The 68350-nt window shown below is 38.4% G+C and overlaps 2 protein-coding genes across 5 annotated transcripts; one reads left to right on the top strand and one right to left on the bottom strand.

Moving 5' to 3' along the window:
- Positions 1–10110: 10110 nt before the first annotated feature.
- LOC109242403 (E3 SUMO-protein ligase SIZ1-like) lies at positions 10111–31522 on the top strand. 3 transcript variants are annotated; one of them, XR_002070391.1, is made up of 18 exons: positions 10111–10389; positions 10562–10655; positions 14247–14327; positions 14833–14887; positions 19497–19569; positions 19816–19972; positions 20872–21008; positions 21540–21608; positions 24901–24988; positions 25071–25146; positions 25533–25606; positions 25829–25936; positions 26408–26569; positions 28465–28569; positions 28677–28757; positions 28915–30121; positions 30506–30867; positions 31253–31522. XR_002070391.1 is itself a non-coding variant. In XM_019409269.1 (17 exons), the coding sequence occupies exons 2-17, from the start codon at positions 10632–10634 to the stop codon at positions 30670–30672; spliced, it is 2652 nt and encodes an 883-aa protein (XP_019264814.1). In that variant the 5' UTR covers positions 10111–10389; positions 10562–10631; the 3' UTR covers positions 30673–31189. The 3 variants fall into 3 exon arrangements, 2 of the variants coding, with proteins under 2 accessions (XP_019264814.1, XP_019264813.1); XM_019409269.1 differs by lacking the exon at positions 31253–31522 and having other exon boundaries at positions 14833–14875; positions 30506–31189; XM_019409268.1 differs by lacking the exon at positions 31253–31522 and having other exon boundaries at positions 30506–31189.
- A 170-nt stretch (positions 31523–31692) lies between these two features.
- On the bottom strand, positions 31693–39169 carry LOC109242402 (MLO-like protein 3). Of its 2 annotated transcripts, XM_019409266.1 has the most exons (15): positions 38791–39167; positions 38647–38704; positions 37878–38035; positions 37661–37777; positions 37340–37400; positions 36207–36295; positions 36045–36119; positions 35626–35714; positions 35136–35185; positions 34351–34391; positions 34056–34235; positions 33495–33530; positions 33320–33387; positions 32919–32979; positions 31693–32138 (listed from the first exon to the last, which is right to left on the bottom strand). In XM_019409266.1, exons 1-15 carry the CDS (start codon positions 38923–38925, stop codon positions 31848–31850), a joined length of 1509 nt encoding a protein of 502 aa, XP_019264811.1. In that variant the 5' UTR covers positions 38926–39167; the 3' UTR covers positions 31693–31847. The 2 variants fall into 2 exon arrangements, with proteins under 2 accessions (XP_019264811.1, XP_019264812.1); XM_019409267.1 differs by lacking the exon at positions 32919–32979 and having other exon boundaries at positions 32002–32138; positions 38791–39169.
- Between the last annotated feature and the right edge of the window lie 29181 nt (positions 39170–68350).

The following is a 68350-nucleotide window of genomic DNA, read 5'->3' as shown; positions in this document are numbered from 1 at the left end:
TTCTTAAGGGAAAAAGGTAAGGATCTCCTTGTTGTACAAATATATGTTGATGACATAATCTTTGGGGCCACCACTAACAAGCTAAGTAAGGACTTTGCAAACTTAATGGGGAGTGAGTTTGAAATGAGCATGATGGGTGAGCTTAATTTCTTCTTAGGCTTACAGATCAAACAAAGTCCAAATGGAACCATGATCCATCAGCAAAAGTATACAAAAGAGCTAATCAAAAAGTTTAAAATGGAGGAATCTAAAGAAATAGACACACCTATTGCAACTGCCACTAAATTAGATGTTGATGAACCTGGTTCATCAGTTGATCAAAAGTTGTATAGGGGTATGATTGGTTCACTCTTGTATCTCAGTGCCAGCAGACCTAACATTGTTTTCAGTGTAGGGATTTGTGCTCGTTTTCAAGCAAATCCTAAAGAGTCTCTCTTGACTGCTGTCAAGAGGATACTGAGATATCTGAAAGGCACCACTGATCTGTGCCTTTGGTATCCTAAAGGTAGTAATTTTGATCTAGTAGGATATGCTGATGCTGATTATGCAGGGTTCTTAGTGGATACGAAAAGCACCTCAGGTATGGCACACTTCCTTGGTTCGTGCCTTGGGTCATGGGCTACCAAAAAGCAAAATTCTGTGGCCCTATCTACTGCTGAAACTGAATATGTTGTTGTTGCTTCTTGTTGTGCCCAACTGCTATGGATCAAACAACAGCTGGTAGATTTTGGAATTGAACTGGGATGCATTCCAATATTCTGTGATAACACTAGTGCTCTAAGTATGACAAAGAACCCTGTTCATCATAAGAGGACTAAGCATATAGATGTTCGACGCCACTTCTTAAGAGATAACTATGAGAAATGATTGATTTCAATAGAATTCTGTGCCACTGATAAACAAATAACTCATATTTTCACTAAAGCACTGAGTAGAGAAAACTTTGAGAGGAACAGGTTGGAATTAGGGATGATTAAGATCACCTAATAGGTCCAGTTCAGAATGCACAATGAAAAAATAAATTTTGGTTAGGAGTTCTAACTTTGTGTAAATATCTAGATCAATTCTTACTCAGTCTCATACTTTAATTAGTATACTCCTGTGACATGTGTATATATATGATTCATTGATCTCTTACAAAGTTTCTTCTATTTTGGCATTTGAGGCATGTTCAAGAGAAATCTAAATGAAGAACCTGGTTCATCAGTATGTGTTCATATGAAAAGCTCAGGTATGTTTTCTATACTCTGCACAATTAGAAAGATTATATTTCCAATCATGAGCAGAAGTCCTACATTCATCAAATTCCCAGAAATTCTATCCGTTGAGCATTAAACCAGTTTCGTTCTTCTAGAACTCTAAAAAACCGGGATTTTTGCCTATAATCTAGCGAGGCCTAATAATCACTAAGAGATCGGAATTACACCTTGATTAGACTTTTACTTGACCTCTCAAAAGTTGCCGTTACTGCATTTAAGTCTAATCACCTTTAAATACACCACACCCCTCCTTCATTAGTCCATAACCGTAAAACTCTTCTCCAGTTCTGATCGCCCTCTTCTTGCCCAGAAATCCCAAATCTTCTTTCTTTTCAGAAATTCCCAAAACTCCTCCATAGTCGAAGAAACATGTCTAACCCCCAAGATAATCCTGGCACTCCCCCACCAGCATCCCCCTCTAACACATCCCCATCTACTCCTCCTATTGAAAACCCAAAACCTAGGTTTCACAGGCAGAAAATTCTAGCTAGAAAAATTGTAGCCTCTGGAGCTTTGAGGAAAGCTCTAAGTGAGAAATTGAAGGCTAGCCAGAGGAAGGAAAGTCATGCTCAAGCATCTGACTCAAGCTCTGAGTCTGATGATTTTATTTCTGCCAGCGAAGGTGAAGAACATGGGTCATCTGACACTGAAAATATTCAAGAAACTCCTGGTGAGGTAAATTCTTGCTTGGTATTCTCTGATGTTGTTGAAAGTCTAGAAAATAGGTTTGTCTTGGTTGGTCCTATTAAAGATGTAAAGGGGGCTGATTCTAGTAGAAGAGGAGGTAAAAAGAAAGAAAAAGTATTGGCTATCTATAGAGGTGTTGAAGAAGGTGGCAACAAGTCAGGGGAAAGTGGTTCTGGGGAGGCGGCTGAAGGGCTTGTTAATTTAAGCAAGCAACAAGATGAACCTGGTTCATCTGTTGAGGAGACTCTGGCTACTCTTCTGAAGAAGGTTGGGGCCAGTTATGATCCAAAGAAGTGTAAAGATTCCACACAAAAGGCTCCAACTGCTTCCAAGCCAACAAAGAAAAGCAAAATGTCATCTCCAAAACCTACTGTACCTTCAGTACCTAAGGGAAGAGCTACCAGGAGCAGGGTCAAACAAAGTGAAGCAGAATTACAGAAAGATCTGGAAGAGAGCAGGAAGAAAAGGAGGGTGAAGGGAAAAGCAAAGGTTGTGGAGAGTTCTGAGGTTGCAGAAGAAGAAGAAGAAGAAGAAGAAGAGATGGAACTGGTCCATCAAGAAAGAGGAACAACTGAAGAGGTTCCAACACCCAAACCAAAAAGTTCCAAGACTTCTTCCAAGAAATCTTCCTCTGTACCTGTACCTACTGAATCTTCTCTAGCCAAAAGAACTAGGTCTGCTGTGAAGGGTAAACAAAAGAAAATTGTTGAAGAAGAAGAGTGGAGTGGTGGAGAAGAAGAAGAATCTGAGAAAGAACAAGACAGGTTTGCCATCTTTAGCAAAAGAAATTTTTTGAAAGGAAGGCTGCTAAAAAACCTAGATGAACCAGGAATGAGGAGGTTGGTAGATGCTCTTACTGCACAAGGGTGGAAGGACATGGTCCTTGAATTGGATGGCAGGCTGGCCAGGAATGAACTAATTGAGTTTATGGCAAATGCCAATGTGAAAAATGGGGTAGTCTTCAGCCTGGTGAGAGAAGTAAAAGTGGAGTTTGATGCAGTCAAACTGGGTGAGATTCTGGGCATACCTAGTGAAGGGTATGATGATTATACAAGGAAAAGGTGGCCATGTCTGGAATCTCTCCCCACTGCTCTTCAAATTACTAGAAATTTTTGTGATGCTGCAACTGCTGAAGATGTACCTGAAGCCAGGTTTGTGCAAAAAAGTGAGATGAGACCTGAGCATAAGGTCTTGTTTGAATTTGTTAACAAGTGCCTGCTGCCCAGACAGGAGAGGAGGCACACTGCCAACTATATGGACCTGGTTCTTATGGAGTGCCTTATGAGAGGAATGCAGATAAATTGGCCTGCTTTTATTGTCAAATTACTAGACAGGGTCATTAATGGCTACAAGGCACATGCAACTCCATATGGGTTCATACTGACTATTGTGCTGGACAGGCTAAGGGTGCCTTTGAAGAAATGGGAGATGACATCAAACAAGGAGCATTTTGGTGTTAAGACCTTATTGGCTTGTGACTATCCTGTCAATGCCATCCCACTTGAACCTGGTTCATCTCTGAAGACACCTGTGAACAGCAAGGTTAGGGCTTTGGTTCAAGAGTATGAAACTAAGGATGCTGAAATTGCTAGGCTTCAGGCTCGTGCTGCTGAATTGGAAGCTGAAAGAGATGGCCTTAGAGCTGAGCTAGCAAAAGAAAAGGAGAAAAGTGATGGGATGCTTCAGAATATGCTCAACCTTCTCCAAACCCAGCCCTCTAGTTCTTCCAAGCCTTAGGTCCTCCAATTGTTGCCTTCTGAACCAGTCTACTACCCCTAGTGACCCAGATTAGGGACTTTTTCTGTTTTTGCTCATGTTTGGAAATTTTTTCTTTCTTTTTGTGGTTTGTAGGTGGAAACATATCTTATCAATGACAACTGCTGCTTCTCTTGTTCTATGAAGATTTTGTTCTTAATAGTTGAATGTGTTTGATTATTGATGATTTAATCCATGTTTTCACTTGCAGTTGCCCAAGTGGCCATGAGTAATTACTAAATTCTGGGATTCACAATGTATGCAACTTTTCGATGATACCAAAAGGGGGAAGAGATATTGTGCTTTAATCTTTATTCTGAATAATGTGATATTTAAAACCTAATTAAACCTGGTTCTTGATGATAAGTTGAAATTCTGAGTTAAGTGTTGATGGTTAAGCTGAGTTCTTACAGATTTTTTGATCCATAAAAGCACAGAGTTTGTCATCATCAAAAAGGGGGAATAAGAGAAATCACCCTCGTAGTCAAGGCCACAAACTAACCACCATGTTTTAAACTCACAAGTTTTCTTTGCCTGAAACAGGGATGAAGGCTATGTTCATATCAAAGCTTGGAAGCTTGAATTTTTCAGGTGTAATGCCCTAATCCTGCTTACGCGAAGGCTATTAAGAAGATCACACATCACCCCTAGGAGACACACTTCCTAGTCTGGGTCTTTCAAGTTATATTTTTGTTTCAGGAGACACACTTCCTAAATTGAGATTTTACTCCTAGGAGACGCACTTCCTAGTCTGGGTCTTTCAGGTTATATCTTGTTTTAGGAGACGCACTTCCTAAATTGAGATTTTACACCTAGGAGACACACTTCCTAGTCTGGGTCTTTCATGTTATATTGTGTCTTAGGAGATGCACTTCCTAAATTAAGATTTTACCCCTAGGAGACGCACTTCCTAGTTTTGGGTCATTTAAAATTCATTCCTAGGAGACGCACTTCCTAGTTTGAGTCATTGAAATTTCACCCCTAGGAGACGCACTTCCTAGTCTGGGTCTTTCAGGTATGTTTTGTTTTAGGAGACGCACTTCCTAAATTGAGATTTTACCCCTAGGAGACGCACTTCCTAGTTTTGGGTCATTTAAGTTCATTCCTAGGAGACGCACTAGCTAGTTTGAGTCATTGAAGTTTCGCCCCTAGGAGACGCACTTCCTAGTCTAGGTTTTTCAGGTTATGTTTTGTTTTAGGAGACTCACTTCCTAAATTGAGATTTTACCCCTAGGAGACGCACGTCCTAGTTTTGGGTCATTTAAGTTCATTCCTAGGAGACACACTCCCTAGTTTAGGTCATTATTTTTAGTAGATGCATTTGCTGGTCAAATTTTCTTGGTTTTATTCACAGGAGACGCACATCCCAGTCGACTCTTTAGTTTTACTCTCATCATTGCATCAATAGCATAAATTATTTACAGTTTTGCTAACAACTCACAAATCTTCCTAGTGCAAACTGGGCAGAAAGTTTTGTTTGTTTTGTTGTTTTGATTGCAGGCACCCACCTGGAGAACGAGTGAAGTCATTTCAGAATTCAATTCAAGTAGAAGTAGCAGTTGCTCGCCTTAAGAATGCGAATCGACAATCCGAGATGACCAAAAGAAGAAGTCTCAATCCAGAAAAAAAAAAAAATCCAAATGCAAAAGCAGGTGAAAGATATGAATTGCTCAAGACATGGTTGAAGTTATGAGCACTGCATGTCTGGTCTTGATCTAAAGAAGTCGTGGAAGAATGAATCAGCACCTGCAGCTAGCAAGCATCAAGGTTGAAATCAAAAAGTCTGCATGAAGAACCATTCAAGACTCAAGATCAAGCTTCAGTAGACTTATAAATAGAAATCTTATAACTCATAGCTGATAGGCTTGCTTAGTTCTTTTAGATTTTGATTTGATGTAATAACAGGACCGCGGAGCGGAACCTCGACGACACCTCAATCGGCTCTCCACCTCGGTATACTCCGTTGCTCTCCTCATTTCTGAACTACACGTGGCTTAATTCCTCTATAGCCAAGGATATGTAGCAGCTCAGATACCAGGGCTCGGTCACATTCTCCTTTCTTTTAGTTTTTGGTCTCTTTAAATAAGGGTCGGGTCAAAAAACCAGTCTCGTCGTTCTTTGTCTGAAAACTCTTCGTGTTTCCAGTCAAAGAGGGGCAGCTGTGGATATGTATTTTTTACCCTACCCAAGATTTTACATACTTTAGCATTTAAATATTTAGTTTAGGCCTAATATCGCTACTTTAACTAGTTTTAGCTATTTTACTTTATTTTATAACAAAAATAAAAATTACAAATATATTTTTTTTATTTAGATAATTGATATTTTATCTAGTTACTTTTAGTTTATCTACCTTACATAAAGTTCAAAAATACAAAAATAGTTCCGCTTTGTTTTCAAGGATATTAGTATTTTGGTAGTAGTATTATTTTAATTTTGCAATGATTTTAGTCTAATCCTATCCTATTTTTAGTATAGTATTTGAAATATATATATATATATATATATATATATATATATATATATATATATATATATATATATATACAATAAGTTCATTTTAATTATATTTCAGTTAAAGTCAATTGTTAATTATATTTTATTATTGTGATACTTTTATTTTACCCTTGAAAAAGAAGAATGAATTTTGGGCCAATTTTGTGTCTTGATAGGTCCAATCTTAGGCCCATTTTCGAATTTTTCCCTTAGGCCATACCCCCTCCCCCCAGCCGTTTTTGATCTTGAACCCCAAAAAAAACCCTTCAGCTTCTTCTCAAACCTAACACAAACCCTAGAGAACACCCTAATAGCCCAGCCGCCGCCACCAACCCTAAGGGACCCGCCAGCCGCCGTCGTCTCCTCTCCAAGGTCCAGCCATCATCATCTTCAACCCTAAGACCCTAACCTTCAGTCATCTTCTCCAAAAACAACCACCCCCCAGCCGTCGCCCCTTTCTCCTTCATCTCCATCTTCAACTCCAAAAACCTAGAGCCACACAGTCGCAACAGCTCTTCTTCACCTCCCACCCGTCGCTGACACACACATGCGCGCACACACACACAACCCTTTTGAACAAAACCAGCAAGCGACGCCAACCACCCACCACCAAAAGCCGTCACCCACTACCTCCCTCGCCGGAATTGATCACCGGCGAGCGACGCCACCGCCAACAGCAGATCCAAAAGAAAAAAAACAAAAACAAAAAAAAAACAAAAACAAAATGTGGACAAAAAATTCGGACATCAGTTTTGAAAAAGAGAACGATTGAGAGCCAAGAATAACGGCCTTGAATACATCGAAGTTGATTGATTGGTGTTGCTGTTTGGGGTTGGTTCGTTCGAGTTCTGTCAGTTTCCAATCTCGTCCATACCAGTTGGTTCATCTTGCTCGTGTAATTTCACTTAAAATTTCAGTCAATCAAGCTAATTTTCAGGTTCATATCTTTTCCTTTTCTTCACTTTTCTTGTGAACTTTGTGGTTGAGTTGATCTGTTACGACTTAATCTTGGTTAGCCTTACTGTGATTTTGTTTAAGTCGTTCTTTGAATTGTTGGATTATGTTTTATAATATACGTTCTATACACTTGTAAATGAAAACATGAAAGATTAGTTTGAATGGAAATGGCGTCACTTTGAAGTGTTGGGTCGGGAAAATAATCCATGAAAAATCAGAATTGGCTCTTGGTCATAAATTATGAAAGAAACTTAATATTATTTTATTTTATTCTTATTATTTTTTATCGCTAGTAGCATGTTTAGGCCGGCCACACTTGGGTAGGCAAGTCGTAGGATTTTTTGTTAGTTTCGAGGCGGGAGGTTGTTCCTTTAGTTAAATTTATCCGGGGAATGCCCCGAAGGATTTGTATATATTTTTATCCGGGGTAAGCCCTGTAACATGTATTTGGAGGCCATGACGAACCTCGTGGAAGAAGTATGGTATATATTAGTTTTAAGACTTTATTTTTCTTTTGTATTTTCTTTTATTAGGTGGGGACGACCTCGAGCCTCTTTCGTATTTGCTTTCCTTTTTTCCTGTGTTTATTACCTCAATTCGAATATTTTAAAAGCTAACTAGATCGAGTACGCAACCGTATTAGTTACGGGACTCGGGGAATGCCTAACACCTTCTCCCCGAGTCAAATGAGCCCCTTTACCTGAATCTCTGGTGCAGTCAGTTTTAGAGTCTAAAGTGTTTTAAAAGGAAAAACCATTTGTTAAAGAAAAAAAATGGTGACCTGGCACACCGAAATCAATGTCAGGTGGCGACTCTGAAATCGTTTGAAAATAAATTTTTGTCACTTTCTAATTGAAAATCCTTGTGATCTTCACAAATCATTTTATTATTTTTAAGAGGGAAGTTGGTAAAAAAGGGCTGTGACAGTTGCTTTCTACTGTTGTCTTTTAGACTACACTACTAACGATCTAATTCACTTAAATATGTTTTTTTTCCAATTTTATTGCCCATCTAATTGTTGTTTGTTCTTATAGTTATTATTCTTGAATTACATATATAGTTCTAGCGAGTTTAGATTGTACAGTATTTATTTGTTTTATGTGACTTCATAAACCAATGTGACAATTCTTCATGAATTACTGAAAATTGTGTCACTTTCATTTGCGATGACAGCTGGTTATGGTATTTCTTGCTGACACCAAGTATTGGTACAGGTTTCTTACATGATATTGCAGAGGGTATCTCCTGTTACTCATTATGTGGGCAACTGTGTGAAGCGAGTGGTGGTTATTGTGACTTCTGTGCTCTTCTTTCGCACACATGTTTCTCTCATTAACGGTTTGGGTACGACACCTTACACTTTATACTTGTCATCATATAGCTGATTGAGAAGGAAACCCCTTTTCCTATTCCAATCCCTCCAGATGGCAGCTCGAGTGAACACATGTGGAATATAAAAAGTTAGAAATTATCTTTTTTATTTACAACAAGATAATAATTTTCTTCTTCATTTTCTATTGTAGGCACTGGAATGGCCCTTGCTGGAGTTCTCCTATATTCAAGGGTGAAGCGCATTAAACCTAACGAAATGAAGTCTAGATCAATTTTGATGGTAAACTGTGATCATTAGATGGATGAACCAAAACTTGATTGTATTCTAGGCAGGGTCTTCTTTTAGTTGTTGTGTCATGTGGGACGAGTTATTCTTTTCTGATGCAGCCTTAACTAATTGCTGCTAATTTGACGATTTCACTACATCACTGTTGTCTTTCTTCTGTAGGGTGTATTTTGTACTGTTCGACATGTTTAGGACCTAAGTAGCACTGTCTCATATGGAGTTTCTTACATGGTAAATTGTGATCATTAGATGTGATCAAATATGACACTAGGTTTCCAGCGAAGACAATTTTTAACTGTTGTATCTTTTGCCATGACAATTAATAAAAGTCAAGGCCAGTCATTGTCTCATGTGGCTTGACAAAAAAATTCTTTCTTGATGGTGTTCTACAATTTGATTTTTTTCCCCAAACCTTCTTACTGACATTTTGCTACCGAATGTGAGTTTTATATAGAGTATAACTTACATTCCCCATGTCACTTTAGTGACTTTAATATCTAATACATTCTGCTTCTCATTAACAATATGACATTAATAATTTATTTTTCTTTTCTGATTATATGGTAAGAACAAAATTGTCATACTAATATTCAAAAGTACCATCCGCGCATATACTAGTAGAAGTTAAAATGCGACATGCCTACTTGTATAGGATTTGACCAAACTCTCATGGCATTTTTACTGTTTAAGATGGTGAATCAAGGAATATGAAAGATGACCAGGATAAGATCTATCGCAATAGCAGCGCAAGATAACTTAAGCAAAGACAAGAGAAATATAAAACACACAAGTGAAAACATATTACTCTAATTAGGTTGAGACTAAACACTAGAGTCTATTAGAAGATTAAGTATTCAACACGTGAAATCTAAATCATACGAGGGAAAAAATATCCACCCTTATTGAATGCTACTAAAAATTGTTGGAATACTATGTTACTTGTTACTCAAAATCTTTAGAATACCTTGTGGTTTGCAACTCAAAATGTCGGAACTAATTTATTTTCAACATGAGTAACAAAATAGGTTTGGGAGTTGAGACTTACGATGTTAATTACTTGTTGGCTTATAACTATTTTCATAATTCCATGGCCCTAGGATTTTTTTTAATGTTCTTTTACTTATTATATGAAATATATTTTTATTTATAAATTTATCAGTACGGTTCAATAATTTTCTAGTTTATTTTGATAAAATAAAAAACTTACCCTATTATTTATTAATTTAACAGAAAACATACGATTTTATAAAAAAAAAACTCAATAATCAATTGAGTACGGTCAGTTTAGTCTATTTATTTCTGAAAAAAAAAACGTGACAAACCAAGCCACAAAAGAAAAAAAAAAAGAAGAAAATTAAGTGCATCATGATACGGCCAGGTATACTTGAGATTAGACGAACCAAACCCGGATTTGTTTGCATGGAACAAACCGGATTTGATAATCAACTATACGTCCGTAATTTTTGGTAGTAATCCGATTACAGCTTCGTAATTAATAGTATCCAAAAACAATTCTGAATTCTGAAGTAGAAGAGAGAAGCTTAATCATCGTGAAGTAGCTATTTGCTGAAAAACGCTAATAGAAATCAATTATCATCCTTTAATCTCTTCACCGTGGTAATTTTTTCGTCAGTTTTCTTGATCAGTATTTCAATTTATAATGAATTGCCATTTTTTGCGTTTGATTTTTAGCAAGGAATTTTGTTGAAAGTAAATTCTTAGAAATTTGATTTTTCTGGTAATAATTGGAAACTGGATTGGTGTTTTTTCTGGGTGATTTTATTATTAGGTCACACATTCAGTATTTTCAACACCGGAGTATCATTTGCGTTTTGATTAACATCTGGAGGCGTGTAAAAATGGATTTGCTGACTAGCTGCAAGGTAATTACTTAGTTTTTATAGAATGTAATTAGAATTTTTCTTTCTATTACAGTTGACACTTATTTTACTCGTACTAGTTATACTCGGATAAGTAACAATACAAAAAAGTTATACTTGGATAAGCGTGAGATTTAGAGAATTTCTAGTTTCTAACTTTCCGCCAGGTAATTATAGTAATTTATATTTTCGCGCATTTCTTTTGTCGTATGTCATTGAATTTGTTGCTTCGTTTTACAGTTGGCACTTATATTAGTCACAATAGTTATACACATAGGATAAGTGCGAGATTTAGAGAATTTGTAGTTTTTCTTAAACAAGTGAATTATTTAATATTGATACGAGATAGGCTTAAGGATTCATTAACATTGGGACTATGGCGCAGTTTGGGTCACACTTATGATAGTTGACGAGTGCAAAACACCAATATTAACAATAAGCTTGTGCTGGCCAAATGTAGTATAGTTTATGTATTGATCCCACAATGACTGAAATAGTTGTCAATCAATGTATTCTTGGTGGCCGAAAACAATTGTTAAGTGATCCAAAGTTTTGAACTAATAAAGAGATTTACCAATGGAATAAAGTGGGGAATCCACTTACGATGATTAGTTTAGATTTTGCTCCTTGATTGGTAATTCTTGAACATTAATATTGATTACTTTTCACGAATATAATTGTCTATTTGTATCACCAATTATGTTAATTTTTCTCTCGAATATCTATAGCTTAAAGATTCTAATAAAGGCATTAAGAGTCCAGTTATATGCATGTTTGTAAAAGATGGATTTTAGATAACAATGGAGCTTTTCTCGAACTTCAATGTCACACTCCTAGAACCAATTCTTCTTACAGATACATGGGTTTATCGGAAAACCACAACAATTTAGGTACACGATTCCCGCTTAATTCCTCTTTTGAGTAAATTAAGATTCAATCTCGAAAGATTCGCCGTCAAACATACACTATACATATTAATTCAAGAAACTAAAGTCAAAACTATTACACCATCAAGTTCCCATCAAGAAAAATTACTCCATAAAGGAGTTATTATAAATCACAAGAAAGGAAGAGTTAGAAAACGTTACAATCCAATTAGGAGAATGTGATCTGTCTCCCAAGTTCCCTTGCTCAAAACTTCCTTAAAACTAAGATCCGTAACTTGTGGGACGATTACATGTATTTATAAGGTTGGGGAATGTCAAAAATACCAAAATATCCTTAAAGTACAAATTCTAGATTGGTCCATTGGCACTGTGCTTTTGCGCTGCAACATAGATTTCATGTTTAGATTTCTTTCTCGTTACAACACAGATTTGTGCTGTATTTGTTGGTAGCAACACAAATCTAGCTCCGCCCTATGTGCAGCATTTTTTCGTTGCAGGGCCGAACTTTGATAGGAGGGTGCGGAGGTCGAATATTAGAGTAGGAGGGTAGTAGGTAGTCGAGCGTTTTCCTTTCCATACCCGTAGTAGTAGTTTGTGTTCTCGTATTTTCATATTCTTGGATTTCTATTACTACGTAATGTTTCTCCCGCTTTGATCATCCTATTTCTTTGCTGGTGCTACTGCTTCTTTTATGTCTTCTATGTTACAATATTTCTTTTCGTTATTTTGGTGCTTGTGCTGTTTTTGAGCCGATGGTTTATTAGAAACAACCTCTTTACCTCCACAAAAGGTAGGGGTAAGGTCTGCGTACACAGTACCCTCCCTAGACCCCTCTTTGTGAGATTACACTGGGTATAATAATGATGTTGTTGTTGTAGGGCCGAACCTTGCGTGGATCCAACTTCAAATCGACTTTCTGAATCTTTTTCTTCCCGTTTTGACTTGGATTATTCTGGTTACGCGCCTTTAAATACCTATAGAAAAATTACCAAAAGTTAGTGTATTAAGCATTCAAGTCAGATAAATTACTCCCTCCGTTTCAATTCAGTTGATATATTTTGTCTCGACACGGAATCTAATAAAAAAGTAGGCTTTTTGAAATTTGTGGTCTTTAAAGCATAAAAGGCAAAAGCTTTGTGGGGTCATACCATTTGTGTGGCTATAAAAACTTATCATACCATTTGTGTGGCTATAAAAACTTATCATTAAAGGTAATAGGTAAAAGGGAAAGTTTAAATTAAATTATTTTCAAATATATAAATGTGTCATTCTTTTGGAACGGACTAGTAAGGAAAATGTGTCATAGATTGTATCAGAGGGAGTAAATAAAAGTAAACTAAAGCCCATCCAAAACATATCATATTCATAAGTACAATTCGACTTATCGATCGTCATGTTTGCTTACTTTCAAGGTTCTGTGGTAATGACTGTTAAGTCTGAGTTGTGCATCACTAGTTTATTTCTGTATGTTGTAGTAGCTTGGGTTTTTCTGCAGCAATGAAATTGTTAAGCATTTTAGTAAAACTACACTTGGGGTCTAATGCTTCGTGTCTAATAAATCACCTCCTGTCAAACTCTTGACGCAAGGAGGAAAACAAATAGTACAAACAGATGCAAGCAAATGTGAGCTTAGTGACAAGCCCATCCCGTGATGTTGTACTCGGTAAAGTTGCTTACGCCGCACAGTTTCCTAAGGTTCTTGTATTTGTTAGTTTGTATGATAAAGATTAATGTCCTATGACCTGGCTGCAAAACCCAATCATATTAATTATGGGTCTGTTCTGGAAGTATATTGGTGCCAAAGTACTCAAAAGGTGAAAAAATCTGTTGGACTTTAAGTGCAATGCAGAATTAAGGCGTGCACTTTTGGACGGGTTCGAGAGTTTGGTTCGACTGTGACGGATAACAGATAAAGGTTTTTTTTTTCCAAGCCATCACCCAGTCACATTTTACACCAAGGGAGCAAACAGATAAAGGTGCTAACGAAGAAAAAGGAAAACATTTGTATGTAATGCTAGGGAAAAATAACTACAAAGACCATCAATAATTATTTGGACAAAAAATTGAAATAACTATAATTTTCCGAATGATGAAGTCATGTCGATCAAGTTTAAGAGCCATTTCAAATTTCTGATTTAGATGAATAGATACTGTTTTACGGTTTTTGTAGCTAGTTTATTTTCAACAAAATTATAATTACTTTTTCCTAATCAATAAAAGCTTATTCATAATTTTTTTAAAACTATTAATATATCAATTTACCAACTATATTTTGTGTCCTAATGACGGGGCCCATAGGTGAGGAGACGTATGTCTGTGCACCTTAGAACCTACACTGAAGCGTTACCTAAGCAAGCGAAGCACACAATTTGGCTTCAATTCAGTTTCAGGGCTTAAGTGCGCCTCAAACGAGTCTTTTCAACACTGATTGGTGGAACCTGTTTCCGTCTATGAGGAGTGAGGACTATGGAGGCTTGGGATAGTTGATTGCACCTTCTCAAGCAAGACAGTCTCCTCATTGTAGTGTAATCATAATACTGTGTCATCAAGGGATGTTATAGTTATAAACAAAAAAATACTGTGCATCAAGTAGGATTTTGTTCTGTTAATTATTTCATGTAATGCCCTTCTTTGGTACAATTAGGCATTGGGCGATTGGATGCGCCTATCACTCTTTTTTAAAGTGACAATCAATGGTCTCTTATAGGATAAGCTGGCACATTTTCGGGTAAAGGAGCTCAAAGATGTTCTTACTCAACTTGGTCTCTCAAAGCAAGGAAAGAAGCAGGTTTGAACATTTTGTTGCTTCTTTGAGGTTTCATGCGCTGAACCTTGCTTCTTTTTTTATTTCATTCTCATATTTCCTGACATTCCAAACCGTATCCTGTATCTTAAATAGCATTACTTCCGTATTGGGCACTTGTACCTATGACATATTGTTCTGTTTGAGTCTGGAACAGTCTTTTAGCCTTTCCTTCTAATTTATTTATATCATGATCATTTTAGGACTTCTACCACACTTTGAATTCAGCAGGTCCTTCTTATCAGTTGTTGCCAAGAATGTGTAATAAGACTTTGGTGTTGTCTTCTTTTCCTTTTGAATCGGACTAACTTGTGGAATCTTGTAATCAGTTTAAAAAGAATTTAGAGTGATGCTTTAACCTATTTGGCTATTCCTTTCTTTATAAAAAAATTGTTTTTATCGTAGCAGTGTAGCTCAGGTTTGAGTTAGGAATTATTTATGATTGAGCATCACTAGTATGTAACTGACAGTCGTATTTGGCTTGATGTAGGACCTTGTTGATCGCATATTAGCTATTCTTTCAGATGAACGAGGTGAGCAGCCAGGTAGCTTGCTTGGAGAAATTTCAGGGAATTTTTAGACCTTTTCTATTTGTAGTTATTGATGTTGTTGTGTATTTTACTATCTATGTTGATTCTTTACTCTTTTCTTTTCTTCTTACCAATCCTACTAGTGATATGCACTCATTTTTGGGGCGACCTTGTCAAACTCTGTCTTTGTAGTTCATGTGTGTGGCATCAATAAATTCACTTTAGTAAATCTGGAACTCCCTCTCCTCCAAAGGCCAAATCTTCCTCTTTCTTAGCAGTCATTTTTTGGGTTACCTTATCAAACATTGTCTTTGTAGTTCATACGTGTGACTGTCCTACGTTGCGCGTACTCTTCGTTTTTGGTGCGGTACCCATCTCGACATGGGACGGGTGTGGGATACGTCCCGGATTTGGTCAAGTAACTTCAGATACTTTGACCTGAGTCCATCGACAAATTTGGGGGGAAAATTGAGATTTTAATTTATCAAAATTAAAAATAAAACAGGTTTTAAAGATGGGAAATGGCATACCTTCAATATTATAGTACTTTTGTCCCATATGTTGAGGTGGATGTGCGGGCACACTAGGATGGATAAGATTAGGAATGATGATATTCGGGAGAAGGTGCACGTGGCTCCCATTGATAACAAGATGCGGGAAGCGAGGGTCAGATGGTTCGGGCATGTTCAAAGGAAAAGCCCAGATGCTCCGGTAAGGAGGTGTGAGCGGCTGGTTGTGTAGGGCACGAGAAGAGGTAGAGGCGGCCTAAGAAGTATTGGGGAGAGATGATCAGGCAGGATATGGCGAGGCTTCAGATTTCCTAGGACATGACACTTGATAGGAAGATGTGGAGGTCGAGTATTAGGGTTGTAGGTTAGGAGGTAGTTGAGTCTTGCCTTACTTCGTACCGTTATGAGACTAGTCTGGTAGGATTTTTGTCTAAGATAGCTTGTGACAATGTTGTGTCTTACTATTTCGCTTTTCAGTGCATGACCTATTTACTAGCTATCGCTTTTGCTTTGCATCTTTCTTCTGAATCTCATGTTGTTCGTATTTTTTCTATGATTTCTGTGGTGATACTAATATTGTCTCCTTTTGTCTTTTTGTTTTCTTGAGCCGAGGGTCTTTCGGAAACAACCTCTCTACTCCTTCGGGTTGGGGTAAGGTCTGCGTACACACTACCTTCCCCAGGCCCCACTAGTTGAATTTTACTAGGTTGTTTTTGTTGTTTCAGGAAAACCCAGAATTCTAGGGGTTGTGTTTTGAGTTCGGACCGGTGATAGCAGTGTTATCAAAGCAAAAAGCGCAAAAACGCTTTAAGGCCCATCAAGGCTTTAAGCGCAAAGCGCAAATAAAGCATGGACTTTAATGAAAAAAGGCGAAAAATGGAGAAAAAATATAAATATGTATAGGTAGTCCAAGACTAATAATTATAAGCATGAATAACAATTATATGGACAAAAAAATTACGATAAAGTGAAATATCAATTGTTTAGCGTCGCCTTTTCATGATTACACTCATTGGCAAGGAAAAGTATGCCTTAGAGCATTGATGCTACACTGAAGCGCCCGCAAAGCGAGGTGAAGCGCTCAACATGCTTTGAGCCTCGCTTTAGGGCTTAAGCGTGCTTTAAGCGTGCCTTTGACAACACTGGGTGGTAGACAGTAGCAGTGATATAGATGGAGAGTTGGTCGAAGGCCTTGAATGACTTTCTTTTTCTCTTTATAGCTCTATTTTTTATAATGTTGAATTTTCTTAGCTGAATCCCTGACCTGTATCTATACCTGGATCCGCACCCTGGAATCTTAAAATTTAAATTTTGCCGAATTCGACTCTGATCCATGCCCGTATCGGATACCCGCACCCGAGATCGACCAACTTAGGTTATGTCTGAGCTCTCCCTCCTCCAAAGGCCAAATCGTCCTCTTTCTTATGCTTTTGAGGCAGTTGTATATGATCTTCTCTCGGTGGAAGGCTGGTGCTCACAGACAGTGCTTTTATTTCCTTGCAACCTACACAATGTCGCTGTTCCTTCTTCTGCTACTGTTGAGAAGAAGTTGGACATGAGTTGGATGGATTTCTTATGGAATGGAAACAAGGAGAAGAAGACTTCCATTTTGCAAGGTTGAAAGCAGTGAGAAAAAGTAAGGAGGTTGGATTGGGAATTAGAAAGATGAAATTTCAAGATAAACCTATTCTTCAAGTGACCGCGGAGAGTAGCTAAGAAGCGAATGTACTGTAGGAAAAAGTCCAAACTAAATATGGTATCGAAGGTTCATAGTGAACAAATGTAGTAACCATATCCCATGGTGTTTAGCAAATAAGGAAATATTTGGAATTTTGTGGAAGAACATATGCTGAAGCAGCTGATGGTTGAACAAATTTCAAAACGGATGATGGTTTTATATTTCTGGCGTGATGCATGGTTAGGACATACCACTCTAATATCAATTTTGTTTAGTTTTGAACTGAACACTGTGGCTATTATTGGACAGTTCATAACAAGAAGGATGGGAGATCGAGGATTATCTTCAAGGAAATTGTAAAGAATGTAGTGGAAAGAATGATGCATTTGCTTAGAGGATTCTGTAGAAGGTCTTACTCTGCAAAAAGGAAGGTCTTACTCTGCAAAAACCTGACTCACTGGACGGGCTGTACATACTCTTCAATCTTCAAATCCTCCGACACTCTGACCGTAGTAGTTGATTTGGAGGAGTAAAACCCTTTCAAAGGTTGCTTGTTTTGGATGGTATCTGATGAAGCTAATTTCACTCATCTTATTTGGTAAAAGAGGGGGATGCATATCTGGAAAGATGTTATATGTGTAAAATGGAGCTGAGGCAAAATCATCATGTTTTGCATTGCCTCGTAGTTTATGTATTTTGCGGGTGCTGTTGAAGGAAAGAAAATAAAGGTGGTTTGAAGGCAAAGTTAAAGCTGAAGATAGCCTTGAGAAGAAATATTTACTGCTATTAGCTTTTTGGTGCAATCGAAGTAATTATATTGTTACTTGTTAGAGATCAATACTGTCTTCTACATCAAGTATAGGGTTTATAAAGGTCTACTACATTCATTGCTTTACTATTTTGGATTGGATACTCAGATTCTCACATGATGTCGAGCAAAACTCTGGCTAACTCATTGTCACGTAGTTTTCTCTATACTTCTAGCTCGATTGTATATTGTCTCTACCTGTTTTATTGATGTTGCCGGTGTTTTGCAAGATGGAGGCACACGGTGAGGCGTTTTCTTGTCATGGGACAAGGCATAAGTCTCGAGGCCTAGAGCATAACTTACAATTTGCTAATTTTTATTATTTTTTAAAAATAAGATTTTGAAAAATATGGAAAGAAGTATTTACGTTAATATGTATAGATGAATATATTAATGTCTTTATTTTTTCAAAACATATTGCTATAAAGTTATATATACATATACATAACATAAGAATATGCAATGTATACCTTTTTTGTTGTTGATGAATTTAGATAATTTCATTAAATGGCATCAAGAAGATGCATAGCAAAAAATATACAACAAAAGTGGCTGGTCATATACAAAACTTACTGAATAACTAAGGAGCAGACACAATCTATGCAATGTATACTTATTTGATACTAATAGGATTAGGTTGACTGGCATGTGAAATTTTTACTTTTTGCCAATGATGAAAGTTTTGTGCTATATTATTCTTTCACTTAAGATTTTCAGTAAAATGCACACTTTGATGGATTTGCTAGTTCCTTACACTAGTAACAAATAGTTTTTTTTTTGCTTGTAATATTTTCTGTACATAACCAGCACTATTTTTGTGTTTTTTTGGGTTACATTCAATAAATGGATAACTCGCACCTTGAGAAAAGCGTTGCAATTACAAAAACTCCAACAACATCAGTGAACACAGATTTCTTGTTAGTTAAATTTTTATGACTTCAATAAATGTGAGAAGAAAAGGTTATAGAGGTTCAGAAAGCATCGATTAAATCCAAGTATATGCCTTGGAGGCATTCAATGAAAACCTATTATATATCCATATGGGGAAGAAGGGACAAATAAATAACTTTGTCCAATGGATACAAATCCTCCGATGAGTTTTGGTTTCCCTTTGTGAAAAAGAAAAGACTGAGATACTAAATTGATTGTGATTATCTTGCTTTTTGCTTGGCCTGGGCACACAATTCGGGTTGAGAGTTCCTCCTACTTTTCTTTAATTTTTATGTTAAAACTCCACTTACTATACTCGAATATCCTGCTTTGGGCTGTGTTTCCTTTCATGCTTGTAAAGCAAAGCATATTTCTAAGTGTAGTAGCCTATTGAACAACTAATGCTAATTTTGTTGCTTCTTGCTTGCCTTGGTTGCCCGTTGGGTGCACAATTAAAGTTGAGGGTTCCTCCTATTTCCATGTAATTTCTATGTGAAATACTTGCTGTACTTCTAATATCCTGCTCCTATTGTGAATATGTTGACTTTTATGCTTGTGCAGCAAATCATATCTCTAGTTGTAACATGTTGAACTGCTAACGCTAACATATTTATGCGATTTTGAATAGTTTCAGTAATGTGGGCAAAGAAAAGTAGTATTGGACCGCTAATGCTAACATATTTATGTGATTTTGAACAGTTCCGGTAATGTGGGCAAAGAAAAATAGTGTTGGAAAGGAAGAGGTTGCAAAACTTGTTGATGGGATTTACAGGTACGAAGCAGTCCTGATCTTGATCTACTGTTAAGTAACAGTAGAAAAGAGTCTATTGCAGAGCATTACGGAAAAATAAGCTTATATTTACTTCTTCGTTCAAGCTTTCATGTGCATCAGTGGGACATGATTCTATTTAAATTTTTCCTTGCTAACTTAGATAAAGCAGAAGTGAGATTTTTTGCTTTGTAGACATTACTCAGCGATTTTTGTTTTTGTGATACTGATATTTGTTGCTTCTTCCAGAAAAATGCAAGTGTCTGGAGCAACTGACCTAGCATCTAAGTCACAAGTTGTCTCAGACAGCAGTAATGTAAAGTTAAAAGAGGAAATTGAAGATACATACCAGATGAAGATTCGATGTCCCTGTGGAAGCTCATTACAAACTGAAACAATGATTCAGGTTTTACTTCTGTGCTGATTCTCTTCATCAGCCTTATTTATGGAAATAAACTTGTACATGTAGAAATATATACTGTGGATTGCCTTGATTGAGGAAAGGTCCTCTCATGTTCAGATTTTCTTCCAAAGAAAATTTCTAGTTGCTTTTGTATGCCAAGCATCTTCAATTGTACAAGGTTTTTCTCCTCTGGTTTAGGCCTCTACCAAAATTGAGATGTTTTCATTTCTGACCTTTGTGTTAATCTCTGAGTATCACCTTATTAGTATGGAGATACCTTCATCTTCTTCATTGCCGCATGATTTGAGCAGAAATTATATGTTCATTCTATTTCTGTTGCACCGGGGGTATATGTGTTCCATGTATGGGATGATGTATCAATATCTAAGCTGCTAGGACACATGTGCGGATCTAGAGGTCGGATCCTTCGAGATGTAATTCGGGGATACGGATCCTAGTATGGAAATGGGTCCGGCTAAAAATAATTCAGTCTAAATTATGAGAAATTTTATGGAATACTTACGTATAGCTTTTAAAGTCTGGATTTCTTTTTTATTCTCAAGTTGTAGATAAGTAAAAGATTGATTTCCTAGATAATGTATGCCACTTTCTTCAAATTTATCCTGGTTTTGCTTCTGATTTCGGGAATCAAATTATATCTCGTCTCGGTTTTTTCCGTCCATCGTGGTCAAAGTACTCAAAAAATGTTTGACCAGATACGGTGCAGATCCCATACCACATCCATACTAGTGTCGTGTCGAAACGGGTGCGGCACTTAAGCTGCCGTGTCAGAGCAACTTAGATCAATATATATTGTCAGGCTGTCAGCCCTTGTATTTAAAGCTTTTGGTGCTTTTTATTCAATACACTGCATTTGGTGTATAACGAAAGTTTGCATGCAGTGTGAAGACAGAAGATGCCGCACATGGCAACATGTGAGTTGCGTCGTCGTTCCAGAAAAGCCCATGGAAGGGGGTGTTCCGCCAATTCCTCCTGAAACTTTTTACTGTGAATTGTGCAGATTGAGTCGTGCGGACCCGTAAGTGGTCACTTTTTTTTTTCTGTTTACTTCGCTTTGTCTGATTTTCTTAATTACAGGATTTTATGGTGCAAGTTCATTTTGTTTCTTCTCTGTTAAAGGCCATAGTCCATTGAGTCATGTATATTCAGTTATATTTTCTTCCTTTTTGGGGAATTTAGCTTTAAACAGATGGCAAATATTTATATTCGTTAGAACGAGTTTTTACCGTTTGATTTTTTTGATTTTTTTTTAATCTTTGTTGTAGATCTGACATCTTTTAAGCATAGGAATTGCATATTTAGGCTTTCTCTTGACTCTGGAGCTTTTATTTGGTTTTGATAATTCATCATTGTTACTATATGTTGATAAGTGGGTACTAAACGGGGATCTCCACTGTATGGGAGTAAAATCTTAAAGGCGAGGCTGGGGTTTTGTACGACTCTTCAGAGTTGACGCTTCGTTTTCTATGCATATGGTACTTAGGTGTTGCCTCTTTCTTACATAATTGTAAATGCTTTGACTTCCACTAATGGAATAATCCATATGCAGCTTTTTGGCGACGATGGCAAACCCTTTATATCCTGCTAAGTTGGCTATTACTAGCGTTCCTGTAGATGGGTGAGTTGTCTTTACCCTGTTAATTTTGTAAAGCTATTCTGTGCAGAAATAGTTCTGCTGCTATTCCTTCTTATTGAGTTTAAATTATGCATTGTTTATGGTGTTAATTTCTTGAGGCTTGAGCTGTGTCAACAAAGTCACAGTACGTAGTTTTTAATGCCTGTTTTGGTGGTTGTTAAGAAAGGAGATTTTTGTTTCTTTTCCCTAAAAAAAGGATATGATGGGGTTTGGTTCCAGGAAAACAGGTTGGTGCAATTCCATTTTCTCCCTGCTATTGTCTGATGTAGAAGAGAGGCCCAAAGAAGGAAATAATAGGACAAGATCTTTTCTTTATCTCATTTAGCAATGGGTTGGTGTTTGAGTGATTAATGCATTTTGCATTGGGCCATGATAGTCTTGTATCTTGTGCATGTACAAGTTATGCTATCATTAAATGATACAGATCTTCTTTTTGCATTTGAATCTACCCCATGTCCTTAGCCCGAAGTATTTGTCAAGTTAAATATGAATAATATTTGACAACGTAAGATCTGCATCATGTATAAATAGGTTTTAATTTGAATCACATTTAGTTACATCCAAGTCATATTGAGCATTTAAAGTAGGGATAATACATAAATACCCCTCTCAACTTGTCCCTAATTTTCAACTACACACCTGAACTTTGCGGGGGTCCTATTATCCCGTGAGACCTTTTCAAAGTCTCCCCCCCTTTCTACTAGACAACCAGATTTTATGTTGAGTTGTGAAATAAACTTTCACTTTTCTTTTTCTCTTCTTCTTTCAGATTTTTACTATCACAAGAACGCCCATTTTTTCATGCATTACGCAAATACACTAGCCACCATCTTCCACCTTCAACCTTCTTCCTCCTAAACATAGACACCCATTGATAGCCATACACAGTAAAGCACCCAGCAATTAAATCACTTCCATATCCACCATAATACCTTCATGGCACCCTAGCAACCCTCCTCTCATTTCACTTCAAAGACCCACCTTTATTCACCGTCATAACCAACATACATCCGCATGGACGCTGATGCCATTCACAGAAGGATTCTCCCCATTTCTGTACTGGAGCTTTGTGGCCAACTGATTTCTAATCGATCAAGTCCTCAGAATCATTTTCAGATCTGGTTCGAGGTAGTTTTTGTGAGGTGTTTTGGAGAATAATAAAAAGGAATGAGAAGGGCTTGCTGGAGAAGATTTATCCAGCCAAGGTTTCTGGTTCAGTGGTTCTTCACTATAGGTCTGAAGTTGAAGGGGTTTCACGAGGAGCTTTTGGAAAAAAATAAGACGCTGGAAAGAGATAGAAGAGGAGTTGCCGGAAAACATATTACACCCAAGCTTTGTTTTTTACCCCAAAAAAGGTTTTCGTGTTGCCGACAATGGATGTTCCGGCTGAGAATGTGAAAAAGGAAAAGAATAAAATGAGCAAACATTAAAGGAAACGGATAAGTATAAAACAATCTAAAAAATAAGAATATTAATGCTTACTTTGGTGTTAATAGATAATTAACACTAGTTAGAATCGGGTGAAGTGATCAAGGAAAGGTTATTTAATATGTCGGAAAATATTTTTGAAAAAGAAAATGGTGTAAACAATAAAATTTTAACCTGATTTTTTCTCTTCACGCGCCTAAATGGAGAATACATTATCCCATGTCAGCAGAAAATGGTGTAATAATTCAACTCTGGAACAGTCTAGGAGTATTCGTAGGACCCCGTTATCTTTAGGTGTGCAGTTGAATACTCGGGACCAATTGAAGTTTTTTTAATTTATTATCCCTTTAAACTTTAGGAATAATACAAAAAAAAAATATATGACTTTTTTTGGCTTGTTCTCCTCTGTCTGGTACGCTGATTTCTGATGTGCATTTGTCTACTTTGTCAAAGTTGTAATCCAGACCATAAAAACATCCATTCGTTGAATGCTGCTCCTATCACAAAACGTATGCAGGATGTTTGGCATAGGAGGATCAATGCATCTAACTGTCGGTGTGAATTTGGATCTTGATTCCTTAGTTTTCAGAGTGAGAATTTACTGCATTTAAGAAACTGTATTGAAAGCCGAGGGTCTATTGGAAACGACCTCTCTACCTTCATTAGGTAGGGGTAAGGTCTGTGTACACATTACCCTCCCCAAGCCCCACTTGTGGGGTTCCACTAGGTTTGTTGTTATTGTTGTAAGAAACTGCATTGAGATCTTACTCTGAAAGGTTCTGGCAGATGATCCCAGCATGTACTTTTTGGTGTATTTGGACAAAAAGAAACCGCAGACGTTTTGATGGAATTTCAAACCCTAACTGTTCCCTGAAAGCCAAATGCCTAATACATCTATTTAGTTGGAGTAATCTTTCCCCTGTAAATGATGTTGTTCTATTCTAGATTTCATGAGTGTTATCAAAGGCGCGCATAAGCCCTGAAGCGAGGCTCAATATGTTGAGCGCTCCGCCTCGCTTAGCGGGCGCCGCAATTTTGTCATCAAGGCTCTAAGGCATACTTTTCCTTGCCAACGAGCGTAATTCGGAAGAGGCGACGCTAAACAATTGATATTTCACTTTATTGTAAATTTTCTTTAATTTGTTTGTCCATATATTTGGTATTCAAGCTTATAGATATTAGTCTTAGACTACACATACATATCTGTAGTTTTTCTCCCTTTGCGCATTTCTTCGTTAAAGCCCACACTTTATTTGCGCCTAAAGCCCCAGCAGACCTTAGAGCTTTTTTGCGCTTTGCGCCTTTGATAATACTGGATTTCATTAGCTCTCTTACTATGGCTTGAGAACCGAGTTTTTTGTTTCCTGGTTAGCTCCCTGCACTGGATATAGAACTTTTTGTAATGGAGCTAACTCTCTTTTGCATCTTCTTGATGCCAGTAATATAACACCTTACTTCATAAAAGAAACTTTTTTAAGGAACTGCAGAAAATACAATAAATCACGACTTATTATGGTTATAACATCTGAAGTATATTTGACAGTCATAGTCAAAGATATATTGTTTGACTGCTCAACTAATATAGACATTCTTTTGGGACGACGAGGGTGTTCTTCTAAAAATGATTTTAAACATATAAACTCATTAGGAGCATTTGTTATGTGCTTTCTAACTAGGCATGGCTATTATGGCTCTTCTTTGTCCTCTTTATTCTATAACTTGGATTTGCCTTTTATAATTGCTTGTTCTATTGTGAACATACTACTGCCTTTTAGATTGATATATTGTGTTGATGCAACTATGGAAACTATTTGTGAATCACTTGTTACATTTTACAAATTTTCAGCACGAGCCCTATACAAAGGATTGAGAAAACATTTCATCTTACTAGAGCAGACAGAGACTTATTGCTAAAGCAGGAATATGATGTTCAGGTTGTTGGGTTGAGTGATGACTTGAATATAACTTATAAGTAGTTAATATGTATTCATGTTGTTTATTTTGGAAAAATTTCAGGTTTGGTGCGTGCTTCTCAATGACAAGGTACAATTTAGGATGCAATGGCCTCAGTATGCTGATTTGCAGGTCAATGGTATGCTCTATTCTGTCATGCTTCATTATATAATCCTGACCCACATGGAATTAAGTGCTGAAAGTATATCTTTCTCCAGTAATTCGTTCTGGGTCGGGCAGCATATTATGTGTTAGATATGTTTCTTCTCAATGCAAAGGCCCGGTCAGCCTTGATATAGAATATGCAGTTGTAGAACTCGCAGGCGCAAGCAAACTTGGAACAGTGTTTTTGACTTTATTTTGTACCCTTGTCAGGTTGAATGTATTTTCTGTCTTTGTTCTTGTTTGTTTCCTCCAAAAACTACAATATCCACAAACATGATAAAATAACTAAATTCACATGCTTTAATTTTGTTAGAGTTTTTTTTGTCAGTGCAGTAACTCTAATTATATTTGAACCGACAGGAATTCCAGTACGGTGCATAAATAGACCTGGTTCACAATTGCTGGGTGCAAATGGCCGAGATGATGGCCCAATAGTGAGTACTCATTTATGCATACTCTTCTATCTACTACATTTTGGGAGTGGCAGAATAGTTGTACATATATTTGCTGGCAAAACTCTCAATAACTATACGTTAATGTAGTTGTATTTCATGTTTGCTACTTGCCATTTCTTGGTTTTCTTATTGATATACATACAGAAAGGCTTTCGGTTTCCTGGATGCTTCTCTCAAGTTTATGTCTTGATGTTTTGACAGATCACACCATGCTCCAGAGATGGAATTAACAAAATTATATTAACAGGATGTGATGCTCGTGTCTTTTGCTTGGGGGTTAGACTTGTAAATCGCCGGACTTTCCAACAGGTAGTCAGATTTCCCAATTACACATGTAACTTGCTTGCATTTTAAGTATTCAGAGACGCTTGTAGTATTAGTTTGGAAAAATTTATTGTGTATAGTATCACTTTGTCTCATCTTGTTTTCTCTTTTATTGTATTGCCCATTAGCTGCTTTGAGTGTTCTAAGAGTTGTGCACTATATCTGCAATAATGAGCAGTAACTGCTGTTATCTCTGAGATTCTCAAAGACTAGTCAGATGGCTACTTGACTCTTGAGAAAAGTTCAACTGGGGGTTGTGGAGTTCGGGTATATGTACTTGTAGTTGTGAATCTTTTGTAAAAGCTATCTTCTATTATTACTTTTATCTAGCTGCAGTTCGTAATATATTTCTGGTGGCTAGATCTAGCTTGACTAACAATAGACATGTATATGTGCCTTGGTCCTGTTGTAATGATCCTGTTATGGTGTCTGAATAAAATTTTGTTTTCTTTCTAGGTTCTCAATTTGATCCCTAAGGAGGCAGATGGTGAGGTATTTGATGATGCTCTTGCTCGCGTTCGTCGTTGTGTTGGTGGTGGGACTGCCACTGAAAATGCTGACAGCGACAGTGACCTTGAAGTGGTTGCTGATTTTATTCCAGTCAATCTTCGATGCCCTGTAAGCAAATGCCGACGTTGTATTCCTCTTTTACTTTCTGCCCCTTTTTGGTGTTTTTATCATGCTTTAACTATTGTATGATCTCTTCTCCACTTTCTCTGTGGTGTTAGTCTCTTCTTCTCTGTATTCATTCTGTCTCTGCGCCAAAAAGAAGAAACTGATTAATACTTAAATTGAGCATTCTCCAAATAAGTTTCACTATCTTCACCTAAGCAGCTGCTAAAATGCTATGGTTACTGTAGATATCGAAATCTTAATGGATCGAGTTAAATCCTAAATTCAAGATACTACAAGACCTCTTGAAATTCTAGGAGTTTGTTAGTGTTGCTTAGAGGCTACTCTACCAAAACACTAGGTCACTCTTATAAAAAGGGTTATAAAAAGGGTTACATAATCCTTTAAAAAATATCTAAAAAATGGAGATCATCTCGAAAATCCCATAAACTCACGGGATATTCACAAAGAGATCAAGAAGTGGCCGGATAATTCTTGATAATCAAATACTTCAAGAAGATCCACAACATACTTCATGGATATCAAATAAATCCATGAAAGCCCGCACCATCCTACGTTTGAGAAACACGCTTTTCTAGCCCTCGAATCACGGAGATAATCAGGAGACAAGAATCAAGGGAATAAACAGAATTGTACCCGCATCTTTTTATGAATAAAATTATGTTTCTTCATATTTATATTGTGGTTGCAATTTATTTTTGTATCACAAATAATTTGTTGCAAACAAATTGGCACGCCCAGTGGGACCAGTTCTGCACTTCATCTCTTCCTCCTGCAAATCGAAACTACAGGCTTCAAAATTTTCTATTGTGATGATCGGGTACTTCAAGTCTCGTCTTCAAGTTTCCCCAATACTACACCCCGACTAACCTTGAAGTAGGGGGCACTTGTAGATATCGAAATCTTAATGGATCGAGTTAAATCCTAAATTCAAGATACTACAAGACCTCTTGAACTTCTAGGAGTCTGTCAGTGTTGCTTAGAGGCTACTCTACCAAAACCCTAGGTCACTCTTATAAAAAGGGTTATAAAAGGGGTTACATAATCCTTTAAAAAATATCTAAAAAATGGAGATCATCTCGAAAATCCCATAAACTCACGGGATATTCACAAAGAGATCAAGAAGTGGCCGGATAATTCTTGATAATCAAATACTTCAAGAAGATCCACAACATACTTCATGGATATCAAATAAATCCATGAAAGCCCGCACCATCCTACGTTCGAGAAACACGCTTTTCTAGCCCTCGAATCACGGAGATAATCAGGAGACAAGAATCAAGGGAATAAATAGAATTGTACCCGCATCTTTTTATGAATAAAATTATGTTTCTTCATATTTATATTGTGGTTGCAATTTATAATTTGTTGCAAACAGTTACATCGCACATAAAGAATTCTATTTCATAGGATAGATTTTTATTCCCCCCGACTCCCATTTTAGTTTGGTTTGAGATAGGCAGTCAAGCTGAGAGCTTGTGCTGTTTCAAAATGGCAGTAGCTTACACCAAGAAGTCCCTTCATATGTGATCAGAGCAATTGTGTAGCGCATTTTAAAGCATATTAGAGGGGTAGATGCAAAAGTCTGGTATTTAATTGGAGAAGGGTAGAGAGCTGGACCTATCATCCACTAAGTTTTGAACTTTGCGCCAGCTGGCCCTTGGGGATATCTCATTTATCACAAAAGAAAAAAAAATTCAGCACGACTCCACCTCCTCCTACTATTTTTTTTTTATTTTATAAAATTGAGGTATTGTTGATTGAATAATTTGCTTTCATTGGATTGATTTATTTTCTTTGATGGTTTCTTGCATGTTTACCACTTTTTTGACACAACACGGATCGCACTGTTTGACATTCTGGTCTGCATCTATTTACAGATGAGTGGTTCAAGAATGAAAGTCGCCGGAAGATTCAAACCTTGTGTGCATATGGGCTGCTTTGATCTTGAAGTCTTTGTTGAAATGAATCAAAGGTCGAGGAAGGCAAGCATCTAGGACCCTTATCAAAATTTCTATCAGCTTAATTCAGATAAAAATGTCTTTTGTATCTGCTGATATATTTAGTAACAAATGTTGTTCATATGATCTAGTGGCAATGCCCTATCTGTCTCAAGAACTACTCCCTGGAGCATGTGATTATAGACCCATATTTTAATCAGATCACTTCTCAGGTATGGGTAATTGTTTCCTGTTATCATACATTGTTTTAACCTTGTTGGTCTCATTTATTATTCACTTCCCAGGTATTGCTAGTGTTGCTTGTGATCTTAACTCTGTTAACCTCAATTCTTGTTTGTGTTTCTTTTTGTTTTGGCTTTTCGAGTGTAGCTGCGAACTTGCGGAGAAGAAGTGACTGAGATTGAAGTAAAACCTGATGGTTCTTGGCGTGCAAAGGCAGAAGGCGACCGAAGGAATCTTGGGGATCTAGGGCGGTGGCACTTACCTGATGGGAATCTCATAGAATCTCAGGATATAGAGCCAAAAACCAAGCCTGGAATTCTTAAGCATGTTAAACAGGAAGGAGGCTCTGAAAGCCACAGTGGACTAAAAGTTGGGTTGAAGAAGAACAGAAATGGTTTGTGGGAAATTAGCAAACCTGTAGATATGCAGACATTGCCATACGAAAATAGTGTAAGAGAGAATTTTGAAAATCAGATTCAGGATATCATTGCCATGAGCAGCAGTGCCACTGGTAGCGGCAAGGAAGGTGAAGATCTCAGTGTTAATCAGGATGGGGATGTTAACATTGACAATTCTAACAATGGGTTTGAGCTTGAAACCATATCCCCAAATTTTGGTCCGAGATATGGTTTTAACGGCCGTAATCCCCCAGCACCCTCAGGAGATGCTGAAGTTATTGTCCTAAGCGATTCTGACGGAGAAAACGAGCCACTTATCTCTTCTACATCTATTCATAGTAACAATCATGCTGATGCACCTATAGTCTCTTTTCCTGGTCGACCTAAAGGAATTTCAGATTCTTGCCATGACAACCATGCAGTTGTTAATGATGGGAATTCATGCCTGGGGCTGTTCAGTGCAAATGATGATGAATATGGGATGGATATGTGGCCTTTGCCTACTGTTAACCAGGGGGGCCCGAGCTTTCAGTTATTTGGTTCAGATACTGATGTCTCAGGTTCTTTAGTAGATATGCAGCATGGTTCTATTAACTGTCCAAGCTCTATCAACGGCTACTCATTAGCTGCAGATACTGGCGTTGGATCTTGTGCTCTTCTTCCCGAATCTTCTGTTGATCGTCTGAATGCTGAAATCAATGATGGTTTAGTTAATAATCCCCTATCATTTGGTGGTAATGATCCCTCACTTCAGATATTTCTTCCTACTAGACCATCGGATGCATCAGTTGAGGCTGATACGAGGCATCGGCCAGGTGTGAGAAATGGCGTTCATACTGAGGATTGGATTTCACTTAGTCTTGGCGCTGGTGGTGATTCTGCAGCTGCGAATGGGTTGAGCTCTGGGCAGCCGTCGCAAACCAAAAACTCTTCCTTGGACTCAGTGGCTGACACTGGTATTTCCCTGTTTATGGATATTTTGTTGGAGATAGAAAGAGAAAGCTGAGCAATGTCAACGTTCACATGTATTTGTGCCTTTACATTGTGAGCTAGTACTTATAATTGCAACAAGCATGACTATGTTATTGACCATAATTATCGATTACTGTGATTACTCATGTTTGGACGCATATATGTGTTGAGAACTCATACGAGGCACATACACACGCCTAAAGTAGTATTTTGGAATTCTCATGCTATTATTACTTTTTGAAGTAATTCCAATGTGCATGGTAGATGTTTATGTGTGAGATAACAGATGCTGTCAGAAGTATTCTTCTTTCTTTGTTCATCTATTTAAAGTTATCTGAACCTGTTTACTGATGCTACTCTATATGCAGCTTCATTGCTTCTTGGTATGAATGACGGAGTATCAATGAAGAGCAGTAAAGAAAGATCAAATGGTCCAAGCAGCAGAGAAAGATCAGATGGTCCTTTTAATTTCCCTCGCCAACGTCGTTCTGTAAGACCCAGATTGTATCTAAGCATTGATTCCGACACTGAATAAGGTGCAGATTTCACATTGGCGGAATAATGGTTGCTTCTAGTGCAGAACATGTGTACTCTACCACATGATAAATTGTTTGTAAGATCTTCTCTGCAGTGATTCGGTGAATCCATCTTTTTGACTCGGAGATGAGCATGCATCTGCCATCAGTACTCTTCTAACTCCTATGCTGGAACTTAAGAATTTCCGTGATTGGTGAGTGCTTAACTCTCCAAATTTGTATTCTGTGATCTGGATTCTGACCAGTGCCCGGTCGTATTTTTTCTATTCCATTTGGTAGGTGATACCTTGAAAGGTTACTCACCAATGTATTGTACATTTGGATAGCTTAGCTAATTCTTATAAGTTTTGGTATCACCAGTTGGTAAATTACCACTGGATGTACAGTAGCAATAGAGAGGAGCCCTTTTTATTCATTGAGAACCTCCTCTTGCCTCATACAAGGGGCCGATAGCCTGTAAATCTTGTTACATAGTTCGACTAATTTTATAGACTAAATATTTTTTGAAATGTGTTACTCCTGTTGAGTTTTATTATTATTCTGGGTGGAGGATGTTGTGACAGCCAGGTTGTGCCACAGGTGTACCAAGTGGACGAGGTATGATCTCCTTGCAATTTTGGTACGATGGTAAAAATGATTTGAGTTTTGTTAACTTGGAACGTAAAACAGGGGCCTCTTGACAAGCTCTGTGTTCTTGCTACCCACACATTCCTTGGGGGTGATAATACTTATTTAGTGTACATCTTCTGTATTTATTTTCAAGGATAGATTAGTCCTATTTATGTATGTGTTGATCACTTAAATACCTCACTCTAGTTATTCTTGTAATTATTGAGCTTATTATTATTTAAGGATATCTGCCAAGATTCTATCCAATTTATAACGCCAAACCATGTCACATTCAATTTCGCACAAAAAGTTTTTTTTTTTTTTTTTTGAAAATAATGAGAAGATAACCTTTCTTGAACACACACGTAATCAGATTTTTACAAGTTAAATTAATAACTTTATATTTTTAAATAAACAAATAAATAATCAAAAGCTGAGGATATAATCAATTTTAGGCTCTAGTGAAAGTCTTTCCTTCTGTACTGTATTAATTAAAAATTATATTCTCTTTCTCCTTCAATCACTAACTAGGACTAACAACGTCGACACCTATTTTTGATTGATTTTAATGGACTATGGTTACTTGTACTGGTTGATGTTCATGTTCTTCAGAGATCTCATGAATTCCATGAGCACTAGCACTGAACTCAGCTACAGTTGGCACTCTATTGTGTGAGGAGAATTCTATATCTGGTAACTGATCTGTGGTAATTGCTCTCTTGTTTGTTGACAACTTTGCACCTGCCTCCTCCTCCTGCTGCTGCAGCTTCTTCTTATCTTTCACTTGTGCGTGCCATTGCTTTATGGCTTGCATTATATGTTCTTCCAATAATGCTCTTTTGAAATGTGAACCCATCTAAAAGAAATGTTCTAAGAGTTAATTAAGGAACATTAATTCTTTCTCTAAAGTTCAACTTTTGATCACTCATGGTATAAAATATTCTTACATTATCAGGTTAAAGTGACTTGCAACAACAAGTAACTCTAATAGTAAGGTTAATTGGTAAACTATGCAGTAAGATAAAAAACTTGTTACATTATTATCATATTAAAATACACTACTAATGTAGAAGTTATCTACATTGTTAGTGCATATAAATTTAACCTATTTTCTCAGAGAACAGACCAATCATAGTTCAAGAAGAACTTCATATGTGATGTAACTTAACATGTAATAAGAAAAGGTAATCGCAAGGTTTAGTTATATTTCCATCATCGATTAACCTAACATTCAATTCAAAGAGGTAGCAAGAGGTACATATGCTTAGATATCTCGGATTCCCTCGATCATGAATAATTTCAAGGAAAGAAATTAGTTGGTGGACCAACCAAAAATATATGGAAGCAAGATCCAGTTTAATAATAACAGAGGTGGATCTAAAATTTGAACAAATTAATAATAGACTTTATTGTACTTTCAAATTTATGAATTCAAGTGTGATGCATCATATGTTGTTTTCCTTAGTTTTGTTGTCATAGATGTTTTGGAGCCAAAAAGATTAAGAACCACTTAGTTCAGAAGCACTATGCTATGTAATGATGATAGTGTATCAGATATAGTATTACTTTTGGTACAAAATAAGAAATCACTATAAATACTTGTCTGAGATAGAAACAATGTTATTGGATGACTAACCTGAGTAACGAGGGCATAGAGAGGCAAAGTAATGTAGCTACAAAGTACTTGAACCATCACTCTGCACGGCCCATACAATGCAATAAATCATTCTATTTTGGCAAGATGTCATCTTTGAATACAGTAATGTTACTCCTTTCGTTCCAATTTATGTGTCGTATTTTTCTTTTCGGTCTGCCTAAAAAATAATGATATATATTTTTTATTATTTAAAAATAATTTTAGTTATAAACTTCTCATTTTGCCTTTAATGAAATAATTTATAATCACATAAATTGATGTGCTAGTTTTAGCACAAATTTTAAAAGTCCGTAACTAATCACATACCATAATATAAATTGAAACTTGGGGGTATGAGTAAATAATTCTGATTAAGACAGGTGAATCGAATTATGACTTACGCCAATACCACCCTGATAACGATGATCTCCACATGCTCGTGATAACAGGATTTTATTCCAAATAGCCACTGAAATATTTAGCAAAAACTAATAAAATTAGTTGTCTAAGCACAAGTTACTCTACTTGTTGGCTGAATGAGATTAGTTTGGCCAAAATTAGGGCAGAGAGATTTACCGTCACCCAAATAAAGAAGGCCAGCTCAAATGCATTCTACAATCAATTAGTCATGAAATACAAAGAAAATAGATATGAGTTAATTGTCAGGACAAAAAAAAATGAAAATTTAATGCCTTTATCTCTAGCCTATGAGTTTAAATTTTATGCACTAATCGTGTAATTTTTTTGTAGGATAACTATAAGTAGCCATCCATGAAAAATAGAATTAATAACTTGAAAAATAAAACAAGTTACCTGCTACAACATGTTAAAACATACTGTTACAGTTAAAGTTCTTTTCACTATCAGTATGTACAAGTTACATACACCAATATTACTATAAATTAAATATTTTTATACATTATTATTATTATAGTTTAACCTATTATAATAAGTTGTTATTATTTTTACTAAATTATCAATTGATACTTATTATATAGATTTATATGTAATTACCTATAGGTGATGACATAACACAAATATTTTGTACTCTTAAAATCTTAATTAGTTAAATCCATAAAACCTATTTATAGCTTATTGAGCTAATAAAGATAAAGTGAAAAGAGAAATCATGCTTACAATGAAAAGGGTATAATGTAGAAGGGTCAAGACAAATTGAGGCTGATTAAACCAAAAAAGATTATCATTAGGTTGGACCGTTGGTGATCCTATGATGATGTCATTGTCTTGTTGAGTTTCTAGTTGAAGAGCCATTTGGGCAACAATCGTCTCCAGCTTAGTCCCAATCACTAACACTGTCTATAAAATCAACCATTAATTAACAAATCTTGAATTACGGCAAGTAATGAATAGTTTCTACATGGCATGAAACTTTAAAATAAAACTAAGTAAGAGCAGGTTTATGTATTCTTACAATGAGCGGGAGAAATGATACCCAAAGATAGACGTTCCAACCTGTTTAAATTAATAAACATAAAGTTTCAGCTAGAAATTAAAAACAAGTATTTTTGAGAGCTTAATTAACTGATACCTATCTGGTGACATTATATAATTAAAGAATAAAAAGTATATATGTGAAGGCCGTTTGGGTTAGTTAATTGTTAATAGCTGATAAACTTGAACTGTTGAAAAGTATTTTTAAGTACGTAAAAATTGATCCTATAGATGTGTTTGAATATAATTAAGTGCTGAAACTGATAATAAACAGTTAATACATTTGGTAACTGATAAGTTGTTCTCTTGTTAAGATGACTAAATTGCCCTTAAATTTCTTCTTTTCTACTTTTACAAAAGATTAAAAGTGTAAGAGTATTTTGTAAAATGACGATTATGAAACGAAGAGAAAGTTAGGAGTTTTGTTTTGGGAAAGGTATTTTGTGAATTAGAAATATTAATAAGGATAAAATAGTAAAAGTTTTGGTCAAAGTAAAAGTGTTTATAAGTTGAAAAGTCATAAGATGAGGATGACCAACTTATGATTTTTTGCTATTTTTGGGTTATAAGCGCTTAGCTTATAAATACATTGAATGTTTAACAAACGCGTAGATGATTCAAAAATTGCTTATAATTCAGTTTGACCTAACTTATAAATTTAGCCAAAAATCCTATTACGTGCTTTATTTAATTGCTTAAGTTTTTAAATCAGATAGTCATACTATTCAACACAAAAATAAGGAGATGCAGAGTAGACAAACGTACCATGGACGTCAACCAGCAAGAAGATGACCACCAATAACCACATGAAAGGGCTGTTTCAGTAAAGAATAAGAGGACAGTACGTGTCAAGGTATATATAAATCATTTCGTATATGGAAGGATTCATTTATTGAATTCAACTAGCTTTTGATCAAGGCATAGTCACTACTAGAAGGTTTGTGAAAAACTGTCCAGAAATATCGATATATAGTAATCGATCGAAAAAACCGATTGATTTTTAACCGACTTTAATCCGTCGAAATTAGTTGGTTGGTAATAAATAGCGATTGGAGTCGGTCGCAATTTTCGATCGATTTTGGTCAATTAAATTTCATAGACGACCAAAAAAAATTCTGCCGAAAGTTCACTTGGTATTTCAACTAAAGTTTACTTATTGTAAACCTTGTCTCCCTCGTTAAAAATAATGTTTCCTTCATTATATATCGAATTAGAAATGAGTGTAAATTATAAATCATTTGGAGTAAGTACGTACCTGATGCCAACAACGACTTTAAAATCATCTTCTAAAGATCGTTCGATGTACTTCTGAAAATTGAAGGCATTGTTTGAAGATAAATGAGCCTGCACATTTTGATCGCGTAAAAATAAAAGGGAAAAAAAAATTAGTGAGACAGCAAAAATTGGCAGCCCGGTGCACAAGGTATCTCGCGTTTACGCAGGGTTCGGAGAAGAACCATGTAAGGGGTGTTATGTAGACAACCTACCCTAATACATGCATTATTATTAATGATTTTGTTTGGTTACAAACTTACAACCAAATCATTTGAAAATTACTAGCTATATTTGGTTCATATTATTTGTAATTTAATGTTTTTTGCATATATAACTATGCATCAAAACGTGTGATATTTTGAAATAGGAGTGTTGGAAGAAGATGAAAGTGATGCCTACCGAAATGAAGCCATGGCGTAATGTAAGATAGTCAACTTTTGCTACTGAATGGAAGAATTGCCGAAAGAAACATTTCTGTCCCATTTGCAAAATAGCATTAATGGTAAAGAGATAATCCAAAATTAGTAAATCTAAAAAGAAAGAGAATTTTTTTATACTTACAATCCAAAGATGAGTAGAAGTTGTTGTAAACTTGTTCATGTGGCGTCGTCCAAATGTGGTTTCTCTTTTAAATCTGAATCGATTAGGATCTAATGGGTGGTTACATTTGATAAATATACAAAAATTAGAATTCAATAACACAAAATCAGATGGAGTATTATTTTAATTAGATCAAAATCGCTTTCTCTTCTCAAAAAAATTGATTTGAACTTTCTGAAATTGGTAAATGGTCAAAGCAAGATTGAAATTTTATTCTAACATTTAAGGACAAAGACGGTTGAACACGTAAGCAAAAACTATGACATCAAACAATTACTCCTTTCTTCTCATCTTATGTGAAAGTGTCAAAGTAGGAAGTTCAAGCACTTATTTTTTTTAAAATAATAATTTACGTGTGCACCTCGATAAATTTTATAGGATAATTACTACCTCCCATCACCACCATAAGTACTAGGTAATTCTCTTCACTAAGAATTAGACAATGGAAATAAATTACCTAGCACTCTTGCATGAGTTGCCTCCTCAAATCTCATACCCCACTTTATTGATCATTGTGTCACATCCTTGGGCGCAATAGATAGGTCAAACGCTTATTTCAGAGTAAATTAAATCGTATATTATTTTTTGAATTAAAATTTATATATTTTTAAATTAAAAAAAAGTATTAAAAAGTCATAATGGTTAATAATTTAAAAGAGTTTGAAAATATTTGACACAATTGCGGTCGATGTTTTTTTTTTTTTTTAATTTCTTAAAAAATAAAGCTTGAAATAGAAAGAGCTCTAATTTAGACAAGTTTGACTAATATGTGCATCTAGATTGGTCCTCTTTTGGGAAGAGAAAGTCTTCATTATCGGCGTATAACAATATTTATATAATCAAGTTAGTTTTGTATCATTAAATAATACAACAATATTTATATAATCAAGTTAATTACTACCATTATCACTGGACAGAGAAAGGTTAAAATTGCCTATATACTATTCAAAATTGAGTATTTGCCATCCCTTGAACTTTTTATCTAATATCTAATGTAGCAAACTTGAACAATTTTGCAAACTTGATTTCACCCAAACTCTCAACATATTTTATTTTTATATTTATATATAAATAAACGAGAATAAGGTGCATACCATTGGCTGCCATATATTCTATGGTCTGACTCTCCTTCTCCCAAGTTTTCCAACGTTTCATCTATTAATCAGAATAAGATAAGGAAAATGTAAATAAGATGTTTAAGAAAATAATTATCATCTAGTTTTGGGTATTTTCGATGTATTTCTTTTTAATTTCTTTCGAAATTTAAAAAACACTATGAATTATTTAAAACTCATATAAAATACTATAAATCATATTTTTTACAATATAAATCGTTTAGAAAATTTTGGAAAAATTGTAGTTAAACATATATATTTGATTTTCTAAACAATAATAATGTCACATAGTATACGTACCTTGGCCCTTCCCAAAGCCATTGTGACAACACTGTACACAATCTGCATCATTGCTAGCACAAATATGAAGTTATTTAGCTGATTGATACCATTTTGTGACATAAAAGAAGTCATCCCCTGGATAAAATAAGAAACAAATAAATTTAAAAAAATCCAACAAAGAGAACATTTTTAATCACCAAAAATAAATGAAAAATATCATTTTTTTAATTCATACTCTGGAGCCACAGTGATCCTTTAAGTTCTCAACTGATGTTAATTCCCTTTGATGACAAGGAAGCATGGAATTTGCTATTTTATTTGGTAAGCATATTTTGGATATTGGCCTTTGTATCACTGCTAATAACAGAGATAAAAATCCTAGTTGCATCAGCACTGCATACACAAAACAAATTAAATGGTCAATTATCAGGTTTTTTGCAGGGTACAGCAGCGTATAATTATACCCTTCTCTGGGTCAATACATTAAAATATAGTTACTAAAATGTAGTGTGATATATATGAGTTTTTATGTGCTAACAATATAAAAGATATTCACACGATTAAGTCACTTATCAGTTAATTAAAGATAAAGCTTTATGATAGGCATAAAGTATTAATTTGTTAACCTGATAAATATGGTAACTAACTTGCTATTACAGGTTAAAATTTTTGGTTAGTGCAATTTTTTTTATAGTGTTAGCTAGTATATATAATTTAAATCCCGTTCTATATTTTCTAGTTATAATATGTGGTAAAGAAGGAGCTATAAACTAAACATAACCTAATAGCTACATAAAAGTACTAAAAAAGGTGAATTCATTGCAATTTAGTAATCAAGATCAAACATGTTCTGTCAAAAAATGAAAAAGGAAGGAAGAGAAAATCATGATCATCAAATACGTATTTTTATAAGACATGGTTAAGAAAATTAGAGCATTATTCCTTATAGGCAAAGTTGAAGTAAATTAGAAATGGTAGATAATGAATTTTGGGTAAAAGGTGACCTGATTTGAGTTTCTCCACAGCTTCAAATAAAGCTGTCTTCCTATGTTTTTTGAGCCACTGCATGTAAAATTGTAAATCGCAAATGATCAAAAACTGATCATGAATTAACATAAAAAACTAGAGTAATATATATAGTTGCTTACATGACAAAGAAAATGGATCAAGTGTTCAATGAAAATGCCAAGGAAAATAAAGATGAAACAAACAGTTGCCACAGCCCAAGTTGGAGTGTCTAAAAGTGTGCGAGAAGGACTCGAAGCAGATCCTCCTGCAGTCATATTTTACCGAGAAATAACTCGTATCTTCTGTTTCTGCAGTCAAGTCAAACGGAAGAAGCTGATCCAAGATTTGAACTTTATGAGTTCCGAATCCTACACTTCAAATACTACTGAGGCTCTTTTTGTTGTACAGATACATGGTGTATATATATATATATATATATATATGCTAGAAGGTAGCTGCAGAACAAATGGAGGCCGTATGATAGAAAATAGCTAACGGCAGCATTACAGCAACAGTGGAGGTTTTATTTGGGATGTTTGACTCAGATATCATATAGTACATAGAATGGTCACAGATAAGGGCATTTGCAGTAGTTGTTTTGCTGACTTGAACTTGATTGCTACTAGGGGTGGGTCGTATTGGTGGGGCAGGGATTTGATTGACGATTAAATAATTTAATGCTCCATCCGTCCGGTTTTTTTATAGTCGGCTTACATTATGTGCAATTGTTTGCGCGGTGCTTCACATTTTACTTGAATCTCATTTATTTTCATGTGTGTCGTGATTAATTGAGCTTAATTCTGATGTTTATATGTGTAGGAGTTGATTCCGAGTGAAACGGAACATATGTGCTCTAATTGGAGCTAAAATCGGAAGAGAATAGAGGAAGCACTATTTCAGCATCCAGGTCGGTCCACTGTACCAACCTGGACTCTAAAGAAAGACACTTTGGAGGGAGAACACACGTTTGGAGCACATTGAAGCAAGGATTAGAGAGCTTTTCCGCCATTCATCTTCTCTTAGTACTTTAATCATTCAAAAGACTTGTGAATTTATTATAACAATTATGTGTAGCTAAGTCCCCTTTGTCCTAGGGTTGTGGTTAGCCATGAATATTGATGTTTGATTATTATCCTCTCCTTTAATACAAATTGCTATCCTATGGTTGTTTCTATAATTCTGTGCTTAATTGCTTAATTATTTGGCCAACAGTTAAACTATCTAGATTATGCTAAAAAAAAACGTTTCTAGATTAGAGAAGAGTTAGAGAAAGCGTAATCTTATCTTTAAGGTTAGGGAGTAGATTTGTGGTTAGGATAGAATTATACCCAAATTGAGTTTTGTGATCTTAATGCGCTCTTGTTAGATTGATTTCATAGAAATATATATGCATAAATATATCCTGAGCATGCGAGAATTGATTCAAAAGGATAATACGAGTAAACATATCCGGCTAATTAGCAATCATAAGCGATTTGGATTGAAGGGGAATTAACTCGGACTCTATAGGATTGGTGAACCAACCGCAACCCTGAAATGCTCATCTCTATTGAATTTAATCCTTACAACAATTCTCTGATGTGTTAACTACACTTTCTATTTCTACATCAGTATTTATTAATCAAAACTTAACCTTTATTCGACTTGATTAGAAAATAATTTTAGTCAAATTAGTAAGTAGTTAAGGGTGAGTCTCTGTGGGTTTGACACTCTATTTATCACTTTATTACTTGTTAATCACGTATACTTGCGTGTGCATCTTGAGAAGTAATAAGTTTTTAGCGCAATTGCCGGGGACTTCGAAATCAACTACTTTACTAGATTTAGCTCTTATTATTTATTTAGTCGAGTTTAATTTTTCTTTTTGGTTGTGACTGATCTCAGGTAATTTACTTGAATTCAACGAGTTAGGAGCGTAGACAGACTTCAAGATTTGACCTGTAACCTGAGAGAAAATTTCACAGAAAGTTGAGAGAAGCGAGGGAAGCAAATAACCTTCAGGCACTCATTCAACTATATGTTGAGACGGCAAATGCCACAACCACTGACGGTGCAAGAGGTGGTGATGCACAACATTATTAATGTCACCTTGAGTATTGTTAAGACCAGAACCACTTGGAACTTTGAGCTGAAATGGAGCATGATCCAGCCGCTACACGCGAATGGTCAATTCATGGGGTTACCACATGATGATCCCACATTTAAACTTCCTGGAGATCAGTGATACTTATATCACGAATGGAGTCACACGGGACTATGTGCGACTCACATTGTTCCTTTTCTCTCTGTTGGTCGAGGCTAAGAGGTGGTTGAAAGCTGGACCACCAAACTCTATTACATCATAGAATGATCTATCTCAAAAGTTCTTGGCGAGGTTTTTCCCATCCGGTAATACATCAAAGATAAAAAAAATGAAAATATTTGCCTTAAAACAGAAGGAGGGAGAGTTCCTATAGTCATCTTGGGAGAGGCTCAAGAGTTTGTTTCGAGATTTCCTACACCACAATCAAACGAATGAGGTGTTAGATCACACTTTTATCGATGTACTTCATCTAGAAACTAAAATAGTAGTAGATGTTGCTGCAGGTGGTCAAGTGTTGGAGAAGTGTTTTGATAAGATCTATTCACTCTTGAATTGGTTCTTGAAGAGTAATCTGGACTAGTGTTTACCTCGAAAAATGTGATTAACAATTAAAGATGATTTGTGATTTTAAAGATATGTGATTTATTCTAATACTAGTGAATATACAAGTAATATTAGGTTTAAGTAAGAAGAATTGATGAATCAAACCAGTTTGTTAGAGCAATGGGGACCTCGAGCTCGATTATCTTATGGATATCGAGGTGAGCTAAGAGTAAGCAAAGTATGAACAATAAAGTAATAATAAAGGTGAAGAACAATTAGGGATCACAGAAAACGAGAAAAGCAAAATAGAATATTCTATTGTAGTAAACCAGATGTCTTTCACAAAGATTGGGGTCCCCTTTATATAGAGGGAGAAAACCCTAGTATGGTACATTTCCAATTATGGCAAAGAATTTTATTGGTACAGCTGTATAACAACCTAGTACGAACTTGTACTATTTCGTACAAATCTTATCCCTCAATTAATACTCTGACCCACGTGTCCTTGAGATATTCCCGCTCTTTCTTGAGTGTCATCGAGATTGCACTGCCCTCAAGGAATATAATGCCGGGTCTTTGATTTTCTCGAGGTATGCATTCTCTGGTCTTTACTTTGTGCTGCCTGAAGTCGAGTCCCGGGGTTCCGTTGAGTCTTCGAAATCGAGCTCTCTGATTTCGACCGTATACAGATAGTCCCCGCGTTTCTTAGAATGAAATGATAAGAAATGATCTGACTGTAACCCCTTCGATGTCCCAATCATGATATCAATGTGGTGAGGTTAGCGGTCCGTGCAACTGAAAATTCGTGCAAAAGTTACGCCTACACAGTTTTCGAAGAACCTTTAATGAAAGATAGCTATTGGTCGCCCGTTTAGCTTCTCCAACAAGCTTAGACAAACTCTATAAATACTTCAATCCTTCATTTTTCAAGCTTTTACTTTTACAATACCATCAACTCCTTTTTGCACTTATTCCTCCCTTGTGCCTATTTCATAACCTGCTCCTTCTCCTTCTTCTGAATTTTCACAAAAATGGCAAAAACTTCTAAGACAGTTCCTCAAAAAGAGAAGGCCTCTTCGTCTTCTCGCCCGTAGAAGAGCAAAATAGTAGTACCTCATAGCATTGAGGAGTGTACCCCCGGGCTTTGCGATGCGTCTTCTGATTTCAAAGTCGACAAGACTGCTTCGGTTCCAGGGCAATGTGAACCCATGTCTCGGTATATTAGCTTAATTACCGATCTCAAACAAGTGAAGGCAGATTGTCGTTGGGGAGACTAAGTGCATGTGGAGATTCCTTCACCTAATAAGGACATTACCACTCACAAAGCGGGGTATCTAAGCATATACACATACCCATTTACCTTAGGTCCCGTAGATCCCTCTTTGCCCTTTCTAGACCCAGTTATCATTGACCTCTGTCAAGAATACCAAGTGACACTTGGCCAAATTTATCCTTCCTTCTGGCGGATTGTTTACCTAATTAGGTACTTTTCGAGCAAAGTCGAGGGGATTCCCTTTACCCTCGACCATCTGATAAGATTATACAGCCCTCGTATACATCGAGGTGGTCTGATAAAGTTGCAACGTCGATCTCTGAAGTCCTTCTTTGCTAGCATTGATGAGGATAAAGACCGAGGGTGGATGAGCCGCTTCGTTCGAGTTAGGACCTCCGATCTGATTCCCGCTGAAAAGATGCCATTCCCCGAGGAATGGAATACGAAGCATAAGTACAGACCTATTAAGCGTGTTTCGTTACTTAGACTTTTTTCCTTTTCATTTGAATTAATTCCCTTTTGATGATGCAACCGTTGATTGGTATCCAGGCGCGGTTGCAGACCTCCCGGGCTGGGTTCGGCAACTAGCTTCTACTTTTACATATGCAGAGCGCTTTTGGCGCGATTTGGCCAAAGGCCGATGGGAGGCCAAAAACCACGGTGAGTCCTTGTTATATTTGCATATTTAAATCCCTTAGTGAAATATTCCTCAGCAATACACTTATCTTTACGCTTGTGCAGGCCTCGGTGATGTTGTTTCAATGAGACCGCCCCCATCTGGTGAGGGAGAGACCAAAAAACCTTCCAAGGACAAGAAAAGAAGGAAAGGGTCGCCGGTGGAGTCCCCGAAGCCGAAAAAGGCCAAGCTTCGAAAACCTAGGGCCAGTACGGTGGCCTTGACTTCGGAGGCTGTTGTACGTCTTCGTGATGAGGATGAAGAGGCCTAGGAAGAAGATGTTCGCCCGTTAATAACTCGGAGAGGAGGAGGAGCCGATCCTTCAAAGGCTGCTGAGCCGGAGGTCACCGTAGCGGTTCATCCTCAAGTTGAGGAAGTTCTCAGGGGGAGTTCGAGTAAGGTTCTCGAACCTACTAGTGGCAAGGAAGCGCCCCGCCCTGAAGGGCACTTAGTCGATGAAATCAGCAAACCTGGCATTGAGGTTCCTCGAAGGCGAGAGAAGGCCCAGATAGAGCCACTCGGGGTGATTGATGTAGATGACTATCCGCTAGGCCCGTCATTTTCTGAGAGGCAAATACGGGATGCCCACGATATAAAGACTCCTGATGTGGAACATCCCACGGGGAGAATGACATCTTTGACGAATGCCTTGCCGGGATCGAAGAGGGCCCCGATCTTGACGCCTCGGTCATTCTTGAGGAGGCTGAGAAGCTTCGAAAGCAGGTAAATTTTGACTTAACAACTACACTCAGCGTTTGATTCTTGCTTTTCTGATCTCCTTCCTTTGCGTTTAGTCTGCGATGCTCTTCGATCAGGCTTTTTCCAAGTCTCGAACTGAGCTTGCCGCTGTGAAGATGAGCTCAGGAAGCTTACGTCAGAGATGGACGAACTCAAGTTTCTCTATGCCAAAAGAGAGGGGGAACTCGATGATCTTCGAGCTAGTTCTGTGAATGCTTCCCAAGAGCGGGCCGAGCTCGTTGCAAAGGTAATATAGCCTTTGTGGGCGTATTTTGTACTTATTTGTTTTGGCGTCTAATGTTCCACCTTTGCAGTTTCAGGAAAAGGCCGACCTGGTGGAGCAGCTCCGGGATGAGCTTAAGACCAAAGAGGTTGAAACCCTCGGATAGAAGCGAAATATAGATCGCTTGGCCTCTGAAAAGGACAGTCTTCGGGAATAGACGGCCTCGACCGAGAGTCAGCTTCGGAGTGCAAAGGAGGAGGATCGTAGATTTAAGGAGCTTTATACTGAGATGGCCGCTGAGTTATCTAAGGTTAAGTCTGAAGCTGATGCGTTCGTGTTTTCATACCGAATTGATGCTGCGACTGCCAATGCTCGGGCTAGGGAGGTATCTGCTGTAGCTGAGCTTAAGTTATCCTGCACTTTCAATCATGCTCAGCTGGAATCTCGAAGGCATACTCTCGAGGAAGTGCATGCCAAAGGCTTTGACCTTTCTGCAGAAATTGAGAAGGTGAAGGTTTTGGAAGAAGAGGCAGCTGCACTGCTCTCTACCGATGAGGATTCTGACAGCGGCTCCAAGAGTGGGGAGGATGAAGACGAAGTCCCCAAAGAGGAAGAGGCCCCCGAAGATCAGGCTGCTGAAAATCAGACCACCGAAGATGTAATTCCGGTGAATGCTGCCTCCGAGCGAGTAACCCCGACAATATACTAGGTCCTCTTTAATTTCTTTGCTTTATGTAAGGGCTCCATGGGGGACTTTTGCAAGTGTGTTTTGTGAATATAAAGGAACTTGGTTTGTGATGAATCTTATTTTTCTTTATTTATAGAAAATTCGCTTGTACAACCCATATTATCAGCCTGAGTGCTGGTTCAAACTCAGAACGCAATGAACCCTTAGGTTCTTTACTGATTAGCACGATGCCTCTTGAGGTCTTAGGTAATTCTTGAGCTTAGATCGAGCTTGTAATGACGCGACCCTTGGGCCCGGGTTGAATGAGAATGGGGTCTTGACCCCTATTTTCTTGACCTCCCTCGGCCTCGTGCTTCTTAGATTAACAATTTGGACCTCGATGTTCCCTAGTCTTTTAGGATGACGTCCTACCCGTGACGTAGGCGCTTGAAGAGACCGCAAATGTCATGTCAACGCTTTTCCCCAGAACATCAAATGCGCACCATTGTCTATCGGCCACTTGCGCCGCCAAAATAGTCACCGCCTTTCACCGCCTTTCTATAAATATGAGGTTATCCGATTTGGACAAAGACTATGTTCATTCACCATTTTCACTTTGGTTCTTTCCCCTCCCTATTTTTTCATCTAACCATCTGCTTCCATGATTCAAAACCTGTGAGCTCCTAGTCACATGGCAGTAACTTTAGCAGTTACGCCAATGCTTTTCTTTTCGAAGCTTCGATTTGAAGCAACGAAAAAGGGGCGCAAAACCTTTCCCATATCAGGAGATATGCGGCTTTTTCCCTGTCTCTCATCTCTCTTAACTTCAACCTGGTGCGGCACTTCATTCCTTCTGCTTTCCATGGAGGCGGGGTGGTACTATCATCTACTAACTTTGCATCCCACACCGGTACATCATCTCACAGAGTGGCTTTAGGATAGTTGTGCTGACAAGACCCATACTCACCAAGTTTTCCACCAGGCCACAATTTTCTCCGCTTGTTAAAAGCTTTTGCTCTTTGATAGGCTGTAGCCTTTTCTTTGTCTATCGATGTCTCGGAGGAGGTTCCCAAAGGTGCTGCTCTCGAGGATATGGCCCTTTAAGTAGATTAGGTTCTTGGCTTTATTTTTGCTTCCTTGTTCCTGTGTAAGGACCCCTCGTAGGCGTTGTAAATATATTTTGTAACTATCTCTTGGAAATACAAAAGGATTTTATTTTTGTCTCATCTTTGGCTTTGTGTTGAATCTTGTTCATATTTGTTGAAAATTCGGTCTTATAATTTAAATGACCGATTCGAGCTCTAGTTTGGGTCATGACGGCCCCTAGGTTTCTAACCGATCAATGTAATACTCCTTGAGGCCTTCGTTAGCCCTTGAGCTAAGCTTAAATTGATGTGAGTAGGAATTCTTAGGTCCGTGTTGAACGAGAGCAAGGTCTCGAATCTGACATAAAATTATCCTTTAGACTTCGTGGATAATCCGCGAGTGAGAACTTTCTCGAGCTTGGGTAGCCTTTGGGCTTAATGGTCGAGTGAGTATTTGCTCGAACTCAAACTAAAGTTAGCCCTTAGGCTTCGTGGATAGTCCCCGAGTGAGAATTTTCTCAAACTCGGGTAGCCCTTGGGCTTGGTGATCGAGTGAGTATTTGCTCGAACTCGAAATAAAGTTAGCCCTTAGGCTTTTTTATATTGGCCCTTAGGATCTTATACATTGGCCCTTATGCTCTTAAAGTTGGGGCGATTCGGCCTCCAGAATGGCTATAATTTTTCCCTCTTTTCGGCTAAAAGTCTTAGTGAAAATTTGTATGCCTTAGCAAGCGTTTTTTGTACCCTTCTGGGTTTTTCGAAAGTTCGATTGATTGGAACCTCGTTCGTAATGCAGTGTTAATTAAATACCTCTTGAGGTTTTTTTGAAGGCTGATGTTATCGAAGTCTTTGCATTATTTGAGGGCTGATTATATCGAAGCCCCTTATAACTTGCTTTTGCCGAGGGTAGCCTGCTTTAATCGGTTTTTTTGAAGTACATGAAGGCCTTTTAGTTTTATGGCAGAAGTTGGACATCTCCGAGCCGTATTATTTCAGCCGTAGCCTTTTATATGACCGTAGTCTTTTATATGGCCGTAGCCTTTAGTCCCCGAGTGTGATAGCCTTGACCTTAATATCGGGGGGATGCCTCTTTGAGGTATATTCGGGGTTTTGGCCCTTAAGCCGTTAAATGTGTAAAAATAGTAGACTTCTTTGAGGCACAAAGTGTTTTGATATTATAAGAATGCTTCTTCAAATAATTGATACATGCGTACATGTTTTGCCGGTGGGGGCTCGAGTATTTTACATGGACACGGTTCATTTGACCGTTTGGCCCATTACAACGTTCCCTTATTGAGGTCCTTATTGGTATGAATTGCTTTCTTCGAGAATGCGTCCTCCGAGGGTGGGGCCCCCAGTGTTTGAGGTTGATTGGGAAGAAGCCTCGAATACTTGTTGAATATTCCTTAGGTAGCATATAGGTATTGCCTTGTTAAAAACCTTGCCGGTAAAACCCATTTGGGATAAAACCCGATCTAAGGGAAAAAGAGTGCAACGCATGCTTCAAAACCCAAGGTCTTCGAGCTAAAAGGTGCCTCGATGTTTCCAATCGAACATCTGTAAGGAGTTAGTATTAAATACGAATGGAAAAAGGGTGGAAGGTCATACCTCAGCAGTAATAGCGTTTTAGCAATGATACATTCCAATTGTTTGGTAGTTGCTCGCCTTCCATTGTGCTAAGTTTGTAGGATCCTTTCCCCCCGACTCTGAGGACATGGTACGGTCCTTCCCAATCGGGGCCCGGCTTCCCTTTTCGAAATATCGGAGGTTCATCCTACCGTTGTAATACCTTTCGATTCTTTGTTTTTGGGCGGCCTCATGTTTTTCATCTAGTAGTTCGAGAGAAGTGTTCATAGCTTCGCGATTTGAGTCCTCGGTGGCACGCTGAGACCTGACGGTAGGTTCCCCGACTTCGACCTGGATCAATGCTTCGGACCCGTATACCAAAGAAAATGGGGTCTCCCTCGTACTCTATTCTGACGTTGTTCGGTATGCCCATAGTACTTTGGGCGACACTTCTCTCCATTTCCCCTTTGCATCATCTAACCTTTTCTTTAAGTCCCGATGATGGTTTTGATTTCATCAAGGTTGATCTCGATATCCCTGCTCGACATCATGAAACCCAAGAACTTGCTCTAGCCGACTCTAAAAGCGCATTTCTCGGGGTTGAGCTTCATGTTGTACTTTCTTAGGATATCGGTTGTCACCTGCAAATGGGTAAAATGGTCCTCTGCGCGCAGGGACTTAACTAGCATGTCGCCATCATAGACTTCCATAGATTTAGCTATTTGATGTTCGAACATCTTATTAACTAGGCGTTGATATGTGGCTCCTGCATTTTTAGCCCGAAGGGAATTACATTATAACAATATGTGCCATACTTCGTGATGAACGAAGTCTTTTCTTGGTCCTCCAAGTTTATTTGAATTTGGTTGTACCCGGAGTAAGCATCGAGTAAAGTAAGGATCTCGTGGCCGGCCGTAGCATCGATCAAACGATCGATGTTGGGCAATGGGAAAGAGTCTTTAGGGCATTCTTTGTCAAATCTTTGTAGTCTACACACATTCTAAGTTTATTCCCCTTCTTAGAGAGTACCACTACGTTAGCTAGCCATTCGGGATATTTTACTTCCCTAATGGATACTATTTTTAGAAGTTTGGTTACCCTTCTTTGACGAATTCATGCTTTACCTCGGACTGAGGTCTCCTATTTTTCTTAACCGGCTTGAATCTGGGATCGACACTTAGTCGATGGGTAGTTATCTCCGGTGGAATCCCTGTCATATCTAAGTGGGACCTGGCGAAACAATCAATGTTGTTGATAAGAAAATTGAATGAGTTCTTTCCTGAGTTTGGGGGTTAACCCCGACCCCAGGTATACCTTTCGTTCTGGAAGATGCTCGATCAATACGGCCTGCTCGAGTTCTTCGATTGAGGACTTCGTCGTATCCGATTCCTTAGGGGCAACGAAGGTTCGGGGGATGGAAAAATCTCCTTCTTCATCCTCGACCACCTGTTCATCGATCACCTGTCCCTCGGCTCAACCGAGGGTATTTACCGAACTACCTGGATCCACGAGAACACGTTTTACCTGAACTTTATTTAAAAGGATAGAAATTACCAGGGCATCGTTGTGAGGCTGAGATAAGGCTTCGATGTCTTCTTCGTTAAATGTGAGGGTGTCCTCGGGCACATAGCCCCGAGTCCGTTTCTCCTTTGTGATGGATACTTTGGCACGTTTGAATATCGGTCCTTGTCGGACGTTGAGTCCACCGATGATCATGTGAATGACATGTTGAGGTTCTTCAGATTCATTCTTCCTGTTTGCATCTCTTTCTCGGAAATGGTTCTTGGCCCGGTCACTGAGAAATTCACGAAGATGCCCCTCATTGAACAACCGGGCTACCTCCTCCCTAAGCTGCCTGCAATCCTTGGTCCGATGCCCATGAGTACCATGATATTTGCACATCAAGTTGGGGTTTCTCTGGGAAGGATAAGTCTGTATAGGCTTTGGCCATCTGGTATCTCTAATTTTGCCAATGGCTGAGACGATACCCGAAGCATCAACGCTGAAGTTGTACTCTGATAATCGGGGCGCCTCTGCCGGTCTCGAGTGCCTATCAAGCCCGGTTTTGCTCATGAGTCCCCGGGAACTTTGACCTCGATGTGCTCTTCGATCATTCCAAGGTATGTTACGGCTTGGAATGATCCTTCGATCTTCGACGTATGGCTGATAACCTTTCCTTGTTCGACCTTGACTCCCTGTATGCATTTCCTAGCTCCTTTGCTAGTAACCTGCTTGGGTAAACTGAGCCCGAGGGGGCTCCCAACTAGTCATCCTCGACCCGAATTTTTGACTGGTACCTATTGTGCACATCCACCCAAGTCATGACTGGATATTCGATCAAGTTCTGCTTCAGCTGCTTTGAAGCTATCGAACTTCATTCATTTAGCCCCTATGTGAAGGCTTGTACGGCCCAGTCATCGGAGACTGGTGGTAACTCCATTCGTTCTGACTGGAAGCGGGATACAAACTCCCTCAGCTTCTCGTTCTCCCTTTGCTTTATCTTGAATACATCGGACTTCCTTGTTGCGACTTTTTCGGCACCGGCATGTGCCTTTATAAATGAATCTGCCAACATGGCAAACAAATCAATAGAGTTCGGGGGTAAGTTATGGTACCAAATCATGGCACCCTTAGACAAGGTTTCTCCAAACTTTTTAGCAGAACAGACTCAATCTCATCGTCTTTCAGATCATTTCCTTTTATGCCACAAGCATATATTGTGATATGCTCGTTGGGATCAGTGGTCCCGTTGCATTTTGGGATATCTGGCATCCGAAACTTCTTCGGGATGGGCTTCGGAGCCACACTTTCTGGGAATGGTTTCTGCACGAACTTCTTTGAGTCCAGTCCTTTCAAAATCGGAGGTGCTCCCGGTATCTGGTCGACCCTTGAGTTGTATGTCTCCACCTTTTTGTCATTTTCTTCAATTTTCCTTTCTCCAGACTCGACCCTCTTGGCTATTTCTTTGAGCATTTTCATAATCGCGGGGTCAGTCCCCAAGCCACTTTCATCGGGCCTCTCCGGCGTTGGTTCAGCACGCCGAGTGTTCACTGGTTCGGCTGTGTTTGAAGTCTTATTCTGACTCTGAAGTTGAGTGATGGCGATTTGCTGAGCTTGCAGCATCTCGAATATCACTTGGAGGCTGACTCCCCCTTCTTCCATTCCTGGTGTTCCTTGGTCCCCTGGCCGGGCTTCCCTACGTACATTCCTTATGGGTTCTGTGCCCGCATCCGTGTTTAGAGCGTTATGCGAACTGATATCAACCGGCTCTATATTTGGCACTCCCTCAGCATTTATGGGTGGTACACCGACCCCTATACCGCTATTTTTTCCGAGTCCCTCACTATCATGAGCAGGTGCGTTTGCTGAGCTAGACATATCTTAGCCTGGAATCAAAGAATCTTCGACACGAAAAAGTGTGAAGAATAACGTGTGTTATCAGAAAACTAGCACTAATATAATCACTATTATCTTTAGCCCCACGGTGGGCGCCAAATTGTTTACCTCGAAAAATATGAGTAACAATTAAAGATGATTTGTGGTTTTAAAGATATGTGATTTATTATAATACTAGTGAATATACAAGTAATATTAGGTTTAAGTAAGAAGAATTTATGAATCAAACCAGTTTGTTAAAGCAATGGGGACCTCGAGCTTGATTATCTCGGGGACCTCGAGGTGAGCTAAGTGTCACACCACTTTTTGTACCCCCGAAAAGAATATGTGTATGGGTTAAAGAGTTTTTCCAATTAAAGTGACAAAACTTGAGTAGGGATTATTTTATTGTTCAGAGTCGCCACTTGGAATTGATTTTTCGGTGTTCCAAGTCACCATTTATTTGAATCCCTAGTCAAAGGAAGGTTTGACTCTATTTTTATCGGTCCGCGAAAACAAAGTTCGGATAAGAAATTCTGTTGACCGGGGAGAAGGTATAAGGCATTCCCCGAGTCCCGTGGTCTAGCACGGTCGCTTTATTGACTTAAACTTGGCTTGAATTAATTTTGGACAAACTGTGATTTATATGTATTTTCATGTTTTACCTATCCGCTTTTAATTATTAAAGTTGTTAAAAAAAAGTATGATATAAATAGTATAAAATTGTCCCAACCGCGCTACGAAAGCGGATGTGCGACCAAAACGAATTTTATTAATTTTGTCGTAACAGCGCTACGCAAGCGAATCCGCAGTTATGACAAAAGGATTATTAGCACGCTATTATTTTCAGAAAAAATTACTGTATTTGTGCTTTTGAGAAAATTATTTATTAAAAGGTTACTATCGCTATTAAAAAGTTACTATCGCGCTACGCGAGCGAATCCGTGAGTATGGTGAAAGGATTAGAAATTTAACTAAAACTATAGATATAGTAAGAGATTAGTGAATTAAATTATTGAATGTTAAATATCACACCACGCAAGCGAATCCGTGAATGAAAAGATTTAAGCGTGCCTACTGATTGCCTAGCAATTCAACTAATAAAAAAAAGAAAATGTGTTAATTAATTAATAACAGAAATCTGATTTCTATTATTATCTTCTAGCCTTATGGTTGGGAAAATTGTGCAAATAAATGTTGGACCAACTCAATCTTTTTTAAAGAAATATGCCAACTTCTTGTTAAAAGGAGAAATGGGCCAGCTTATGGATTTTAGAAGATGAGCCAGCTATTTATTTATTGAGAAAGTGGGCCAATTTGCTTATTTAGTTATGGTATTGAGCCAACATCTATAAAATAAATGGACAAAATATTTATAGACTTCTTAAAGGCGTTGGGCCTATTGGACAGAATATGCCTTGGCCCATTATTGAGCTCCGAAAATAGGCATAAGCTGAAAGCCCAATGAACTTCAAATGCTGGTTTACTAAGATAGCCCACCTGGGGTAAATTGCGAGTCTGGCCTCTTTTGTTCTAAGCCATTAACCCTTATTTTTAACTAGCAATTTCAAACACCTATTTAAGATCTAGCCACTTTCTACCAAAAAAAATCTAAAATCCTAGCAGAGATGGTCACAAGTAAAATCTGAATTTTATCACAATAAATAAAGGTTTCAAGCATGGCTCTTTTGTTATTTTTTTTAAAGAATAGCCTATCATAAACTGGCCAGAATTGCAAAGGTGCAAAAGGAGTCTTTAAGCACATTGCAACCTACTTGAAACATCTCATTTTATATGCATCAAAACTATAATAGATAGTAAAGACAAATAACACATGAATAAAGAGTGTTTGATCAACCAAGGATTTATTTTTTACATATGAACTACAACAAAATATATTTAAACAATAAAGAAATTTAGCTAAGCACTCATTTATTTAAATGGATATGCTCCCAACAATCAAGATGAGTTCCAATCTTCTTGTTAATGTGAAAATATCTGCAACATAAGATTAAAGAGTTACCTGAGTCGCAGAATAATAAATACAACAACGAAGAATGGAAGCTCAGCAACTAAAGCAGCATAAAAACAGCAGCAAAACAGCAGAAAACCAGCAGCAAATCCATGTTAAAACAGCCCGAAAACTTCGAGAAGAAACCCAGAAACGAACTCTAAAGAGGACTTATACTTTTCTAAAAGTTTGCACTCTAAGATTCACTCCTAAAGCTCACCATTTCAGCTTACTTTTCATGTGTTCAACTGCTGAAATTTTTTATGTTTTTGTGTGTTTAAGCAATTCTAAAAAATGTCTATGGAAGTGTGATCTAGTCCCTTATAATGAAGAAAGGGCAGCCCTTAAATAGGCAAAGAAAAGCCAACTTTTTGGACAGATTTTGGTTCAACAAAAATCTGTCCAAAAGAGGCTAAATTTGTGTGCTAAAGGCTGTCCAAAAGGTGAAAGGACAGCCTGAAATCTGCTATGGCAGGAGCCAAAGGGTCACTTCAGCCACCCTACTAAAAGCAAGCTACTAGTACCCTACAAAATATCTAAATTTCAGATTTTAACAACACCAATATCAACCTATTGATTCAAATTAAACCAAGTATTAAAACATGTAGTTAAATTTCAACACATGTATTATGAACCAACATGAGCAAACAAAAATTAACTATTAAAGCCAAACGGAACGCACGATATCGCTGAAGCGATTTAACAAAGACAAACATAATCAGAAATGGATTAGAATAAAGAAACAAGACAGAAACTAACTCTAAACTAAAAACCCAAAACAAAAAGAAAAATTAGAAAATTAATAACGGGGCGGGGATTGCGATTTTACCATATACTCGAGCATCCGGGAGACGACGATAGGCAGTGGTACGACTTTCGAGCAAGCTTCTATTGTTGATATTCTTGAAACCAAAAAATTCCGGTGAATCCGAGTCCGGTTTCAATAATATCAACGACACAACCTTGCTCGAGGCCGGTTAGAGAAAAGAAACGGGCGGCAGTGGGCGGCAGTGGCGGCGGCGCTAGGGCAGTGGTGGTGGCGCTAGGGCGGCGTGGGTTTTTTTTGATTTTTGAGTCGGAGATATGGAAAGAGGGGGAGAAGAGGAGGCCGGTGGTGTAAAATTTTTGGAGTTTTGGGGTGATGGGCGGCGGCTAGGGTTTCGGTTAGGCTTAGATCTACGGAGATTGGTGGAGATTTGGAGGATATGAGTGGTATAGGTAGAAAGAGGAGGAAGAGGGGAAGAGATGGTAAAATTTTAGGGTGGATTGGAGGGTTGCCGCCGGCGGCGGCGATTTCCGGCCGGCGGCGACGGGCGGCGGTGGGGCGGCGTGGCAGAGAGGGGGGAGAGAGTGATAAGAGAGAAAAAGAGAAAAGAATTATGGGTGGAAATGGGGAAATTTTTCAGATTTTGGAGGCTTTAAATACCTAGGCCAAGAGTCAATGAGATCCATTGGATCAAGATGGAATGGAGGGGTAAGATTTGATCTTGTTTCATTTAGTGAAACGACGTAGTTTTATTATGAAACTACGTCGTTTTGATCCGGGTCTTGGCAAGCCATCAATTGGTCTGGGTTGGTGCAATTGGGCCAATGATTTGGTCCGATTTTTTAGCCCATTTCACTTTAAAATAACACTAGCCCAAAGTTTTGTTCCTCTCTTAATTAAATTATAATAAAACTCTCAAAACCTACATACACACAAATAAGAACACACACACACACACACACACACATATATATATATATATATATATATATATATATATATATATATATATATATATATATATATATATATATATATATATATAAGACATGGCAAAAATTAAGCATTTACACTAAGAGTAAGCAAAGTATGAACAATAAAGTAAATAATAAAGCTGAAGAACAATTAGGGATCACAGCAAACGAGAAAAGCAGAATAGAATATTCTATTGCAGTGAACCAGATGTCTTTTACAAAGTTTGGGGTCCCCTTTATATAGAGGGAGAAAATCCTAATATGGTACATTTCCAATTATGGCAAAGAACTTTATTGGTACAACTGTATAACAACCTAGTACGAACTAGTACTATTTCGTACAAATCTTATCCCTCAATTAATACTCTGACCCACGTGTCCTTGAGATATTCCCGCTCTTTCTTGAATGTCATCGAGATTGCACTTCCCTCGAGGAAGATGATGTCGGGTCTTCGATTTTCTCGAGGTACGCATTCTCTGGTCTTTATTTCATGCTTCTTGAAGTCGAGTCCCAGGGTTTCGTTGAGTCTTCGAAATCGAGCTCTCCGATTTCGACCGTATACAACTGGCAAGGAGAAGCAAGCACATACACGGTTAACAAGGCTGATGGGGTTCTTGAGTTAGATGTCGTTTCTACATTATCAACACAAGTGGCCTCTTTGGTGAATCAATTCAACAAAATGGTTTTGGTTTTGAATAAACAATAGGTTCAACCAGTACAACAACTGTAATAATTTTGTGAAGTATGCGGAGAAGGCCACACCAGCGATATATGCCCCACAAATCCGTAGTCAATATGTTTTATAGGTAATGCAAACAGAGGCCAAGCAAACCAGTATGGGAACACTTACATCTCAATTGGATGAATCACTCGAGTTTTTCATTGAGCGGTAATCAAGAGAATCAAAATCACTACAGACTACAAGCTCAATAACAATAGTTCCGTCCGCCTTAGGTTGATCAGTCCATGAATCCGATGGGTAACATTGAGGAGATGCTTAAGAAGATAATGGATGAAAATCAGAATCAAGCTACTTCTATCTGGAAAGATAAATGGGGCAACTTGCTAGAGCCTAAAATATCCGACCAGTGGAGGCTCTTCCAAGTGACATTGAGGCGAATCCTAAGTATGTTATTATTGTGCCATTGAGTAACGGTAGAAAGTTGCTCTTCCACAGAGGTTGCAAAAAGTGAAGGATAATGCCTCATACAAGAAGTTCATGGATATTCTAAAACATGTACAAGTCAAAATTTTATTGGTGGATATCTTGCAAGAAGTTTCCAATTATGCGAAATACATCAAAAATATTGTAGCAAATAAACGGATGTTAGCTGAGTTCGAGACGGTGGCACTCATAGAAGAATGCAGTTCCATAATTCAAAGCATGTTACCTCAAAAGTTGAATGATCTAGGGAGCTTTACTATTCGGATCTCGGATGGTAAGCATGCAGTTGAGCGAGCTTTGTGTGATTTTGGGGCGAGTACCAATGTGATTCCTCTATGTGTGTTTAAAAAATTGGGGTTAGGTGATCCTCGACCAACTACAGTGCGAGAAGGACTCGAAGTCGATCCTCCTCCTCCTGTAGTCATATTTTGTGACGAAACAAACGGTATATATTGTTGGGTTTTTCTTTAAAGAGGGTGAATGGAAAACGGAAGAGGCACCTATTGGGTTGCACCTCTTCATCTCACCCTTTCATTGTCTATAAATTTAGAGGCTTAGCCTTAATTTTCATATATAGAAAAATCTGAAACTTCTCCCCTCTTTCCTATGTTGTTGCATTGTTTTTCCAAATAAACAAAGCGTCAAACGTTATTTGCTCCGTCTGTTGAGTTCGCTGATATTCTGTAATTTCGATTGCCAGTATTACAGAATAGTTATTCCGTTCTATCCTGGGAGGAATTAATCTAAAACCTTAGGCAACAGTGAGGGGATTAAATTCCTTACGGACACACAAACAACTTGTGGCTCAGATAAATTTTTCTGTTTTGTTTATTAAACTAGTGTTTCTTTGCTTTCTCTGATTTTCTGATTTCGAACACAAACTACTAACATATATCTTCTGGTCAAACAGAAGTTGATCCAAAATTTGAACTTTATGGGTTCTGAATTCCACAATAACGACTTCATGTGCTATTGGCCGTTATTGGCTGAGGCTCTTTCTTGTTGTAAAGATACATGGTGCGTATATACATATATAGAAGCTAGGTAGCTGCAGAACCAATGGAGGTATAGTATAGAAAATAGCTAGCTGCAGCAACAGTGGAGGTCTTGTTTGGAATGTTTGACCCGGATATCGTATACTAATAGAATGGTCCCAGATAAGGGCATTTGTAGTAGTTGTTCTGTTGACTTCTTGAGCTTGAATGCCATCAGGGATGGGTGGTACTGGTGGGGGTGGGAATTGATTGACAAATAATCTACGTAATACTCTGTCCGTCTATTTTGTTTGTCTTTAAGGTTTTGACTTTTGATACACCAATTAAAAAATCATTTAATAACATTAATTATATGCGATATTTGACTAGATTTATCCTTATTTTTAAAAAAAATGAATAATTCATAATATTTCTTTTTAGAGTTGTAAGGATGGAATTAGGAAAAATGAATTATTGCATTTTAATTTTCTAAAGTAACAAATATTTTGATATGTTTTTTTTTTTTTTTTTTTTGTGGTTTACGTGACAGTTAAAAAGAGTTGAAGGAAGCAGCACTTTATTATACTTGGTTTACTTTGAAGACTTGTAGCAGTCGTAGTAGTATGATTGACTTTTATAATCACAAAATTTCACAAAAGGCAGCATACCCAGATTTGTTTACTGACTTGAACTTGAATGCCACAAGGGCTAGGTACGCATTATCTAGAGGCGTATTCAGGATTTAAGCTTTATGAGTTTATATTATTTATCATAATTTTTAATAGATTTTTACAGTTAAATTTATGCTCCATTTAAAAAAATACTGAATTTAAATGAACTCGAAACCTGAAAAGCTCCGTCCGCTCCTGAAGTACTAGTGGGAGAGGGAGTTGATTGACAAACAATTCAGTAGCGCTTTATTACTTGGTTTAATCTGAAGTTGCAGCGGTCGTATTTATATGGCTGCCTTATGTATAATCTACTTCCATTTATTCTATAATATAATGGATTGATAAGCATGAGTTGATAATCTCAAAAAGAGAATAAAATATGATACAATCGATTAAGCATATATACTGATTTTTTTTTCACATGACTAATATTACATATATATAACTTAATTTCTTCTTTAAAAATTGTAATGGGGCTGTTTGATATTGCGAACAAAATTATACAGGAATTAAAATACAAAAGTCCTCTCATCTCACGTACACATGCAAACACCCAATTTATACTCTTCTAGGCTAACTGTTCATAATTAAATGAAGGGTTGAAAGTGGATCATATGCAAATTAGTTTACATGTCAAAATCATCTAGATGAGTAAGAAACAATGGCAGCAGACCATGGTATTTTAGACAGAGCTAACAATAGTCATGTGTCACGGCCTAACTTGTTTTATCATCAGTCCTTTAATCAGTGCAATCCATGAACTTTTCCCTCTACATCCATATGCTTTATAGTCTTTGGGCCTAGTGTTATATACCTTTGACAATCCAATTTTGTTTAAGCTCATTAACTAAAACTATTATTTTAATTGTTCAGGTTGGTTATCGGTATTTTCACTTCATTGGTACTTTCACTTTATTGGTGGGTGGGCTGGGGGTGGGGGGCGGGGGGCAGGGAGGGGTTTTGATTCACAATTTTATAGCCCCTTTCCTATTTCTCCTTTCCCTCCCCCGAATCAAGATTATGCCACAAGATTTTAACTGACGTCACGTCTTTGGTTCTCAACTTCCGAACTTGTCTGTTAAGAATTTCGATGGGCACCTCTTTATAGGTTAAGTTCTTATTGACTTCCACCTTATCCACAGGAATAGCTTGGGATTTGTCCCGAAGACACTATCTTAACATCGATACATGAAACACACGATGGACAAATGCTAATTCTGTCAGCAAGTCTAGCTTATAGGACACATTACTCTTCTTGCTTAGGGTTCTATAGGGGCTAACAAATCTAGAACTCATCTTTTGTTCTTCCCAAATCTCATGGCTCCTTTCATGAACGACACTTTCAAGAACACATAGTCTCCTTCTTTAAACCCTATGTCTCTTGCCTAATGAGAATGTGTGTTCTACATCGGACCAGGTTTGTTTACTCCGCACAGCTAGAGTTGAGGGGTGTGCCATCGGCTAGAGTTGGTCTTATTCGTGTTCTACTATGTTCTATGTGTTACTCTTCTATGCTACAATGAGTTGTGAGACTATTGACTATTTATGCACAAGATGAAGTTCTGTTTGAGCCTTGTGGCGAAATCCGACCAAGATGCCTTTTGGGATGTTGAGTTGCTTATTGCACCTTAGTCGTGCTTTTCCTGTCTGTGGTATATTATGCTATCCGTTTTTCAATGGTTATGGTCATGCACTTCGCGCGTTAGCTGTTGATACACATGTGTTTATTGATTGTGAGCATTATGGCTCGATGGGTATTCCATGTGGATCAGTACGTTTGGATCAAGCTACGTGACGCAACCGAGTTATGTTAGGACATGATCCCTTGTGCTTATTTTGTGTGTTTAGCTTCTCCCGTATGTGATGGGTTCATAGCATTGTGCCTTGGTGGTTGTATCTGCCGATCTTGTTGGGTAGTTCTTTTATTTGGTTCTCCTGCCATCATTGGTTATATTTGAGTTGTCGCTTGAGGGTGCAAGATTGCATCGTGTGTAGCTCTAGGTACCATTCGTGTGACCTGTCAGTCAAGCAGCTTGTACCGGGTGAAATGAGATTCTTGAACCTGGAATTAGTGCCATTAGATTTGGTTGAGGTATATTTGCGAGTATAATGTCAGCATATGGCTTAGAATTAGGCAATGTCCACAAATTGTTGATCTGATGAGTGGTTATGAGGTTCTATGTGTTTCTTTTATCATTGGTAGTGTACGAAGGATTAGAAAGTGGTTTTATTTGATATGAGGTTTGTTACCAGCACCGAGTTTACTAATGAGCAGCTATTATGGTCGGATGACATTATGATGGGTACATAAGTTATGAGGTATGTCATGTGATTATATCTTGAAATATGGTTATGGTTAATGCAACTTGTTTAGATTTATGCAGTGTATATGTGCAAGAAATCGAGTTTTATAATGAATTTCGGATGTTGGAGATTGGGTACAAAGGATTATGGATTAAGATTGAAGAAAGTATCTTCAGTTAGGTGGTGTTGAGGGGCTCATATGGTTTGAGGTGACGTGCAATCACGATACTCATATTGGGCGTAAGCGAGTGTGCTTGCTCTATTTCTTGATGATAGGCCAAAAGGTAAACGTGGCCCGTTTGATACACCACTAGATAACACATACGAGAAGGAGTACAGAGTATGGATATATTATTCTTTGAAAATATGCTGACGCAACATCTGAGGAAGGAGGTGGTGGATGAGGAGCCGGAGTTGTTACGACCTAATTTCCACTATAGGCCGTGATGGCGCCCAACGTCGCCATCATGCAATTTGTGAATATGTTTACAAATGTGGAATATGTATTGAGAAAGGGTAAGAATTCATGTCAAAGAAATTGAATAAAGATTGTCGTGCCGACTTGAATGAAAATCCTCTATGTGCTTAGAATTTCCAAGCATTTCCCTGGTGTGTGAAAATGCCTTACATGATAGGCCTTATTGTTGTTGGTGATAATTTTATTGAATATGTAAAAAGGGAAAACTTAAATAAGGAAATGCGGCCAAGTGCCAAGGATGACTTAATAAGTAAAGCAACTCGTGCCAATGTATTGAAATATGGAATTGTGGATTTGGTTGATGTCTCAAGGGAGATGGCCTAGCCGATCGGGCCGTGATCGGACGCCATGCCGCAACATGGTGGTGACTGTGCTGGAAATGATTAATTTGGAATTGTGGATTTGGTTGACGTCTCAAAAGAGATGGCCTAGCCGATCGGGCCGTGATCGGACTCCGTGTAGGAACACGCTGGTATTGTGGATTGTGGCACATGGCACTGAGTTTATCAACTTAATAAGACGGGAATGTAACCGGAGACTTGTAAACCTTACTTGATGTTTTCTTTTGTAGTTCTTTGAAAGCTCTTGTTGTACATCATGACTGTTTTCTCTATGTTTAATTGTTCATTCTATAAGGTGGCATTTTAGCTTTATATACTAGTACTATTTGACAGTACTAACGTCCTTTTTTGCCGGGGGCGCTACATCTTTTAATGGATGTACGTGGTTCTATAGCAGACATTGTTGATCACAGCTAGCGGTGCTTTGCCTTCACCTTCCCAGCAATCTTGGTAAGCCCCATTTCATCCTGGGGCCATGTGTTTTGGACTCGTGTTCCACTAGATCTTACAGTATATGTATTTGGGAACTTAACGGTGATGTAACTAATGGAATGGCTTAGTAATGTGCATATATAAATATGACCTCCTATTGTCTAGATTAATGAAAGTACATCTTCTCTCGGTCATAAGTGAGTTGGGTAGAAAGTGTCTAATACGCTTGCTCGATCGGGTTGACTCGATTGAGCGCTGGTCGCGCTCCCCGAGGTTGGGGCGTGACAAAATTGGTATCAGAGCCTAAGGTTTTAAAGTGTCCTAGGATGTCTCGGAGCCGTGTCTAGTAGAGCCCTTCTTGTCGATGTGTTGTCTACCACATCTATAATTAGGGGGATTTAGGAATAATACCCTTCTTTGTTGATCTATATCGTGCGATAATACTGAATGCGGGACTGTTCTCCTCTAACTCATGCATTGTTCTAACTTTCAGTAAATGGCACCTAAGAAGAAAGCAAGAATTGGCCAAGAAGCCAATGCCACCCTAGGAGTGGCTGTTGATCCCCTACTTGAGTATGCGGGAGAGGGTACTCCCACGACTATTACGCTACCGGATTCTTCTGCACCAGAGCAGACTGCCACAACCCCTACATCTACTGAGGGTGCAACGATCCCTCCCCCTGATATTCTTGTTCCACCTCCATCCCCAGCCTCCGGTTCTGGTATTTCTGATGGAGATCTTATGGGAGCTATCCAGATGCTGACCCAGTTAGTGGCTTCTCAGGCCCAAAGACCGAATGTTGCACCCACATCTTCTAGTCATCAAGGGGATTCTACGGGTTCTAGGGTGAACAGATTTCTCCAGTTAGACCCGCCAGTGTTCACAGGCACTGATCCCGAGTCGGACCCTCAGGATTTCATTGATGAGATGCATAAGACTCTCCGGGTTATGAGTGCTACTGAGACGGAGAGAGTCGAGTTGGCCGCCTACCGCCTGAAAGGGGTGGCATATTAATGGTTTGAGATGTGGGAGGATTCCCGTGATGAGGGGAGCCCTCCGGCAAGGTGGAGTGAGTTTGCGGATGCTTTCATAGACCATTTCCTACCTGCCGAGACTAATAGCCTGTTTGGCCAAGCTTTTTTTGAGGCAAAAGCACTTTTTTTTGGCCAAAAGTGCTTTTTTTTTCTAAAATTAAGGTGTTTGGCCAAGCTTTTGAAAAGAAAAAAGTGCTTCTGAGGAGAAGCAGAAGCAGATTTGGAGAAGCAGAAAAAAGTAGCTTCTCTCCAAAAGCACTTTTCTGAAAAGCACTTTTGAAAAAAAATACACTTAGAAGCAGTTTTTTAAAGCTTGGCCAAACATTTATTGCTGCTCAGAAGTGCTTTTCAAATTAATTAACCAAACACAAACTGCTTCTCACCGAAAGTACTTTTGAGAAAAAGCACTTCTCAAAATAAGCTGATTTTTGCAGCTTGGCCAAACGGGCTATAAGGCAGCCCATGCCGCAGAATTTGAGAACCTCAAACAGGGTAGTAGGAGAGTATGGGAGTATCACATGGAGTTTGCGTGCCTGTCAAAGTATGCTATTCACATGATGCCCTCCATGGAGGCCAGAGTGCGTCAATTTGCGCAAGGCCTTAGCCGTTGGTTATTAATGAGGCTGCCACAACTACTTTAAACTCTGATATGAACTATAGAAAGATGGTAGCGTTTGCTCAAGCTACAGAGACCCGCAAGTTGAGAAACAGGATGGAGATAGAGGGTAGCAGCAAGGCCTGATCCGCGGGCCATCCTGGTGATTCATTTGGTGGGGGAAGGTCAGTCTTTCGGGGAGGATCGTCGGGGCCATCTCAGTCCTATGCTCAGTCTTCAGCTAGTGCACCGCCAACAGGGCACAGTATGCAGCAGGCTAGTCGTTTCAGGCCCGATCAGGGCAGCAGGGGACCCCACCAGCAGGGCCGATCAGGAGGGAGATCCCTGCAGCAGCGGAGGCCCCCATGCCCCAAGTGTGGGAGGATGCATTTAGGGATTTGCTACTTGGACCTACCTATATGTTATGGGTGCGGGATAAGAGGCCATATCCAGAGGGAGTGTCGTGTATCCCGCCAGGGTGCGGGCAGGGGCTCAGCTCAGCCATCCAGTCCCGCAGCTGCTGCATCTTCAGCACCCCCTCCAGCTCGAGGCACTTCAGCTTCAGCATGGTGTGGTGTAGCTAGGGGTGGTGCGCAGAGTTCAGGAGGACCCAGCCGCTTCTATGCTATGAGTGGTCGTCAGAGTTCAGAGGCTTCTCCAGATGTTGTTACAAGTATATTGACTGTCCAATCTCATGATGTGTATGCCCTTATTGATCCCGGATCTTCCTTGTCCTATGTTACTCCTTATGTAGCTAAGCTTTGGGATAGAACCGGAACAGCTTCATGAGCCGTTCTCTGTATTTACTTCGATTGGCGAGTCTATTATGGCCGTACGGGTTTATAGAGACTGTGTTGTCACGGTGTGTGATCGGGATACCATGGCCAATCTTATTGAACTGGGGATGGTTGACTTTGATGTGATAATGGGAATGGATTGGCTTTATTCATGTTTTGCCAAACTCGATTGTCGAACCAGAATTATGAGGTTTGAGTTTCCTAACGAGCCAGTTATTGAGTGGAAGAGGAATAATGTTATGCCAAAAGGTAGGTTTATTTCTTACCTTAAGGCTACGAAGATGATCAAAAAGGGGTGTATTTATCATTTGGTCCGAGTTACGGACACCGATGCTGAGGTACCTACTCTCGAATCTGTACCGATTGTGAATGAATTCCCCGATGTCTTCCAGGATGAGCTTCCTGGGATCCCACCAGATAGGGAGATTGATTTTGGGATTGACGTGATTCCAGGCATGCAACCTATATCTATTCCACCTTACAGAATGGCACCGAAAGAATTGAAGAAGTTAAAGGAACAACTAAAGGATTTGTTAGAGAAGGGTTTCATCGGACCGAGTGTCTTGCCTTGGGGCGCACCGATTCTCTTTGTGAGGAAGAAAGATGGGTCGCTATGGATGTGTATTGACTACCGGCAGCTCAACAAAGTCACAATAAAAAATAAGTATCCACTACCAAGAATAGATGATTTGTTCGATCAATTGCAAGGTGCTAGGTACTTCTCCAAGATTGATTTGCGCTCAGGGTATCACCAATTGAAGATAAGGGAGCAGGATATTCCAAAAACAGCTTTTAGGACCCGGTATGGGCATTTCAAGTTTCTGGTTAAGTCTTTTGGGCTAACAAATGCCCCGACAGCTTCTATGGATCTTATGAATCAAGTCTTGAAGCCTTTTCTTGACTCCTCTGTGATAGTGTTCATCGATGATATTCTTGTGTATTCCCGGAGTCGGGCGGACCATGCCGATCATCTCAGAGCAGTTCTGCAAACTCTTCAACAGCACCAATTGTCTGCTAAATTTTCAAAATCTGAATTCTGGCTTGAATCTGTTACGTTCTTGGGTCACGTCGTCTCTAGAGAAGGAATTATGGTTGATTCTCAAAAGATTTCAGCAGTAAAAAAATTGGCCCAGACCTACCACTCCAACAGAGATTCGCAGTTTCTTGGGTTTGGCCGGGTACTACAGAAGATTTGTGGAGGGATTTTCTACTCTTGCCTCTCCATTGACTAAATTGACGCAGAAAGCAGTTAAGTTCCAGTGGTCCGATGCTTGTGAAACAGCTTCCAGGAATTGAAATCAAGATTGACTACAGTGCCGGTATTGACCTTGCCAGAGGGTACAGAGGGATTTGTGGTGTATTGCGATGCTTCAAGGATCAGGCTTGGGTGTGTGTTTAATGCAACACGGCAAGGTTATAGCTTACGCTTCTAGGCAACTCAAGAATCATGAAAAGAACTATCCAACCCATGACTTAGAGCTTGCGGCAGTGGTGTTTGCACTAAAGATTTGGCGACATTATTTGTATGGGGTCCATGTGGATGTATTTACGGACCACAAGAGCCTTCAATATATTTTCAAACAAAAGGAGTTGAATCTGAGGCAGAGAAGATGGCTTGAGTTACTCAAGGACTATGATATCGATATTCTCTATCACCCGGGAAAGGCCAATGTTGTGGCAGATGCTCTTAGCCGGAAATCTATGGGAAGTTTGGCTCACTTGGAGGCATATCAAAGGCTATTGGCCAGGGAGTTTCACCAGTTGGCTAGCTTGGGAGTTCGTCTTGCGGACTCTAGTGAAGGAGGAGTAATTGTGCAGAATAGGGTTGAATCATCGCTTGTGGCGGAAGTGAAAGAGAAGGAATACAACGATCCATTGTTAGCACAACTGAAGGAGGGGATTCATAAACACAAGACCACAGCTTTTTCCTTTGGCATGGATGATGGTACCCTACGGTACCAAGGCCGCCTATGTGTTCCAGATATTGACGGTCTTCGGGAAAGGATCATGGCAGAAGCTCACACTTCCAAGTATTCCGTACACCCAGGTTCTACAAAAATGTATCATGATCTCAAGGAAGTTTATTGGTGGAATAACATGAAAAGGGTGTGGCGGGCTTTGTGGTAAAATGTCTGAATTGTCAGCAGGTGAAGGCCGAACATCAAAGGCCCGGTGGGTTGGCTCAAAGCATAGAAATTCCAATGTGGAAATGGGAAATGATCAATATGGATTTTGTGGTAGGGCTACCGCGCACTCCGCACAAGTTTGACTCAATTTGGGTAATCGTGGATCGACTCACGAAATCAGCGCACTTCTTGCCAGTCAAATCTATTGACACAGAGGAACAATATGCTTAGTTGTATATCAAAGAAATAGTCAGGTTGCACGACACTCCAGTTTCTATCATTTCGGATCGATGAGCTCAGTTCACAACTAACTTTTGGAAGAAATTTCAGCAAGGTTTGGGTACACAGGTGAATCTTAGTACGACTTTTCATCTACAGACTGACGGGCAAGCAGAACGGACTATTCAGACGCTCGAGGATATATTGCGTGCTTGTGTTCTCGACTTTAAAGGTAGCTGGGATGATCATTTCCCACTCATAGAGTTTTCTTATAACGACAGCTTTCATGCTAGTATACAGATGGCACCATTCGAGGCATTATATGGAAGGAGGTGTAGATCTCCTATTGGGTGGTTCGAAGTTGGAGAAGCCGAATTGATAGGGCCAGACCTCGTACATCAGGCTATGGAAAAGGTTAAGCTCATAAAGGAACGACTGGAAACGGCTCAGAGTGGTCAAAAATCCTATTCGAATGTTTGTCGCAGGGACTTAGAGTTCCAAGAAGATGATTGGGTGTTCCTGAAGGTCTCCCCCATGAAGGGTATTGTGCTGTTTGGAAAGAAAGGAAAATTGAGTCTGAGGTATGTCGGTCCGTATAGGATAATTCAAAGGATTGGTCAGGTGGCGTACAAGCTTGAACTACCACCCGAGATGTCATTGGTACACCCGGTATTCCATGTGTCTATGTTGAAGAAGGTAGTGGGAGATCCATACGCTATCGTGCCGATTGAGACTATCGAGGTTAATAAAGAGCTATCATATGAAGAAATTCCAGTTGCCATTCTGGATAGGCAAGTCAGGAAGTTGAGGAATAAAGAAATTGCCTCAGTGAAAGTGTTATGGCGAAACCAACAGGTTGAAGAGGCCACTTGGGAAGCCGAGGAAGAAATGAAAAAGAAGTACCCTGATTTGTTTGTATAGTCATGTAATAGCTTCTATGAATTTGGTTCCTATAAACTTTATGTCACTTGACTAGTCTAAGTAATGCTGTTTCGCTTGATTTACATATTGCCTACAAGGACATGGTTGGTGTTGTTATGAGTTATATTATGTCAGTAGGTCTTTGTATATGTTGTTAGGATGTGTTCTAGGGCTCTCTGACAGGTGGATAGGCCCAAGTTACAAAGGAGACTCTGGCGAAATTTCTGCAAAATTGGGGAGTTAGTCAAATTTTAGGACTGCTGGTATATGGTGTGAGAGCTGAGTTGCATAAGGTAATAATGAGTGAACCTTGGGCCTCATTTGAGGACGAATGATCTTAAGTGGGGGAGGATGTAAGGCCCCGTGAAATTTTACTCAAAAACCCAAAATCGCGTAGGTCAAGTTAGGAATATGTGTTAGAAATTTATAAAGCGGTTCAGACTTTTTGGATTGATCTGTACATTAAAAAGTCAAGGAAAAATATTTTTCAGAAGAGCGCGTTTCTCCGACCCATTATGCGGCCGCATAATAACTATACGGACAACATAGTTGCCGCAGAGTGAGGCAGAAGGTTGGCTAATTTTGAGGACAACTATGCGGCCAATTATGCGATTGCATAATCGATATGCGGGCCGCATAGTCGTCACATAGCCTCCTTGGGCTTTTTGCGAAGGGTAGTTCTGCGGTGCATTATGCGACCGCAGAACATGTATGCGGACCGCATATTGGTCGCATACCCGGGCAGAAGATTCAAGCCCCTGAGGGCTACTTTTGCGGTCACTTTGCGGGCTGCATATCAATTATGCGGTCGCATATGCGACCGCAGATTGAGTCGGGGCTCCTATTTTCTAACTTTTAAAACCCGACCCCATCCCGTTAAAAACACCCCATTAAACCATATTGTGCTATTTTCTACTACTTTTAGAGTGAGAGAAAGAGTTCTAGAGGGAGAAAGTGATCCTCACCGAATCACTCTTCAATCCTTGCCCAATCTTTGAAGATTATCAAGTGAAGTCTACTAAGCCTTCTTCCTAAAAGGTAAAAATCTGTGCCCTAGCTCTAAATTTTGAAATTCTTCTAAGAATGGAATAATTAGTAAGTGGGTTCATGGGTATAAAGATTAATTATCTTGCATGCATGTATGATAAAAGGGTATGGGGAGATTGTGAGCTAAAAATGTAATGAATAGGGTGTAGGATGATAAAATCTTTCACAAAAAAGTCTTAATATCATAATGCACACTTAGTGCTTGATAATGTGCGCGAATGAGCTAGAATCTTGATCATCTCTCTAACATTTGGTTCAATTTGTAATGCTCATAAAATAGATCGAAGTTGCTAGAGGTTCTGGAATTATTGTAAGAATTTAAGTAAAGCTCTATCGAGGTATGTATGGCTAAACCTCTTTCTTCTTAGAATCGAACCCCTGGCGTTCGTGTAATTGGTGTAAGTTCCTAAAGTGATCATACTAGAATCGTTGCCCTAATGTGTTGTATTTAAAGATTTATGTTCAATGATTGTTCTAAATGTTTATCATGTCGTCATGCAATTTGTGAATATGTTTACAAATGTGGAATATGTATTGAGAAAGGCTAAGAATTCATGTCAAAGAAATTGAATAAAGATTGTCGTGCCAACTTGTATGAAAATCCTCTATGTGCT

Source organism: Nicotiana attenuata, unplaced genomic scaffold, assembly GCF_001879085.1.
Source record: "Nicotiana attenuata strain UT unplaced genomic scaffold, NIATTr2, whole genome shotgun sequence".
Classification (NCBI taxonomy): Eukaryota; Viridiplantae; Streptophyta; class Magnoliopsida; order Solanales; family Solanaceae; genus Nicotiana; species Nicotiana attenuata.
Note: the sequence above shows the minus strand (reverse complement) of the source record. Positions and strands in the feature narration are given on the sequence as shown.

Coding starts and splice junctions, on each gene's coding strand:
- LOC109242402 (XM_019409266.1), bottom strand. CDS start 38,925: ATGACTGCAGGAGGATCTGCTTCGAGTCCTTCTCGCACACTTTTAGAC. Junction 36,296..37,339: donor AGAATATATGGCAGCCAATG/GTATGCACCTTA, acceptor ACCACCCATTAG/ATCCTAATCGATTCAGATTT. Junction 35,715..36,044: donor TACGCCATGGCTTCATTTCG/GTAGGCATCACT, acceptor CAAAATGTGCAG/GCTCATTTATCTTCAAACAA.
- LOC109242403 (XM_019409268.1), top strand. CDS start 10,632: ATGGATTTGCTGACTAGCTGCAAG. Junction 19,570..19,815: donor CTTGTTGATGGGATTTACAG/GTACGAAGCAGT, acceptor TGCTTCTTCCAG/AAAAATGCAAGTGTCTGGAG. Junction 25,937..26,407: donor ATCGCCGGACTTTCCAACAG/GTAGTCAGATTT, acceptor TTTTCTTTCTAG/GTTCTCAATTTGATCCCTAA.